This window comes from Pempheris klunzingeri, chromosome 8, assembly GCF_042242105.1.
Source record: "Pempheris klunzingeri isolate RE-2024b chromosome 8, fPemKlu1.hap1, whole genome shotgun sequence".
In the NCBI taxonomy this organism is placed as follows: domain Eukaryota; kingdom Metazoa; phylum Chordata; class Actinopteri; order Acropomatiformes; family Pempheridae; genus Pempheris; species Pempheris klunzingeri.
The window spans coordinates 22,760,540-22,821,487 of NC_092019.1; the positions used below are offsets into that span (position 1 = coordinate 22,760,540).

At 43.4% G+C, this 60,948-nt stretch overlaps 3 protein-coding genes across 6 annotated transcripts; all 3 read right to left on the reverse strand.

The window, feature by feature from the left end:
- Positions 1-14,737: 14,737 nt before the first annotated feature.
- LOC139205761 (bolA-like protein 1) lies at positions 14,738-28,981 on the reverse strand. 3 transcript variants are annotated; one of them, XM_070836068.1, is made up of 2 exons: positions 28,949-28,981; positions 14,738-15,797 (listed from the first exon to the last, which is right to left on the reverse strand). In XM_070836068.1, the coding sequence occupies exon 2, from the start codon at positions 15,772-15,774 to the stop codon at positions 15,322-15,324; it is 453 nt and encodes a 150-aa protein (XP_070692169.1). In that variant the 5' UTR covers positions 15,775-15,797; positions 28,949-28,981; the 3' UTR covers positions 14,738-15,321. The 3 variants fall into 3 exon arrangements, with proteins under 3 accessions (XP_070692169.1, XP_070692167.1, XP_070692168.1); XM_070836066.1 differs by lacking the exon at positions 28,949-28,981 and adding an exon at positions 17,155-17,226; XM_070836067.1 differs by lacking the exon at positions 28,949-28,981 and adding an exon at positions 17,151-17,177.
- Positions 26,929-28,981, reverse strand: LOC139205762 (bolA-like protein 1). Of its 2 annotated transcripts, none has more exons than XM_070836069.1 (2): positions 28,949-28,981; positions 26,929-28,160 (listed from the first exon to the last, which is right to left on the reverse strand). In XM_070836069.1, the coding sequence occupies exon 2, from the start codon at positions 28,135-28,137 to the stop codon at positions 27,685-27,687; it is 453 nt and encodes a 150-aa protein (XP_070692170.1). In that variant the 5' UTR covers positions 28,138-28,160; positions 28,949-28,981; the 3' UTR covers positions 26,929-27,684. The 2 variants fall into 2 exon arrangements, with proteins under 2 accessions (XP_070692170.1, XP_070692171.1); XM_070836070.1 differs by having other exon boundaries at positions 28,953-28,970.
- A 4,055-nt stretch (positions 28,982-33,036) lies between these two features.
- Positions 33,037-60,368, reverse strand: sv2a (synaptic vesicle glycoprotein 2A). The gene is made up of 12 exons (XM_070835428.1): positions 59,759-60,368; positions 50,270-50,450; positions 47,694-47,845; positions 46,544-46,677; positions 44,912-45,001; positions 44,067-44,174; positions 43,275-43,363; positions 41,756-41,920; positions 40,812-40,945; positions 34,659-34,865; positions 33,901-34,060; positions 33,037-33,220 (listed from the first exon to the last, which is right to left on the reverse strand). The coding sequence occupies exons 1-12, from the start codon at positions 60,366-60,368 to the stop codon at positions 33,037-33,039; spliced, it is 2,214 nt and encodes a 737-aa protein (XP_070691529.1).
- Positions 60,369-60,948: the final 580 nt, after the last annotated feature.

A 60,948-nucleotide genomic window follows, 5' to 3' on the forward strand; every position in this document is an offset into this window, starting at 1 on the left:
AGTCAGTAATTGGTCCAGTTTATCACTTTATTAGGTTCTCTGGCTGTGGGAGCAGCTTTGACTTATAAAGTAAAGTATACATCATTAGCAAAGGACCGGCTCCTTTGGTCAAAACAGAATTACTAAAATAATATATGTTGTATGAAAGAGCTGTTTAAAAGGATTACTTTCAGATTTGTTTTCAGGAAGAATGAATTTAAAGAAAAAAAATTAGGCTTCAAGATATTTAAAGGCTTCTGCCCAAAAAAAGAACACACTGCAATTTTGATATTTTTCTCTTCATTTAACCAGAAAAGGTTGATCTCAGTTTAAGTCTATGAAAATCCAGGACTAATGAAACCTTCCGGAAATCAACAATTTAACTGAACAAAAATAGGAGTCAAAACTTACAAGACTTAAGCACCTTGTTTCAACTCTCCAAACACTTTTTAATAAGTTAATTTATTTTTTGTCACTGACAGCCCCAGGCACTCACTCTGTCCTCACTAGAGGGGAATCAGTTGCAAATGAAATCACCAACTTAAGCTGTCATCTAGATATATTGTGTCCTATTTGTTGTCTGGTGCTCAGAGGAGTGACAGGCCGTCAAAGTCTCCGTCCACGACCTCCAGTAAAGAGGAAAGCTTTAGTCTTTGTCTTTTCTCTCGGGTCCCCCATTATCTGTGTGACCCGTCCCCTTAAAACACTTCGGACGAGTGAAAGGTCCTGACTCTGCACTGAGCTCTGGCATTGATGTCAACCTTTGCTATTCAACCTGCACGCTCGACCCCCCACCTCCACCTCCACCCCCCCTTGCTGCAGGATGAGTGTGCACAAAACGCACACGCAGAAACCTGAAAACATGTATGTTTTGCAAAAATAACAGTGACGGAAACGCATCGTGCCACAGGAACCTGGCTCTGGATGAGCTGTCAACAAAGAAGAGGAAAACAACTGTATAAAAGCCCCCTCCCCCCACCCACTCACCATGCCTCTCCCCTCCTCACCCACGGACTCCTTTCTCCCTCTGACCACTGTTCAGAATTGCCCCCTCACCCCTGTGACCCCCCCATTGGGCCCTTTCACTCTGCGACAATGGCTGCCGGGGGCCGTGTTATTTGAGGCACTAAAGAGCCATCCCACCCGCCCGCCCCCAGGACAATGCCCACCCCTGCTGAGAGCTTTCTTCCCCTCACCTCCCTAATGACAGGTTTCATCCTCTCTGCCCTGACCCCCAGGAGGGGCTGCGGCTCCCGGCTCGGCCCACCGCCTTTCTGCCCGCTGACCTGTTCCACCAACAGGCCCGCCTCCCGCTCACTAATACACATACACACACTTTCACTCTCTCACATGGACTGCATGCATGTGGGGAGCAGTGGTGGGGAGTAACTAAGTACATCTACTGTAAAAATATTTCAGTTTTATGTCAGTTTATACCTCTACTGCACTGGTTACTCTTGACATAAATGACCTAAGACCTAAATATAATGCATTGTTTAACTACTTTATTTGCTTGTGATCCAGGATTTAACTGCAGTGTCTAGTTTGGCAATTGGTTTCATCTCAATAGCTGTTTGATTATTAAAAACAAAGACCAGAGTCTGAAAAATGATTTCAAATTTGTGCAGCGGTTTTATTTGTCATAGCTCTAAACACTGGTTCCATCACTTGTGATAACAATCTACTCAGAAATGCAGCGAAATCAATAAAAAATAGGTCCAACAAGGCAACAAGCATGTCAGACAATCAGACAGTCTGTAATGTGATGTAATGTAATGCTGCCAAATAATCCTTCATCAGTTATGAAATTTGTGAGTCAAACTAGGAGACCAGGCTCTCAGGAGTGGTGGATATTCACAATAGACACTCTGGGTGATTATTTACTTATTTTTGACTAAAATGTTTTTTTTAATAACCTTTATTGTCTGACCACTTGTGTTTCTTGCCCCACTGGACTTATTTTGAGCTAAGTTGCTAAGTTGCTAAGTTGCGAACTGTGGTCAGAGCAACAAGTCCCAAGTTGTAAAGAACAATGGCTTTCCTCCTCATATGATGAAGGAGCATTTCACCGCTGGAAAGATGCTCGTTACATAAAAGTGGAGTGTCAATGCAGTAGAGAGAGGCTAACATATTTTGAAATAGGTGACCAGAGAAAAAGAGAACGGAGGCTTTAGCTCAAAAGGTTTTAAAAAACCTACAACAACCACAATGCATTGCACTGCTATTCACACCAGAGGATAGTGGTAATAGTGGTAATATAAAAAATGCAGAAGTACAATCCTCCTCCTCCTCCTCCTCCTCCTCCTCCTCCTCAATTTCTAAATATGTCCAAAAAAGTGAACACGCCCTCTTTATGACAGCAACACGTAACTGCCATGCCCCCCCACCCCAAGACCGCCAGTTAGAATCTGGCAGAAGACATTTGTTTGTTGAAGACATGTTATCTACCTCTTTTTTAACATTGTAAGCATGCACAAAGAAGACAGTGTACCCCATGATCACAGCTAAGACCTGATTGGCAGGTGTCTGTTAAAATCGTTCACAAACAGGGTTCACAGTCGACAGCTTGGCCGCACTTCTAAATCAGCAGCAAAGGTATACTGATCTGCTGTCACCACGGCAAACTTACAGAACGCTCCGTGCTGCAGTCGTAACATTATTACATTATCACATTTCTGCATGAAGCACTGGAACTAGAGCCAACTGTGGTTTCTCAAGTGACACGTTTAATGTCACTGTTAGAGATTCACATAGGAACACACAGCAGCCCGTTCGCCTCATTTAACCTCATCACAGCTTATAGCTGTTGACAGATGAAAACCACCTCCTGTCTTTAATGTATTCTGGAAATGATTCAATGCTTTTCAAACACCCAAAGGGCCTTGAAACATACTCTACACATTAACAGCCCTTAACTTTAAATTCAAGTCAGGAAAAACAGCAACATTCAGGCAGACATTCTTCTATGACAGCTCTGTTATTCTCTTGCATGGTGCGCTAAAGGAAACCTCTGAGTCATCACTTACAAGGTGTCAGTCACAGGCTAAAATGAACCTATTTTAACCTGTGACTGACACCTTGTAAGTGTAGCTGGTCATTCATTATCTGAGCCTGAAGCAGTGCAACACCTTTCCTCACAGGGGAAATCAACCTTTCTGCTCTTATGTAACATCTGTCTTTGTGACGATGATGATGTATCACTGTCAAAGACTTCAGCATGTACTGGCTAGCTTAGCAATCAAGCGTGTGGACGCTCAATTACCTCGAGCCGGTGAGGAGGACGTACAGTTTTTGTGTAGTTAATTAATGACTGGGTGACTGAGAACGTGTAAGTTGGTCGTTTTCATTCAGTCGTGCCGTAGATGGAGACACTTTCTTCCTGTCCCACCCCGTCCCGGTCTATACCTCCTAATTCAACCCGGTCGCTTAACTTTAAGTCATGATCCCATTTTAATCCTGAGTAATTATTTTCCTTGTTGGGTGTTACAGAGCCCCCATCCTGAGAACACGGTTGGCTCTACATACAATAGGCAAAGCTTGCAGGTGTCAAATTGACACAGAATGTGTATTGAACAAATAACCAAACATCATAGTTCCACACTGAAACATCTGCTGTCCATTAAACACCTCTCAGATGATAATACAGATGGGTACTCAGGAGCCAAAAGGTGAGCACTGCAGTAGCACCGGATGAATGAGTGAATTTCTTTACAGGAAACATCAGGCCAACCCCTGTGAGAGTAGGTTAGTCGCTTTGAAAAAGGAAAAGATAGTAGAATAGTCTTACTAGTGAAAAAAGAAAAAAAATGTGCCCCTTACCCCCTTACTGGTCTTTGTGTCTCCTTAATAATGGATTTCTGTCTGTGCAAAATGGTCAGATAGAAGCCTTTACCTTTACCTGCCCTCACCTCAGCTGAATATTTCTCTGACTGGAGATGTCTAAATTCTGTGGTTGGTTGGTCACAGGACAGTGAGCTCACACTTCAAGAGTCGTATTTGTACCAGTGACTCTCGTCTCATCCCCGTAAGCAGAACATTGTTTGTTCTCCGACAGACTACAACAGCTTCCTCGGCTGCTTTTGGTCAGTGGCACAAATTCACAGGTCACAGTTTGCCAAAGTTGAACTTGAAAATAAATGAAAAATTTGCAAGGACTTACTTTTCCCCTGCAAGTGAGTTATCACTCATAAACTCAACGAAGGGGCTCCAGGAATGGAATCAACAATAAGCTCACATATTAAATCATGTATGTACGGTGAACCTTTTTCTCTACATCTGTCTAAGAATGTAGTACATTTTGACAGTGAACTGTTTCATGCGTGTCGTCTGCAACACTATAAAAAATACATTTAAAAAGGCCTTAAGCCAAATGTTCAACCAGTTCATCGGAAATGTATGTTACATGCACCGAAGCTTAAACGAACCCGCACATCTCTTTTCGTCTACGGAGGAAGAGACAGAGTTGCTGCCATTTAAGGGGAGTGGAGAGTGAGTGGCGGTGGGAGTGTCGCCGCTGCCGGGCGCTGAGGTGGAGAGAGGGCGAGAAAAGCAGCCACTGTGCAGGAGTGACATGAAGGCGACAGGGTGTGACAGGATGAGCCATCAGACTGGAGGGCGCACTGGTCGAAATCTTTCACTTTCTCACACAAAGACACACACACACACACACACACACACGTACACGTATACTGATCAGACAGATCAAATGTCAGTACCACTGTCTTATAAGGCACCCTGTATAGAGGGCTTATAGGTCGTAACTTGTTGCTAGGTTGGCAAACATCCACATTAATATCCTATAACTTCTACATAAAACATTAGGATATGTTTTATCAACCATCAATAAAGGCATGTATAAAGCCTTTATGAAGCTTGCCTTATTAGAGCATGGTGCCCAAATATTTAGACACCCTAAGACACGTTATTATTAATCCTTATTAATCTTTTGACACTGCAAACACTATAACACTTCTCTTGCACACAATGGAAGTACTTGAATGCACTTGCATCCTCACACTGACACACACTGACACACACACACACACACACACACACACACACACACACACACACACACACACACACACACACACACACACACACACACAGCTGAAGCTGGATTTCTTTATCCTAAAAGCACCTACCAGCAGTGCCTACCTGGAGCACCTGTTCTCCATTAGATGTACCGACTGCACATAAATATATTTCTACCTCAACACATGGCCGCATTCGATAGCTCTTTCCTCAGAAACATCTGACGTCTGTGTTTGAAACCATCTGCCGATAAGATACACCGACAGTGAGAACGCTTTAAACTGCGAGCGTTCAAATGGCCTCGGCTTGGTCATTGGAAACCTTCCTCGGGGTGTCAGCAAGTCCACTGAACCATTCTCAACTGTATTTGACAAATCTGTCACTGGGCCTGAGGTGAGGCTGTTCATCGCGGCTGGCGTTTGCATGTTCAGACAGATGCTATTTAGCTAGAAACAATTTCCAAAAGAGTCAGTATCTTTTAATGTAATAACACATAAACACATGCACATCTAGTGCAGACGGCTGTTACATCAGAGCTCCAGTTAACTGGTTGATGGAGTTCATGTAGTGTGTTTGATCTGACAGGTACTAGCTCTGACCCATAAATAGGCTTTTTAGGAACAGATACTTGTTGGTCATGGAGTTTCATTCACTGCAGCTACATGGCACCGATGCCACGTTAGGCCCACATCTCCACTCCGCTCTTCTGCGCCTGCACACACACGCCTCACTGCTTGTCCGGAGCTCCTCCCTGGGGGGTCACAGTGGCAAGGAGGGAGGGATTTCACGCTTGACCTTCCCCTCACAGCTCTGTGAGCCCCTTCACTCCCGCCTTGATTCTCTTGACCTACTTGGTCATCCTGGAGCAAGCCACTTATAATACCTACATGTCACCCAGCAGCACGCTCTCTCTCTCTCTCTCTCTCTCTCTCTCTCTCTCTCATACACACATACACATCTGTCTCACACATCTGCCGGCTGACTTCTCCCTCTGAGGGGCTCTTTGGCAGCGGCCTCCCGACTGTGACTGATGCAAAACTTTAGAGACGAATACTGTTTTTGACCACTCACTGAATTCTGGGTAAATGCACTGCACTGGCTCTCCAGTCCATTTGTTTGTTTTCAAACCCAAGTCTCTACAGTGTTCACATCAGCACATATGGAGATGGCTTCATAAACAGTCACACACTGTCCAGGCACAAAGGACACAATCACAGAGATGTACATTATATCTAATAATTCCAGGCAGAATTTTTTCCATTAAACATATTAGGACTGATTGTCTGTGGTAGTAACTCGTGACAATACTCTTGTAATTTGTGTAAATATATGGTAAATCAGCAGGAAGTATATTCATTGTGTGCATTGCCTCTGATGATACGTCAGTGAGACTCCACCATTTAGTCTCTTTGTCATCAAACTCTGGGCTTTCTCCTCTTCCGCATCCTTTCTCACCCTCCCTCACCCCTCTGCAGCCCCAGAGGAGGTGGATGGAGCGTCAGCAGCACTCAGCGGCATCCACAGCCCCTCTTTCTCCCCCCGGCGAGCACCACTTAAGGCCTCCTGTCTCACACTGCAGCCCCGCCAGTAGTTGGGAACCATTTTCTACTCAGATGAGCGCAAACAAAGACATGCATGTGCGGGAGCGAGGGAAGAGGAAGGCAGAAGGGAGGAGGAGGAGGAGGAGGCCGTTGGTGTGTTTGGTAAACAGCGAGAAAGCCGCAGGGAGCGGCTACTCTGGAGGAGAGGAAGAGGGGTAGGGGAAGTTGCGGAGAGGGAACGTGAGAAGGGGGACAGAAGGGAATCGTACACTGGGGTATGACTGAGTCGGAAGCCGCTAAAGAGTTGAGTAAAGGAAATTGCAGGGGGCTTCCATGTCACAATCCGCTGTTGGGCTGATCACAAAGGAAGGGGACGGTGCACCTGGCACTAAACAAACATATATGTATACACAGACACACAGCTGGAAGTGCACATAGGGCTCTATGTGGCACGCATGCATCCTCCTGCACGTAATGCAAACCATCACATAGTAGGCGTAATCACAAAAACAACCCGAACGTATGCATTCACACACTTAGCATTCATCGAGGCATTGCTCCCGACACTACAATCACACTCCAGAGAAAGTGTGCACACCCCATGATGACACCCTGTAAGCTCCTCAGTGTTACCCTGAGCCCGGCCCCAATACAAGGATATAAGGGTTTGACCCAAAGATGACAAAGTCCTCATATCAAAGCCCACACACTCCCAGTTGACCCAGCTCTTCCCCCTGACCCTGTTGTTTTATTTGAGCCCTAATAACTCTCCTAATTAAAGCCCCTTCCTATTATTTTTTCCATCCACTCCCCTGTAAAAGGCCTGGGTTTCAAAGTGCTAATAAAATAAACTGGAGGGGGCCCATTTCTTTATTTGTATGTGTGTGAAGAGTGTGTGCGAGAGGGAGGTTGGGAAAGGGGGGTGTGGTGGAGGGACAGAGGTTTTAGGTTCAGAGGGGGGTAAAAGAAACAGAGGTCAATGGAAACAAAGGAGTGCGAGACCCCGGGGTCAAGCTGCCTGGTGTCCACAGTCACCGGGCCGGCGTTGTTGCAGAGCGAATGGCCCCGCTTGTATAATCGCCGGGGTACGTTTTGTCCACGAGTGTAGGATAGAATATATCACGGCGCTGCTGACAGACGAACAATAGATCACGTTTTGTGGAAGTCCGAGCGGAGCCTCCGCAGCTCCTTTGAGTTGGCTGGTGCATCTGGAAGAGCCGAGATTAACCCTGTGTTTACTGGCCTCGCGTATGGCTGACCCTTTTGACCTGAACTGCAGCTTCAACAATATCGCTTATGGGTTAATATGGGACTCAAAGACGCCCTATAGAGGTGGCATCGGTGAATCACCCTCTTGAAAGCAAACGGGATTCAATCAATACAAAAGTGCTGCATGCTGTTGGGAGATTACCAACAACTTTTCAGCTGGATAGAGAATGAAACAACACAACTAGAGTCTATAGCCGCACTAGCTGCTCCGTGAGGCCTCAGCACGCTAACATGCTAATGATGACCAGGTTTACCATCTTAGTTTAACCCTCCTATTATGTTGAAAGAAATTTCATCCATTATTGTTGTGGGTCACATTGACAATCCATTCAATAGTTGATGCATTTCACTCGAAACCATAAATGTCAGCCTCATGGTGGAGCTACAAAGACCACCAAAGTCACTAGGATTCGTCCCCTGGGGGCCATGAATGTCTGCTTGCCAAATTTCACGACAATCCAGCCAATATTTGCTGAGATATTTCAGTCTGGGATAAAGCATCCCTAGAATTAAAGCATAAAAACATTTATGCATGTAATCTAAACCTCGGCTACAGCAGGTGCAGAGTGGCAACACTGCCTGTGTGAGAAAACCTGGTGCTGATCAAGTCCCTTTTTTATGATATTTGAAGCTCACCCATAAATGCGCCCAATCTCTGTTAACTCTCCCTTTGGTTTTATGATGATAAACACGTTGGAGTGGAGGTTTATGAGTGTGGCTGGGTCTTTCTGCAGCGACTTTAAAAGCAGCTATGTTGAATATCATGTGCTTCATGTGTCGGCTGCGGGTGCCTATATGCTGGCTGTCATTCAAATCACATGAAATATTCTAAACTCCAGTGTTTGAATAACTTACAACCTCTTGACTGAAAACATCAGCACTGAGCAATACCCAGGGGGAAAAGTATTCACATAATATGGTGATATGATAATAGCTTCAGGCTGTGTGTGAGATATAAACATGATCATATAGGGTGTTGAGTACTCCGGGGGGTTAAGCGAATGTAATCCTGCTTGAGACACAGCGCTAAAGGAGGAGCGTAAAGGGAGGCAGAGAAAGTCATATGTCAGGGTTCAGCCATGAGCAACTGGGAGCCCTGGAGAGGCTGAGGGGAGATTCGGGGGACTCATTACGCCAAGAGAGGGAACGTGGAGCACCCTCAGCTCAAAGTGGGGCTGTTTTAAAAGTTGAATGAAAGTTGATAAGGGGTCAAAAGTAGTTTAAGAGGAGAAAGGGGCTTAAGGCAATGGGTAACCAGCCAAGGTGTGCAAACTGGGTCATAGCTTGTGCAGAAAATGATGTGATTGACAGCGAGTGGAGACGGGGGGGGGGGGGGGCGCAATAGGAATGAGGTACAGGTTCAAAGCTAGCGAGCAGGAGTGGGAAGATCACAGAGGTTGAGCAAAAAGAGGCTGAGAGGGAGTTTAGAGAGGGTATGGAGGGAGCCCAGAACAGAGACCTTGAAAGAGCCTTATCAGTGACCCATCTGTCTTGACATGCACACTCCTCTGGTTAGTGCCCTGGAGGGGAGGGGAGCTGCATGCGTGTCAGTAACTGAGTGTGCAGGGCTTAGGGCTAAGGCCTTGGCCTGTGCACTCTGGCCTGAAAACCAGCCTAACCAGTCCCATGCCTTAACACCCCCAGGAAAAACTCCCATGACTTACTGCTGTGATCATGTGATTGACTGAGCTGCACACAGGGGAACCAAAAAGAAAGACAAAAACACGTTACAAAAAAGCTGTCACACATCAATGAAGACACTGAGTACTTTCTTTGACAATTCACTTTTCAGCTTTGCTGTCAGCTGATTCATCACAAACTCTCCAGTGGCGTCTCATTTGTTTTGGGAAGGCTGTCTGATGACCAGATCTGATGACCACATGTGTGTTCAGGGACTTTTTTGAGCAAAAAAAATGGATGTTTTCAATAGTAATTTTGTTACACAATTAGACACAATTACACAATAATCACCTACATCAACAACTTTTATTCTTGCCCCTAAAGGTGGCACTCCAACACATGCCTGATTTCTTTTCCTACATATTCCTCCACAACCAAACGACTGGTTTTACTTCATTGAATGCACAGAAGGAATTACAACCAGCTAATGAGTCACTGATACGTTTAGGGGACACTTGAACCTCCTGACAGTAATTTTCATATAATCTTTTTCACCAGTTGTTGGACATGATGCCTGCAAGTCTACAATTTCACTGATACATTTTGACTCTCTGTAGTTCACAGCATGATCAATCTATGTGAAAATAGATATATATATATATATATATACATAAAATCTTAAATGTGTTAATCAAATAGTTGTGTTACTGTCGTGCTTCACATGCTGTTGTTGTGATTGTGAATTACATCTAAATCTAACACATCGTTTTGGTAGCGGTGGAAATGCCTTAAATTCATAAATCGTATTTTGTGACAACAGTCATGTGATGTTCAGCCTTTTTTCTGCTTTGTGTGTTTGTGAAGTCTTTGCCAGTTCCCATCCTTACTGTCCCCAGCAAATCAGTCAAAGTTGCTTTGCATCAAACCCAACCTAAGATGTTTGACTTTACTTGCATGTACGGCACACCTGGGAGATTTACCATAATGAATACCTGATGTGGTGAAGCAGTTAATTCCGCCTATAAAATAACTCCCTTCCTTCTTCCTGTGGGCCCCGGCTGTTGTTTATCAAACGAGGTAACGTCCTGTCATGTGACCCCTCCTCCCTCCCAGCAACCCACCTGTGTGGACTTTTCTCTTAATCCCCCAGCAGCCCCCCCCCCCCCCCCTCCCTCCCTTTTTCTTTTTTTTTTTTTTTCTCCTGTGCGCTTTGAATACTTAGACTACTGAGTGTAACTAATTCTCCCACACAAGGATATTGTCTTCTCTCTATCTCTGCTTTTGTCCATTCCTTTCAAGCTGGCTATTCAATGATTTCATTAGTTGGCAGTGTGGTGTGAGAGAGAGAGTTGGCGAGGGTGGGGAGGGGGGGGTTCCAATTAAAAGGCCTTAATAGCCTATTACCATCACCTTAAGTTCAACTCTGTTTTTTTTTACAGCATGAAACCAGCTAAAGATTAATCGCCAGACCAGCGTGGGAGCTTTTAAAAGCCATTCTGTGATTAATAAACTGTAATTAGGACCAAAGATTTTCAGCTTCCTTCTATAATGGCTTCAAGAGCAACATATAGTACTGTTCCACTCAGCTTTAAGACAACTTCCTCAATGACAAATCATTTCTACTGTGCAATGACATTGGTTTTAGCATTACAGACAATAAGTGCACTGATTGTTGTTCCTAGTGGGGGTTTAAATTAAATGTGTTTAACAGGCTGTCTCCCTACACACATGCTGCACAGATCCTGCAGCTGACCAGGGGGCCAGAGGACGAAGCCAGTCCCCTGAGATTACCAAACCACCCTTTCTCAGACACCCATTTGTTGTGTCCAGCCCTCCTCCTCCCTCCCGATGGATGACCCTGCAACCAGCAGGGGTCAGCTGCGCAGAAGGAGCTCCCCACACCCCAGCCCTCGGTCCAGAGCCGCGGCGTAAATCATCGGCTGTTCATCGCGGGAACCCTGCCCTGCCCGGGGTCTCAGCCCAGCCTGGCACCATCTGTCCCCATGCTCTGACGCAGGAGCAGCTCTGCCAAGGTGGGTTCCCACTGACCTGCTGCACCCTCCGGGCCACGGGGGCCAGACCTGGGACCGGAGGCAGATCCATCATGCTGGAGTCTGGACATGGTGAAAGAGGCTTGGTGCGCATCTACTGTAAATTATCTGTCAGAGAGCTGGTACAGTGGTCACATTAAAGTAAAGATGGACAAATTAAAAGAAATTCTTTACAGTAAAATGAAAACTAATATTTATTGCAGAGCTATTTACATTAATGTGTTAGATAATACTACACAATGTTGAAATCAGTAATTGATTAGCTGTTTCTGCTTACGACCCATCACAAGATCTGTCTAGTTGAAGCCTATTGTCACATGTCAAATGTCTGAGCGGTCAGCAGTTCCAGCCGAGGGTGATTTTCCCTCTGAGATGGTTTCATTTAAATAACTGTTCAAATTTTCTAATTTTACACCACAAAGTCCAAAAAATTAAGAGAAATTTGTGCTGCAGAACTTTGTTTTTTTATGCTTTCTTCATCAAACAACCCTTCAGACTCATCTTGTAACCCTGTGAAGGGGCCTGACCGCTTGGTTTGGAACCACTGGACTGAGCTACTTATCTGGACATCAACAGCAGGGAAATGCTGCTCACACACTGCGTCCGTGTTGAACATCTAGCCATTTTTTATACAGGCTGACTTCTTTTGGTTTGAACGTACAAAGGTACATTTTGCTGATTGTCCTTTTACTCAAGTAGGATTTGCAATGTAGGAGCTTTGTGCTTTTTCTATATTGTTGTATTGGTACTTTTACTTCAGTAAAGGATCAGGGTCCTTCCCCCTCCACTAGTTAACCTAAAACACTTCACATTCTAAACCAGCCCAATTTGCAAACATACCTCATCCCATGATGGGAAAACACTCCTCAGTTTAATGATGTACTAACTAAACTTAAGACAGCTTGTTCATGTTTTAACTTAAAGTAACTGGGTCGATTTAATGGATATTATTCTACATTTGTTGTGGATGCTGCTGTAATAATACAATTCCAGTCCGGGATCAATAAAGTCTATCTATCTATCTATGTCTAGGCTTTTTCATTGCACTGACAAACCTGCGCAATGACTGACGGTAACCACTTAAATTCAAGTTGATAATCACATCAAGAGCAGCCATCTTTTGTTTATGAGAAAGTTTTCTCACTTTGTCAAAAGAAGTTGAGTCACTCTCAGAGTGAAAGCTTAATCACTGATCTCAGAATCAGCTGGAGATAAGAAAAGACTAGTCAATTAGAGCATTTGCAATTCCACCTCTGGCCAAAACAAGTCACAGTCTATTAAGGTGACCTGACCGACCCTGTTATTTTGCTGTATAACAGCCACAGACTAAATAGGTGATGTACTACTCACACATGTAAAACAGTCCAGTCTTTTAAGTGCGAGACAAGTCTGTGCAATCCACCTCATCGCCCTTGACGACTTGACGTCTTTTCCCTCTCCATCATAACAGCACCTGGAATTGTGACACGTAAATCTTATCGGCAGAGACAGTCTGCGGATCCCGGGGCAGTGCAGCCCGGCTTATTGCTTTCTCCCACAGCCCCGGCCATGCTTCTTGCCCCCTTAGGCCTGACTCTAATGGGCAAGTAGGGGTCATAAAGTGGTTGTGTTACTGTTTTCCTTTTTCCAAACCAGTGACACCAGTTGTTCACCCTCCTCACCAGGCCCTTTTGTGAGGCCTGACAGCCTGTCAATTCCAGGCGGAGGATGATTGTAGAAGACGACACGCATTACCTTGAGGTGACACCACATTCCACTGAAGGCCTGTCTTTATGAGCTAACAATAACTTTGAATAGCTTTGCAGCAAAGCATTAAAAGTCGGCTCTGTGGAGTGCATTTGGCGTCTCATTGTTGGGTTGCATCAAATCTGGCCATGTCGCTTAAAAAAAAAAAAAAAAGAAAGAACTGAAGCGAATTCATCTAGCAGATGAACGATTATTGGAGCAAAAGGCCGTTGTTTGTCAAGACTCCCACCAAGGATTTGTGCAGTACATTTGTTCTTATCGCTCTCACAGGCTTGAGGAGTGATTTTTGGCCGTCATCGGGGTTGAGGGTAGGACAAGAAGACCTTCACAGTGACACACACACACACACAAGTCCAAGACAAAAATAGACGCCTGCCCACCCACACATACATACATACACACATACATACATACATACATACACACATACATACATATATACATGCACACACACGCGCAGGAAAGAGTGTGTCATTCTGAGAACGAGCAAACTACTGAACATTTTGTACTTCTGTCCTCTGGTTTTGTTCAGGAAAAGCTGACAGAATAATGATCTAATAAAAATAACTGAGCAAAGACTTAGAGAACTATGGGATATTCATATAGACGCTTCTTGTCCCTGACGATTACAGAGACTACTTTTCAATTTTTGTGTGTCGTTAACTAAAACATGACATTGTATTTAGATTTTTTCAAGTTTTTAAATTATAATGGGTGATTCAGTTACTCCCAAATTAGTCCTGGGAGTACTCATGTGTTCATTTAACACTAGTTTGTGTTTTTGGTAAGACTACGCACACAATCATAAGGAGGAAATGAAAACTGACTGGAGATTAGATGCTGACTTAAAGGAGAATAATGAAGACATCCTGCATCTCGCCCAAGTCAGTTTGTCCTATGAGATGTGCACATACTGCCCTCGTGTGCTCAGCCAGTGGTACTGACATCATCCTTCCCAGCAGAGGCATCTCTCACGTCGGTTACATCTGGCATTCGTTGCCGTCACATATGACCAAAATATATTTTGATGCAAGTAAACATAAGAATCTTAACTACTCTATACTAGAATAGTGATTAGCGTTTAACACGTTTGACCAAAAGGGCTCACAGACTGAAGAGTTACTTGAAGACAGCAAAAGGAATGTGCCTCGTGACTGACTTGATTTCACTTATGTTTTCAAACAATTAAATGCATTGAAGGCAAAAAATGAGAAGTCTTTTCATGCGTGGTGCCCGTTGCTAGTCATTCCTTTGCTCTGAGCGTAACAAATCACAAGAGGGCCTGTTATTTTGAATCTTGAAGAGTAGTTTACATTTTTTCAGTTTGCCTTGAAAACACGCTCACAGGTCCATAACTGTGTTAACATGAGTGTGTGAGTATTGGATCTAGATGGACTAAAATATGTGAAACTATCCTTTAAATGAAAGTGTTTCTTAAGACTTATATGTAATGACACACTGCCTTGTTGTTTCAGTCAAATACACTTCACAGACCCATACAACTTAAAGTGTTTATTTCACTTATGGTAAAGAATAATACAGCTGAATTCAGTTATTTCCCCTGTCAGTCACACATTTTCATTCGCCAACTGTGTGCGTGGTCTAATGCTGCCATATTTACAGGCAGAGGTCTTTAGTAAAAGCATTAATGTTCTGGCAATGGGAGTTTCTAGTAGAATAAAGTTACTATTTACTCCAGAAATCTGAAATCACTGAGACTGAGAGCTATGAGCAGGAGCTCTGATATGTGATCCTCACATTAGTCCACAGAATTACAGTGTTTTCTACACTGCACTATCCATTCAATAGTGGTGTTCAACAACTGTAGTGAAACAGGATATTATAATATATAATATATATGGTAGAATAAGCACAGAAACCCATGTCTGTATTGAAATCTGCAACAGAATCCTTACAGCCATTAAAGCAGGGAGACATAAATAAAAACCAAGAGGAGCTCTACCACAGCTGTGTAAAATGACCCAGGAACCTTCATCTCTACACCTCTCCTACAGCTTTCTCCTGCAGTCCTCTCAGTTCAGCCCCACAGCGAGAGCACCGCTGCTTCACAGTCCAGGCCGTCACTCTCGCCCGGCCTTCAGTTTCTCCTCCACTGTGTGATCTCCCCTTGAACCTCCCATGCAGGGCGGACTCTTAGCCAGGGTGGGGTTGCTCCCCCACTGCTCAGGAGTCTTTGCCTGGATAGCCAGTGCATGAACGCAGCTACTCAACTCCTCCTTCAGAGCCTCATTAACCAGACGGTGGCGCTGTAGCAGCGACAGACCCTCAAACTGGGAGCTGACAACCAGGACACGGAAATGGGATTCAGACCCGGGGGGCACGGCGTGCATGTGGCTTTCATTGTGGATCTCTAGGTGGTTCGGCTTCAGTGTCTCAGTCAGTTTGGTTCTGATGGACCTCTGGACGGGCCGGCTCGAGTCTGGGTCCATGTGTGGTCTGAAGTGGGCCAGAGGCCGGCTTAAGGCAAGACTGGTAGAGATGGGCCGAGTGGAGCGGAGGACAGTGGGCAGCATCAGAGGGTGGGGGAGGAGACCACCTATAAAAGCCAGATGGGTAGAAATATGGGTGATGTGTTATTTAACTCTCTGGGAGATATTCATGTTTTTCTGGTGGGAATTTTTATTTAACAACACGCTCTGACGTGTATTAACACACCCTGCAAAGACCATATTGGTGTTACTCAGCTGTTTCACAGCAGCAACGATCAGCCGCAGGTTGTATTTCTATTGTTTAGATACAGCTACACCCTGTTTATGCTTGGAAATTCACAGTTGGTATGACAGCACAGTTTCTGTGATGATGTCTGCTTGTTATTTAGATCATTAGTAGGGATGTTTGATACCAATAGGATGGATTGGATGGATCAGGTATCAACCATGACTTGACTGATCCACATTAAATACAGTTTCTTGTCAATGTAATTATGAATTTCAGTGTTTGCTCAATTAGTTGCATTGATCACATGATGGCCGGCTATGAGGTGCCAGTGCAATTCCTGGCTTCATGTTCCTTACATCAATCAGCTAATGATTAAATTATGCACTGATGTACACAGATTTTAAATTTGGGAGAAAGGGAGTACTGGTATCTGTATTTAGCCTGAGTTGTGGGAATAAGATGATAAGATACAGGAGAGCTGGACCGGTGCATCCTCATTACATATAAGCCTAACACCTGAGGAAGTAGACCTATATGTGACCCATTTCTTCTCTCATCTTGCCTCAGCAGTCCAGGATGCTTTATTTCATAATCCTGGCCATTGTTAAACAGCTGCCTGTACAGGCTCATCGGAGTGCTGGAACCAAATCTAAGAGCAAAATGCTTGTTGTAAAAGTGTCCTGAATTTGGAAACACCTTCAGTGTCAATGTAACACCACTGAGCTGACCAAGATCAGTCACTGCTTTTGTCTCATTTTCTCATATTCAGTTAACTGATACAGAATATTATTAGGTACACCTGCACAATCCAACGCAGCTGATCTGCATGAAGTCTACTTTCAGGATGCCTGGCCTAGAAAGTTTAGTTTCTTAAACTGCCATAGAGGCGTTAATTCATTGATTTATATGTTTTAGCATTGAGGACTTCGGCTGTCCTCTAAAATAAAGTGAACTGGAGTCACTGATACAGTTGACAGGAAGTTCAAATCACAGTTATGACTTTACAGCTACTGTAACTGTTGGGTAACCAAAGACTCAAGATAGACTGAAGTGATCACCTGCTTGCTAGCATTAGCTGTTAGCTTGCATGGTAAACATCACCCAGCATGTGATGTAACTGAGACAATATAGAGCACCGAACAGCCCCGCTTCTAAACACCCGTCTGTGTTTACTGACACGCGTAAATAATAAGTAACGAAGTTTACATGTCGTGGGAATTTCGCTAATTACTCACCTTGCAAGGAAAATCAGTTGCGATCCTGGCACCGGAAATTCGACCGGAAGCGTCGGGTAGTGTAGTTTTTTATGCTTTGTGGTCCCGCTGCCGCCTCGCTTCTTCTTCTTCTTCTTCTTCTTCTTCTTCTTCTTCTTCTTCTTCTTCTTCTGCTTCGTCTGCAGGCAGTTTGCATCGTTACAGTCGCATTACTGCCACCTTCTGGAGTCAGTATCCTGCATCCACATTATCACCCCCCCATCAGCCCAGTTTTATTAGTAAACCAACCAAACATTTTCCCACAGTCCCACAGTCCTTTAATCCAGCTCCTGTAAGCCCTGACCCTTTCAGTCTCTCCACCATGTCCTGTCTCTGTGCTACTCGTTTCCTGCAGCTAACAATCCTATGCTCTACAGTTTCTGCATCTGACAGTATTCACAAAACCCCAGAATGTTTCCTTATAATGTGATGAATACTGTTAAAATCACTGTGTCCTATTCTGAACCAGGCATCATTACTCCCTTCTATCTATTACCTCCCCTATTTCACACCCTACTCACTCTATTCTGAGTTTAATGTGTCTTCCTCTGATCCCAGTGCTGTCACATGATGCCCTCCCCCTCTGACTTTGTAAGTGTAATTCTGGTGTCTGTGTTTTCTTTTTTACCAGCCTATTTGGCCAGTTTGTCCACTCTCTCGTTTCCCAGAATGCCTATTCAAGCAGTAACCCAAATGGGCTTCCTCAAATGGAATTGGTAATTACTAGATGCCCTATATATACAGCTGCATAGAGAAGAGACTGAATCACTACAAAGACCAGCTCATTGTTTGGCTTTAATTGTTCAACCCACTGTAAAACAGATTCAGATTCATCCAGAAATTGACACTGAGCTGCTTTATTGTACTGTATTGTAAGTACAAGTGACCATCTATGGTGGGGAGAGCATGGATGAAAAAAACACTTCAATCCCTCCTTTTTATCCAGACTTTGGAGATTTCTGCAGCCATTAGCACAGCTGTTCTTTTTGATGGATAGGCAAATGTTGAACTCCAGGTCTATAATGAACCTGTCGTCATTCAATAGCCAGTACTAATCAGCCAGAACTTAGAATATTGATCAGTCTTAGCTGTCCTCTTTTAGGCAGTAATGTCATAGCTGAGATAATCAAAATAAAACAGAGAACAGAGAGGTGAGGCTGATAATCTGAAGGTGCAGTGGAAGCCCCAGTTTCTGCTCTCCAGACTTTGCTCCCCAAGCAGGCAGCCTCTGAGTGCAGTGTGAGAACGGGGAAGAGAGGTGTCACTGTTCCTGGAGGGCAGATTGCTGAAGTTAAGTGTAGGGTTAGAAAATGGCCAAGTGGGGGGGCAAAGCTCTTTGAACCCAGTCCAATGAGTAACTGTCCTGAGGGGTTAGAGCTGTTTCCAGCTTTAGTGGATGTCCAAAGTGGGTCCATAAAAGTTGTTGAAATCCCTATTGAGAACCCCACTAAACACGATATCTACCTCACAAAGACAAAACTTCTGGGCAGAGTGGAGGATGTTTCAGATGTGAAACCACTTAACTTTTTTCCACAAAGATCAGAGCCAATGGTCCACCCCACTGTAAACACAAGGACAATCCTGACATTGGCTGCGTTCCAGACTTGCAGCTAAAAATACACCTAGAGAATGAAAGACCAGTGCAAACATCCTACAATTCAGTTTCCAAGCCTTTATACAAAGAGGTGAAGGAATATGTCCAGAGCCGGCTCGACTACGGGTGGATCAGAAAGTCCATCTCACCCTACTCATCTCCTGTGGTCTGTATCAGAAAAAAAGACAAGACCATTTAACCATGAAATATTGGCCAGGCAAGTCAAATGCAGGTGTTGCAGTATCAAGTGAGACTTAAAGACCACCTGAAAGAGTGCACAATACCCCCAGATGCAGTCTCCGCCATCTGGCAGGTGGACAAAGCAATGCAAGACAGCGACATGCCATGGGCGGCTGCATTGCAGCTGCACCCTGGTCCAGATGAAACACCTCATGAAAGCATTCCACTTACCACAAGTGTCAGAGCTGCTCAGAAAGAAGATGCTGCCACCTGTGAGGTGAACCTGAAAAATGAGGATGGGATCCGAATGTCAAAAACAAGAGAAAAATGGAACAAGAGACAAAGCAATGAGTCCTCTGTAGTAGGCTGAAGTCGACTGTGCTAAAACACCTGCATGATGATGTGGGGCATGCTGGTGCAGACAAAGTCATCAGCTTGGTGAGAGAGAGGGTTTACTGGCCTTTTATGCAATGACTACGTCATTTGCCAGAGCCAGTGTGTTAAACTGGCGCTCCCTTTGAGTTCAATTCTGCTGACTATCTCCATCTTGAATGGAGATTCTGGGAGATCTCTTTATTGGCCTACTCAACCAAGAACAAGGCAACTGAGAAGATCTACAATGACTTTAGAACAACCTTTTCCAGAGGTTCTGCAGCTTGCATGAATTTCCCGCTGCTCGGACCACCCCATATCACCCACATGGGAATCCCGTTAAGCATCTGAGCGAGACACTTAGATGCTCTGCACGCTGCGAGAGAGCAAAAAGGCTGAGTGGAAGGACCACACGTAGTCTGCATATTCCACACGTACAAGTGTTCGACACGAGGGAACAGGCTATTCATCGTTCTTTCTTCCACAATTTGCTCTTTGACCTAAAACCTGACACGAGAGGCACGGTCCAGATAAGAGAATGCAGAGAAATGGGCTTCTTGTATGCAGGAGGCATAGAAGATTGGCTCCGATAACAGGGGAGGAAATACTGTGATTGGTGCAGTGAGGGCGTGAAGCTGCAGGAAATTGAGTCCTTGTCAGAAATTTGTCAGAGGGGTGGCCCAGGCAAACCTCATGCTGAATGGGAGAGGAAAATTCATTGTGTTGTTGAAAAGTCTGGAGTAGGGTGCAGAGTTCAGCCAGAAACAGGAGATCGAACCCTTCATTTCCTGCAACGTAACCTTCTGCTACCTGTTAATGATTTGTCCCTGGAACAAGAGGAGCAGAGGCAGAGCACAGCTAAGAGCAGCCAAAAACAGATAAAGAACAGTGAGACAACAGAGCAGGAGTCAGAACATTCTCATAAAGAGGAGGAACACATACACTACTCTCAAAAAGTTAGGGATATTCGGCTTTCAGGTGAAATTTCAGGATGAACCTAAAATGCATTCTAACCTTTCCAGGTGAACTTAATGTGACCTTCTCTAAACCTTTGAATGCACATGTCCAACTGTTCAGTGTTTCAGTACTTTCTGCACCAGCTGCTGTTCTCTAACAAGAAGCTTAACAGCAACATTCACAACAGGTTTGATCCATGAATCCACCAATACATTTCCTGCTTCAGTTAGAATTGGTATTTAAACAGTCCTCCTCATCCTGCTGTTCACATTCTGAAATCATGAGACCAAGACGACACCTAACAGTTGATCAGCAGCACCTCAACACTGGAGGCTTCAAACAGGAAGTCCTCAGACGGAGGTGTTCACTGAGCTTAGAGGGTCACAGAGTGTCATCAGGAGGTTGTAACAGTGATACAGAGACTGGAAGAGTCACAGAAAGGAGAGGAGTGGACGTCCTTTGGCCACATCCCAATTTATTGAGACACTGAACATGTTTTGTTGTGGTATACCTACCACTGTGGTTAGATTTTCTTTCAATAAATTGTTTAAGATGAATAAAACTACCATTGCATGCTTCTACTTAAATGCCCTACTTTCATGATATAATATCACTGTAGCATTCACTTTTTACATTTTCCATATATTTCACCTGAAAGTCGAATATCCCTAACTTTTTGTGAGTAGTGTATATCACCTCAGGACCATACCTGTGTATGAAACAGTCAGGAGCCTGGAAGTGCTGTTGAAGGGTTAAAGGGTTACCTCATTCGTTTTTTAGATTGTGGTTCTTTCATCATTTATCAGTCTGCAGTGTTGATATATTGGCGACACTGATCCAGCTTTCCCCTCGGCCTGGTGCTGCTCATACTTACAGCTTACATACTAGCCTTTGGTCATCTCCTGTATTTACCTACATGTACATTTTGTATATTTGCATTTTATTTTTTTTTTTTTCACTGGAATTCTCACTGTCATTTTTTATTTCTGATGTAGCTGTTGTGTATATGTGAATTTCCCCTTTGGGGGATGAATAAAGGTGCACCTTATCTTATCTTATCTTATCTTCGCCCTGCAGCAGCACAGCTTCAGGTACAGAGGCACCCAACCCCAGCTTTGCAATCTGCACTGTGTAATTTGTCCTATCCAGCACCATTCAGCGCAGTCCTCGCCTTCTGTGAGTTTGTCTTTGACCTGCTGTTCTCCACACAAAGAAAAAACTACGGCTTATTTCACAGCTCAAAGCAAAATGTTCTCCTGCTCAAAATCTACATATTCTGAGTTCAGAGTTGAGAAACCTCATGAGGACAAAATGTGGAAATTGAAGCCAAGATGGCTGTCAAGCAGTTTCCCAGAAAGTGGCTTTGAACAATTTAGTTGAAACTGATGATCCCATCTCTGACGTTCTAAAGATGTCCAGTGAAGCTGTGGATGTCATCAGAGTTACGAAAACATTTTGACCGTGGTGACTGCGCAGCCTCTTCTGTGGCACAGGTGTCTGCCTCATCAAATGTGACAGTAACAGATGTGATGAAGTGTAAACTGTACAAGGAGAGAGAACAGTAGGCAGTTTGCCAAACCCACATAATATTTGAAGGCCAAAATATCTGAAGTTTCAGCCATTGTAGACAGATCACACTCCTGTGATCTTTGTAGAATCCATCCATTATCTATACTGCTTATCTGTCAGTGTTGCGGGGCAGCTGGAGCCAATTTGTAAAATCTGGGCCTAAAAATTGTCATCAACATACTTGACTTTTAGATTCTAACAAACATTTGACTCACAGTTGACTCATTTACTTTTTGTGCCAAGATGCAAATGACTTTACCCAACAAAGGCACTTCTCTGTGGTCTATTCTCAGTTGAAGTATCAGTTCTTCAAGACTTCAGATTTTGGGTCTTTAGACATTATGACAAGCTTTGATACCAGTAAGCTTTTGCGGAACCCAAGTTACAAAAATCATGTAGCTTAGATGTTACGTACAATACACTTTAAATATGTTTGCCCTTTGGATGCAACTACACAATTGCTAGTTGTTGAAGGCCTTAAGATGATTTTCATTACCATGTGTTCTGTCTGGACATGATTATTTCAGAAATGATATGGTAACCTGAATTTGCTGCTTAAGCAAAATTTAAGCTATATTTATTGAGTAGCATTCATTTGAATAACATCCTTAATGATCATAAATGCTCACTTAAGTCTGATGTGACTTGTCATACAGGGCTTTCTGAACTGTCTGCAACTCTTCGGAGGTCTTTTCCTGCTCCACTGTAGTTAGCAGCGGTTGGGAAGATCTGGAAGAAATGCGACTCAGGCTGCCTAAGCAACGACAAATCTGAGACAGTTTATCCCCACATCTACGGAGACCTGGCTTCACCTCAGCGCCCTGAATCAAGCTACTGATTACTACGATAGTTAGCTATTTGATTTTTTTATTAGATGATTAGTACAGTGATGTTGCTTCTGATTAATCTGCCTTTTATGTTGCACTTTTGCAAATATAATTATAATCCCTTTCGGTGAAGGGTTGAAATGTTAAACACCTACCAGAAGGTTTGGTTAGCAACAGTATAACATCATGAAAGCAACAAAGTAGAGTGGATGAAGGAAAGAGGGTGAGTGGGGAGACACTTACCTTTTGTCAAACTATTTTTTCTGCTATAAATTTGTTTTTGAGGATGAATGCTTATTCAAAACGTAGGTCTACTTTATATAATATTGTTTCAAGTGAATCATTCAGCCTATTTACATCTCAAACATTTATAATATTTATAATAAAACACTTACATGAAACTCGTTACTTATTTTTTATTATTCCAATTGTTTTATTTTCTATGGTTCTGTTTAGTGAGTGGGTGAAACCAGAGCACCTGGAGTAAACCCACATGAATAAGAGGAGAGTCACTTCTGTCTGCCACCATCAACTGAGTTATCTCGGTTGATCCGGAGGAGGTTGACACGGAGGTTCCTGCTCCAGATCTCGTTTACGGGAGCTGGAATTAACAGACTTGATATCTTCTCTGGTCCTGGGAGGATCAGCAGCAACCCCTGTTTGGGCTGTGGAAAAACTGGCAGTGACTCTTGCTCGGGCCGTGGAAAGACCAGCAGCGACTCTAGATACAAACTGTATCAGTCTTGCTCGGCACGTGCTGAAAAGAGCTGAAGCTGTTTCTCGAGCAAAGACGAAAACTGGTGCTGTTTCATTTATGAAAGAGTCCAAAAAAATCCCAAGTCTTGCATGGGCCCTGATGAAAGCAGCTTCAATTGTTACTTGGACTCTACGCAAAAAAAATGCATTTTTTGCCCGAACAGCGGCAACAAACACTATTTTTCTGAGCCTCGTGATGCGTCTCAGAATTTCTGCTTTGGTCGTGGAATAAACAGCAGCAATTTTTGTTTTGGCTCCAGCATAAAGTGTCGGGGGAGGTGGTGCACCTGGGTTAAGCGTTTCAATGTTTTCCCAGGCTCTCTCAGTTCTGGGTTCATCAACATCAGGGAACAGACATATGGATGAGGTGAGTAAGAGAGTTGCAAACTCAAGCCTGTTGCTGCCAGAATGACACCTGCAAGTCTCAGAGGTCGTACCCTGCTTTTGTTTCTTTTGCAGACTTTGATTACTCAAACTGTCCGGGCCTTTAGGGTGGTTGCTAGCCAGTTCCCTGAGACTTGTCTGGTTTCTGCTCTTCACATCAGTCTGTGCTGGTGGGGGTGCCTCAGGGGGTGCTTTGTGGAGCACAGATCTTGCTGGGTTAACCCTGAGTGAACTGAGGTGATTAAATCTCAGTCCAGACCTCATGAGGTGACCAGTAAACGAAGGAAGTACCAGAGCTAATGCCATGTAAGTGGATGGTGGGTGGATGATTAGAGAAAACTGGATTTCTTCTGATAAACTGAGAAACTCTGCAGGATGGTCAAAGATGCGTCTGTGATCCTCTCAGTAGTTCTGCTGGCTGCTGGAATGAGCTCGAACTACTAAGGCAGCTGTTCAAAGATCAAAGGCATATGGAATGTGACGTCATAGATGTCTGAAATGACGTCAGGAGCAATCCAGGCATTTTTTAAAAATGCTCATGGCGGTTGATCGATCTTTATATAATGCTGCAACCCAGTGTCGCTGAATTCAATGAAATAATCACGAGATTTAATATATTCATATTTAATATATTGATCCGTGGAAACGAACTCCCCATTATCTTTCGGTTCGCTCAGCACGACTTTCAAACTAAAGGTATTTCAGCTGGTGCTTCTTGCTTGCATCAGTCGGGACTTGGAGGCACAGCAGCTGCGTTGTTTTTCTCTCATTTTATATTCGTTTTTCAGCTATAACCGCTATATTGCTCAACATTTAATCACGATTTTATCCTTGTTTATCTGTATATTTCATCAGTTCACATCAGTCCGCTGGCGGTTGGGGGTCACTGTCTATATTAATCGCTGTATCCTCAACATTCCTTTAGACAAAAACAAAAACGTGTCACTTATAAGTCAACAATATGACTTGTTAATGCTGTCACCGTGTATTTTCATTTATTTCTCCTCCGATCCTAAAAGAAATGCTTTTTTTTAACAGCGGAAGGGTCTTCATTACCCATGAGCCTTATCGACAGGTTCGACCAAGACCAAGACAGTCCGCTTTTCCTCAGTGTCACCGCTTTGGTGTCATCATTGCTAAACATAAAACAAGTCTCCTCGGTGGCTCAACAATTAGATAGGCTACCTTTCATTTCTTCATTGATACTAAAATAAATCAAGTTTTTTGTCTGTATTTCACAGCGGAAGCGGCTTCATTACCCATGAGCTTTATTGACGTTGCCAGGGAGACGAACACAGTCCACTTTGCAGTACGTTAGAAAACTTTTATTATGATGATACTATTATGTCGCTTACATTACTGAATGTATTCATAAGTCATCTATAAGCAATGTTGATACTAATTCGATAGATATTTGATAAATTAAATCGATATATTTATTTTACAACCATACTTTATAAACTGTAAGAACCGCTCGTCCAAAACCCTAATTTTCTAGAGGACTAGCTTAGTTATCTGAAATAAACCAGCATATTTACTTTTTCTTTATGTAGTCCAACTAGGTGCAGTGTTAACACTAATTCGGCTGTTCTAGATTTCACATATTTGATAGATATATCTTTTTACAACCCTAATTAGAAACTCTAAGATTTGCAAATATAGAAATGCACCGTGTTCCTTGTTGTGTTTGAATGAAAACAAAACAACTTAATACTGACAAACTGTAAAGGAACACAACTGTGTGGCACCATTTACGCCTGTGGCTTCAGCTCTATGTCAGCACATAGCATAGCCTATCTATATAACTCCTTCGATAACTTGTTTAATTTTAGATCAAATAATTCCTAACTATCTCATTTCTGTATTCTGCATCTCTACTTACTTTTAATCTAATAAAATGTACAACTAAACATGTCTGAATTACTACTGCCGCATTTTTAGTTGCACAATGTGTTAAACGAGATTGCCAGTGTGTTATCAAGATTAGACAAGTGATGTTTGGTTACAGCTTTCTGTTATCCAGCAGCTTTTTTTTGTCATGAAGAGCGTAAAAAGGAGCATTCCAAACAAATCAGTGACGAGTTTATTGCAAAGTATCAGTCAGGAGAGGGAACCACTCATGTCTTGTCCGTCATACTAAATGTAGGTTTTATTCCATACAAATATTTTCCACTGTCGAGTCAAATCTCAATATAATCTGACATCTTGCAGTAATATCAAAGGGCTCATAGTCATTATGAGCCCTTTAGTCTCTGGCGCAGTACACACAGACTAACATCATGCTCCACCTGTACAGCTCAGCTGCATCTGTCATGTGGTTTGTACTAAACCAACTATCAGACCGCCTAAAGATGTGAACAGGGAGTCCAAATATAGATTAAGTATTAATAAGCAAACAAGTTTCTAATTCCCATTCTAATGGGGAGCTTCAAGCCGCCAATGACAGCAGCTGTGAGTGATTGTTCTGCCTGTGTTAAGACTGCAAACAACTGACAAAGCGAGCAGACGGTCCGGCTGATAGATCTGCTGCATGTCAGTGTTTGTCTGTGTGGACACAGCTGCTCAGTCTGTGGACAGTGTCCCTTTACTGGACCGTACAGAGATACAGTTCTCAGCAGCTTTCTACATGTGGCATCTCTGTGGAGAAAAATCAATCGCACAGTTTGAGATGACTGACTGAAATAATGGAGGACTGGGTCCGGGTTGCTAGGAGACACTGCAGCTCTGCATTTGGTGTAGTGCCAGTCAGTCAGTGGAGTCAGGGGGACGGTAATTGAGCCATTTTTACAGACAGTTGGAGACAATTTGCTGCTCTTTTACCGGAGGACAATACTGTGTCCACTAAAACCGAATATTTTAAGACACATAAAGACACAGAGGGCAATAAATTAATAATACACTGTAATACTCTAGTAACTATGAGCTTAGCAGGCGGGTGTAATAAATGAACACTGAACTCACATAGTCCCTTGGTAAATTTGGATTTGTAGACATAAAACACAAAAGAGGGAAAGTATGCCAACGTTCTGCTAAAAAGAAAGCTATTTAAAAGATGATATTTTCAAAACAGCAGATATTAAAAATATTATGATGGCGCTGCGCAGACAGGATATCCTGCAGGAGCCTTAGAGGCGCAGACAGACAGCCAGTTGTCTGTCTTCCCCTGTTCCTCTGAACGTGCCTCGTGACTGACTACATTTCACTTGTGTTTTCAAACCATTAAATGAAGGCATTTCTTCAGGCTTGAAACTTGAATGTAATGACACACTGCCTCATTGTTTCAGTCAAATACACTTCACAGATACATACATCTTGCTGTGTTTATTTCACTTATGGTAAAGAATAATACAAATGAATTCAATTATTTTCCCTGTCAGTCACACATTTTCAGTTGCCAACTGTGCGTGTGGACTAATGCTGCCCCACAATGCTTTAGTAAAAGCATTAATGTTCTGGCAATGGGAGTTTCTAGTAGAATAAAGCTACTATTTATTCCAGAAATCTGAAATCACTGAGACTGAGAGCTATGAGCAGGAGCTCTGATATGTGATCCTCACATTAGTCCACAGAATTACAGTGTTTTCTACACTGCACTATCCATCCAATAGTGGTGTTCAACACCTGTAGTGAAACAGGATATTATAATATATATAGTAGAATAAGCACAGAAACCCATGTCTGTATTGAAATCTGCAACAGAATCCTTGCAGCCATTAAAGCAGGGAGACATAAATAAAAACCAAGAGGAGCTCTACCACAGCTGTGTAAAATGACCCAGGAACCTTCATCTCTACACCTCTCCTACAGCTTTCTCCTGCAGTCCTCTCAGTTCAGCCCCACAGCGAGAGCACCGCTGCTTCACAGTCCAAGCCGTCACTCTCGCCCGGCCTTCAGTTTCTCCTCCACTGTGTGATCTCCCCTTGAACCTCCCATGCAGGGCGGACTCTTAGCCAGGGTGGGGTTGCTCCCCCACTGCTCAGGAGTCTTTGCCTGGATAGCCAGTGCATGAACGCAGCTACTCAACTCCTCCTTCAGAGCCTCATTAACCAGACGGTGGCGCTGTAGCAGCGACAGACCCTCAAACTGGGAGCTGACAACCAGGACACGGAAATGGGATTCAGACCCGGGGGGCACGGCGTGCATGTGGCTTTCATTGTGGATCTCTAGGTGGTTCGGCTTCAGTGTCTCAGTCAGTTTGGTTCTGATGGACCTCTGGACGGGCTGGCTCGGGTCTGGGTCCATGTGTGGTCTGAAGTGGGCCAGAGGCCGGCTTAAGGCAAGACTGGTAGAGATGGACCGAGCAGAGCGGAGGACAGTGGGCAGCATCAGAGGGTGGGGGAGGAGACCACCTATAAAAGCCAGATGGGTATAAATATGGGTGATGTGTTATTTAACTCTCTGGGAGATATTCATGTTTTTCTGGTGGGAAAATTGATTTAACAACACGCTCTGACGTGTATTAACACACCCTGCAAAGACCATGTATTATTATATTGACAGTGTTAAAAACAGCTGCCTGTACAGACTCATGTTGATTTTTGAAGCTGGAGTTATCAAAGTGTCTTAAACTTGGAAACACTGCCTCATTTTTATTGTAGCACCACTGAACTGAACAGGATGAGTCTCTGTTTTTGTTGCATTTTCTCAGCTACAGTTAAAATACAGGTAGAGTAGACTCATTGGCCACTTTATTAGGTACATCTGTACAACTATTCCACATACAGTCTACTTTTATAATGCCCAATCTATAATGTTTAGTTTTTAAAAACTGTCATGGAGGTGTTGATTTACTGATTCATATATTTTGGCATTGAGGATTTCATTAGAGCTTCGATTGTCCACTCATATGAATAATACTGGCATCACTATTACTGTTGCATGTAAGTTCAAACCACTGTTCACAGCACCAGTTTTCTGCTGATGGCTACTGTAACTGTTGGGTAACTACAGACTCAAGCTAAACTTAAGCTAATTTGTTTGCTAGCATTAGCTGTCACCACATGAGGAAACTGAGACAAATTAACGGAGTCTCTGCGCCGAACAGCCTAACAAAAGCTAAAACATCCGTCTGTGTTTAATAACACACTTAAATATAAGTAATGAAGTTCACACGTAACGTTTTAATTTCACCAATTACTCACCTTACAAGTACATCCAGGTTGCAACTGGTGCCCTTACGCAAGATTCACCGGAAGTGCTAACTCGCTGGGTAATGTAGTTTTTTACGCTTTGTAGCCCAAGCGCAGCATCGCTTGCAGCTGCAGTGTTTTAACCATTTGTAGTATTTGAGCAATATTGATAACATTAGCATTTTAACAGCATCCAAAGACAAATAAGCCACAAACAATAACTTTTCATGATTTTTCCACTTGTTTATTCTTCATAGGTCTTTGTTATCCATTGTGATTCCACGGGGTCAGTTGCACAGCACAGTGCAAACCCAATCAAAAATCAACAATGAGAAAATATAAGAAAAAAATCTCACACACCTGATAAACAGAACTGATGTTGTCACATTTAGGCTAACTATGATTCATAACCGGTATTTAACATTGATGTATTTACTTATATTTCATTCTCATTTACAAAATAGGCTACACAAAATCAAAGACAACATACAGCATTGTTCATTTACACATCTTTTTTTTTTATAACATTTTTTATATTTATGGTTCCACGAACAGTTTCTATACTTACAAACAATTGACTACAGTTTCTACAGCACAGTACAATGACAAAGGTGATAAATTCTTTGTTACATTTAATTAATGGTCAATGCAATCTTATTGACAAAAGCCTCAAGACTTAGGGTTGTTTTAGAGAGTACACACAAATGTTAGCTGTTAAGTCCTGTGTCATTATTAAGCCAACACTCAGCATTTTAGTGGACAAGGCCAGCATATAGTGATGTGCTCCGATTCCCAATAGCTTCAAAGAAGAGAATAAGAGACAAATACCCAAACACTTATTGCTTTGTTAACTTTTTGCACTCACGATTCACTGTTGCTCAGGCAACGAGTTAATTATACAAAAAAACCCTGTAACATAAGCTAAGATATGTATCTACCAGAGACAATTTTGACTTGGACAGAGCCTGAACTGAGTCACTGAGACAGGTTAGCGCTTTTACAGCATTCCATGTTGAACAAATACAACAGTTATCTTGACATCGTTGTTTTTAATTTCATGGGTGATGCAGGACAACATACAGAGAATAGGACTGCTGACGCTTAGCGTTTATATTTGTACAGTTCATGTGCATTTACAAACTATCAGTGTGCTTTAAAGGGGGGATCTGGGCAGATTTTGCTCTCTGACTTGTTGGCCATTTTGGCCATAATTTCTTTTTCATAATTTCCTGTTTTAAAACAAGAGCACCTGGACTGATGAAGACAGGGTCACAGATGAACTGTGAAAGGTCTTCATTCGCATAAATGAGCCCAGTTGGTTTTGTTTCGCATGATCAATGGCTGAAAACCTACAAAGACAGAATTTTCAAGGGTCAAACGGTTTGAAGAGCTATGTTATTAGTTACATTAGAAGTACTTTATTTACATATATTCATATCTATAACAGAGAATCGATGGTGTAATGTGTAAACTCAGGCCATAGAAAATATTTGGCAATAATTAATGAGAGATGGCACACTCATAGATCGTGGGTCAGGTGTCAAATTTTGGAGCTAGATCAGCGTGAGACGGAGGGAGTGAAATGTGAGGGGCAGGTCGTCAAAGCTCGGAGCACCTATGTTCACAACTGCACTCATGTTCGCGATCTTGTCATTTGGTAGGTTTTGGTCTTTGTGCTCTTGCTAAACGCTCACCTTGTTCTTCACTAAATTTTAAGCAAGGCTGCATCAGATCGCCTCCAGAAGAGCTCAAGGCGTTCACAATTGTGCATGTACGATAGCGTACATTTAGTGCAATGGGTCGTCTATTTCTTCAGCTGTCTCGAGTCTACGTATGGCTGCTATCCTACAAAATGGCAGTTTGGACGAAAACTTTTTTTTTGTTAATCTGACGTGTTAATGATCTTTTTTTTTCTTTTACCATGCAATTGCGAACATATCACTCTTGCTTTTTTAGATCCGGGGAATGTGGCAATAATTTTCGCCAACACTCTGTGCTGCTACCACTGTGGGATATATGACAATCAGCCCTTGGCAGTGAGTTCTCTACGGTGAATCTCATGTTATTTCTAGCTACATTTGTATAATAAAGCACAAGTCAAACAAGGTCCCAGCGCACTTGCAATCCATACCTTCATGAGCAGAATAATCCTTTTCTACTGCAATTAATCCTCACTGTTAAATGCGCAAAATTAGGAAAACTGAAAATAGAACAAACTCTGCCGTACTCCACTATTCTAAAATTTGGGTTCATTGACATATTTGCGCTACTGACGCTAAGCTCTTTCAGGCTCTTTCTTGATCCAAGAGCACAAACAGGCCAGACGTGTCCAGTATGTTATCACACCACGCTCAGGTATCAGGATAAGACAGCTACCCCACAGCCTTCACAAATCAGAGTAGTGTTTGCCAAATGTGAAATGTTAAAAGACAAAAAACAAAACAAAAAAAACAACTCAATATTGCACAGGGGTTCAATATTGCACCAAGAAGCACGCTCACATTAAGATAAACATTCAGTTCACACAAATAATTTGATTATAGTTTATCTGTCATCTCTTACACACTTAACACAATTTGTGCCTGCCGTGAAACCATCAAAACTATCAGTGTAGGCTTTTAGTTTTTTTTTTTCCTTATGTTTGTTTTTTTGCCTTTTTATTACTTGCTTTTCTTCCACGTGTAACAATACGGTTGAAGCTAATAAGGGAATATTTTGAGACCATCCTGCACCGGTTGTGCTCTAAAAAGAGTGTGGTGAGGTTCATCAACCTCGATGGTCCCAACAGCAGAATAAAAGCAGTGTGCCGTCTTCTGGGGGGGGTTGGAAATGTCAAAATATTACCCTCGGTTAAGCCAGACTGATTGATGAGCAAATGCAACTTGTCCAAAATGCTGTGCACATGTTGTACTCTCAGTTTCCATAAATTTACATACATACTTTGTGACATGCATAACACCCTCCGAGACATGGTTTAGAAGAGACAAACATACTGTAAGTGTGGAAGGAGAGGTACTAAAAAGGCATTTCTTACAAAGGGATGCACAGTATGATTGAAAAATAGTGATTGAGTGTGAGGTTCTGAACATTTTCACCCAGTCAAGAAAATGTTAGAGACATTCACACTGGCAAGTGGTTGTGCTTTAAATGTACATTTTAACGAACAGCTTCATCTTTGTGATGAGATGGCGGTCAGAACAGCACAAAACTGAAAACGTGGCACGGGAAGGGTATCCATTTACTGATCTGAATGATCCCATGACTGTTCGGAGGTGATCAGAAACAATGTTTTTAAAGGGAGAAGGGGCTCGATTGATCTTGTCACATTCTAAGGACAACAAAAGCAAACCTGGAATGTTCTATAATCTATAAAATGGCAGTTAGTCTGTACACCAACACAAGACCTCAGGAGATTAAAGTATGAGGACGGGTCTTTGTTTAAGAGGAAGCCAAGAGAGTCGAGTCTTGGTTTCACCCCCCAAAGTCAGAAATGCTCCAAATCAAGGCATAAAATGTCACATTTTTGATTCTATGTCCAACAATGGCAAAGTAGTCAAGACTTGACGGGTGAGTTGAATTTGCTCAGAAGAATGGAGGTGACTACAGAGAACTCTGCAACAATGGCTAGTGGTCATTTCTATGAGTCTGTTTGCATGGCTCATTATCAAGACCCCCCCTTCCCTTGACCTCCAACCCCAGGAGTGTGTACTTATATTGGGGGGACCAAATCTAATTTTATTGTCATATTCTAGGGGAATAAAATGCTCTTATGTTAATTTTGCCTCAAATTTCGACACCAACTCTGAGCACTCATCAACAATTTGCCTCAGCTCAAGGTTTATTCAGGCATTCTAATGGTTTGTCACAGCTTCACTATTCTCGATAGCATGAGGGGGCACCTATCAAATAATCCAAAATATTTACAGCAAATCTGTGTCGCTCTTCTGCGCCGTCTTACAGTATGTGCACAAACTTTACCCTATCGTTGTGAGGGAGGGGTTAGAGGGTAGGGTTTGGAGGGCTCTTGAGCTGTTCATTCACAGTGTGGTGAAAACTCTTCTGCCCCCCCCACCCCTAGAAAGCTGTTGGCGCCACACTATTGCAGCACCTGACCCCGCGTCTCTGGTAGTTTGAGGGCCAGAAAACTGCCGGCCGCCAGCGCCCCCGAGGCGAACAGGATGGGCACGGCCTTGGTGATACCCACGAACGAGGTGAAGATGCTTATGCCCAAGACAGCAGCTAGTTTACAGAGGGCGTTGAGGAAGCCGAATGCTGTGGTTCTGAGAAGAGAGACAGGCAGACAGAGAGAGAGAGCAGAGTCAGGTGATTGTCTGTGGTCTGATCACGTATCAAGAAGGGATAAAAAAAAAAAAAACAACAACCACAGGTGAAAAGCAGTGGAGTAATGAAGCAACAGAAAATGTGTCTTTCACTTTGTATCCAAAATACAGATGTTTTCTTTATGTCACGAACCGTTAAAGTGAGTCTCAGAACTTCATTGTAAAGGCTGTGGGGACCACAAGGTGGAGCTACATCTTCTAAAATCGAGACTCAAAAGCTGCTCTCACACTGAATGGTGAGAAAACACAAGAGCTCCATGTTCTCGCTCTGATTAAATGTTTAAATTACGTTCCGGACAAGTAGTCATAATCTGTTTTAGATTAGGCTGCAATTCATTTAATAAATCAAAGCAGCTTTACATAATCAGCTATATAAGGTGGGACCCAAAAAAAAAACCCTACAAGCACATCCTACCAAAGGCATTACGTGGCAGCAAGACAGCTCAATGCTTTACATCACATGCTCCACCAATGCTTTCACCCCTCAATGTCATCCATCCCTGTAAGCCAGCCAATCATCGCAGGGCAACTCTCTTGGCATCACTTAACACGTCATTCAGCACCACCGACCGTGTCATCGCTGTGTCAAGGAGATTTCAGGGCATGCCTAAACCGCCTACCTCTTATCAGAAGGGTAGAGCTCGACGGTCAGCACATCCAGGGCGTTCCAGGAAGCGATGCTGATTCCCCCAAACAGGCAGAGCAGAGCAATCATGGCTGACTCGCTGTTGCCAAAAGACAGGAAGAAACAGCTGATGCAAGAGATCACACTGGAGCCCGCTGGAGACAAAGGGAGAAGAAGGTGGTGGAAAAGAGTGATGAATGAAGGAAGGAGAGAAATCCCGCATATATTACCATGACTGTCCATACAAAAATGGACTGGGTTCAAGTTGAGTCTGTTAAAGAAGAATCAGGTCTGTTTATCCAGATCCTGCAAACATAGTTGTGGAAGAAAATTTCTCGCTCCTAGATCATGGTACTATCATAGCACGCCAGCATCAGCCTCCACTCTGAAAACTCCAGGTGTCATTCACTTTTTATGCTGGACTCAGATATTTCTAGAGCTGACCTAGTCTCTGTGTCAGAAGAGATCATCACTGGCTTTTGGTTATTAAAAGTTCCTCTAAATCTTGTGTTTCACCAGGAGAATACAAGTATACTGTCCGCCATTAGCTGGGCAACGTCACACTTGAGCTTTATTAATGTGAGGTGACAGTAGCAGCCACTGGCCTATGGGTTTTTAAACCTTATTCTTCAGAGCAATAGCAACTCTAATCTTTTAACACCCAGATGTCCACTGAGGTACAACCTTATCTCCCATTCATCTTGTCCGTCAGTACACACAGCGCTGAGTGATGTAGCCCTGTCCTCGTGTTACCTAGCATCCTCAGCCGTCCGATCTTGTCCATGAGCAGCGCGGAGACGATGTTGCCTGGCAACACGGCCAATGTGCCCAGGAAACTGACGAAGTAAACCATGTAGGCATTGTTCTCATCACTGACGTCGCTGAGCAGGCAGCCCTCCTTGTTGTGCAGGAAAGTGCTGTTGATGAGCTTACAGTTGACCAGTCTGTACTTGAAGAGATCTGGGGTGAGAGGAGGGGGAGGGAGGGGAAGGAGAGAAACGAGACAGAAAGGGAGCAGGTTTGAAGGGGTTGATTTAGTACAGTGAGCTTGTTGGCAGGATGGGGAGAAAAGATGCCGATGCTTCTGATTAATCTGCCTTTTATGTATGCTGTAACTATAATCCCTTTCTGTGAAGGCTTTAAATGTGAAACGCCTGCAGGAAAGTTTGGTTAGCAACAGCGTAACATCATGAGAGCAACAAAGAAGAGTGGATGAAGGAAAGAGGGTAAGTGGGGAGACGCTTACTTTTTTTCAAACTATTGTTTTTATTATTATTATTTTATTATATGCTACAAGGGAGAAAACATGAAGTGACAGCTGTGCGGTTGGAAATGTCTTTAAGGAGGATGTGTGGCATTAACAAACATGTATTGTATAGCACTGAGTAAACCTATAATATTAAATGAAACTCATTACTTATTGTTTTATGATTCCATTTTTTTTATTTAGATTTTTGTTTTTGATTCTAATTATTTTTATTTATTATTTATTATTTCTATGGTCCTGTTCAGTGAGAAACCAGAGCACCTGGAGTAAACTCACGTGAATAAGGGGAGAGTCACTGCCACCAACAACTGAGCTATCTCGGTTGATTCGGAGGAGGTTGACTCGGAGGTTGATGCTCCAGCTCCTGTTTAGGGGAGCTGGAACTATCTTTTCTGGCCTTGGATAGACCAGGGGCGACTCTTGCTCTGGCCTTGGAAAGACCAGCGGCGACTCTTGCTCTGGCCTTGGAAAGAACCGCGGCGACTTTTGCTCTGGCCTTGGAAAGAACCGCGGCGACTTTTGCTCTGGCCTTGGAAAGACCAGCGGCGACTTTCGCTCTGGCCTTGGAAAGACCAGCGGCGACTTTTGCTCTGGCCTTGGAAAGACCAGCGGCGACTCTTGCTCTGGCCTTCGAAAGACCAGCGGCGACTTTTGCTCTGGCCTTCGAAAGACCAGCTGCGACTTTCGCTCTGGCCTTGGAAAGACCAGCGGCGACTTTTGCTCTGGCCTTGGAAAGACCAGCGGCGACAGTTGCTCTGGCCTTGGAAGGACCAGCGGCGACTTTCGCTCTGGCCTTGGAAAGACCAACTGCGACTTTTGCTCTGGCCTTGGAAAGACCAGCTGCGACTTTCGCTCTGGCCTTGGAAAGACCAGCGGCGACTTTTGCTCTGGCCTCGGAAAGACCAGCTGCGACTTTTGCTCTGGCCTTGGAAAGACCAGCGGCGACTCTTGCTCTGGCCTCGGAAAGACCAGTAGTGACTTTTGCTCTGGCCTCGGAAATACCAGCAGTGACTCTTGCTCGGGTCTTGGAAAAACCAGCAGCGACTCTATAAAGAAACTGTATCTGTTTTGCCATGCTGAAAAGAGATGAAATTTTTTTGCGAGCAAAGAAGAAAACTGGTGCTATTTCCTCTATCAGTGATTCCAGAGTAAGCACGAGTTTTGCAAGGAGCCTGATGCCAAACGCTTCAATTGTGTTTGATTCCATTTCGGCCGCGCGGAAAAGCAACACATGTCTTGCGTAAGCAGCGGCAGAAAACACTCTCGCTCCGAGCTTTCTGATAGATGTTGTTATTTCTACTTTGGCCCTGGAACACGAAGCAGCAATGTTTGCTATGGTTCTGGAAAAAGGTGCTGGAGGCTGCGATGCGTGTGGGCGAGGAATCATGCTATATCTCCAGGCTCTCTCCATCTTGGGGACGGAAATATAACAAGACACATCTGGAGAAAAGATCCCAGGATGAGAACGACGCTTGTGGGTCTCAGAGGTGCCGTCCTCCTCTTGTTGTTTTTGACAGTCATTGGTCAGACCGTCCGAGCCTATGCAGGCCCTAGAATTCCTGTTGCTTCCATCCTTCACATTGATCAGTGCTGGTGGGGGTACTTCTCGACGTGCTTTAGAGAACATAGATCTGGCTGGGTTCACCCTGAGCGAACTGAGGCCATTAAATCCCAGTCCAGACCTCATGAGGAGACCTCCAGCTCTATTGACTACCAAAGCTAATGCCATTTAAGTGGATGGTGGGTGGATGATTAGAGAAAACCGGATTTCTTCTGATAATTAAGTGTAGTTGTCAGGTGTAGCGAAACTCTGCACAAATGGTCAAAGATACCTGTGTGATGGAGGTGGTGAGTTCTGCAGGACTGAGCTGTAGCCTACCAGTCAGGCTGCTGTTCAAAGATCAAAGGCATCAAAGAGTTCTGGACGTCCGCTGTGACGTCAGGAGTGTTTTTATTTAAAAACTGGTCGGACTGGTCACGTGTCCAGTCACGCTGTAACTGCGGGGTTATAATAATATAATACATAATAAGTCCGCAGCTCTGTGATCAATGTCCACCTTTAATGATTACCTATATAATTAGATGCATGTGTATCTTGGCTGCATCAGCACCACGGACAGAGCACTGCAGCTGGAATACAGAGAGATCCGTTGCTACGGAACACAGGGTTTCTATGTTCGTATGATTTAAATAACACAGCGAGTTTGGCTAAAAGCCCATAATATGTGTGTTCGATGTGGAGAATGAACGAAAAAACTAACGGGCAAAGCAAAACTAACATGCTGTAAAGTACAGACAGACAGACGGACAGACAGCTTGCACGGACCGGATCGTATCACTACTTTGAGAAGTAAGTTTAATGCGCGGGAGTGGCACTATTTACGCACGCGGATTCAGCTCTGTGTCCGTGCACTGGTTTCAACTTGAACCACGTAATCTTATAGAAGCTGCCGTTTACCTAAAACGCTGGTAGAAAAGTGATGAAAGCTTCCTTTTTTGTCCCTTCCGTGTCTCAACACATTTACAGTGTAATCACATTTACAGCTAAACATGTCTGAATCACCATGGACGCGTGCAATTGTAGCTGCACAATGTATCCTAACGCTTCACCTGGCTGGATCTTTGCTAAAGTGCTGCAAGCATAAAGATTACAAGTTTGATGGGAAAGGTTTCTGCACACTTAGATCTATGCAGTAAACCACTTCACTACACACCTGCGTGTACCCTGATGCCAGAGGCTCCACCTCTTGGGAATTGTAGTTTAGAGTATTAGGTGTGGCACTGTGGCATACAAATGGGAGCCATATTTGCAAAGAATTACAGGGTAGAGCACAATAAGCACAGGAGAAAACCTGAATGCAAAAACAAGAAGCATTTTTTAGTGGTATCATACAATTTCTACAAAAATAAATGGGGCTCTGGGAGGAGTCAGGCACGAGACATCATAAATCACAGATCACACCGGTGTGATCAGTATAGACGAGGTCTCACACAGAACAGAGAGCTATGGGGAACCACCAGGCAGAGGCCAGCATGCACCATGAGCTCCAAATTAAAGAATGAAGGAGTGAATAGACGAATCTTGGATTACAGCATCACACTCATATCAAGATCCTGATTTGGACCTAGATGTTTCATGTATGCTCTGATTAGTGTCAGATGGACTGAAAACTTATATTAAAGTGATTTACTGCATAGATCTGAGTGTGCTTTTGTTAATCAAAATTGCACAATGTATCAAAAGGAGGTTACCTTTTGTTATAGCTATTTGTGATCCAACAGCTTTTTTCTGTCATAAAGAACATAATAATAAGAAAAAGCAAACAACATGGCAGAGCTGGAGATCTGTCTGTCAGGAGGGAGCGGCCACCGACAGGCTTATAAAGCAACTCTAACGGACCTATGAGGTTCCCTGGCTGAGGTGGGAGACACTGTGCACACAGCAGCTGGTGTACTGGGTGCTTCAGGCTCAGCTTTGCACTGTGGAAAGAAACTCACATGACATCTGGGCTTTTGTGTAGCGCGTGGCAGGTGGCAGGTACATTTGTTCATCATACAAATGTAGAGTTTTATTCCATGTCGAGTCAAAGCTTAATATAATCTGGCAAGACTCACTAATGCAGGCAAATAAGAATATACCCAAACACCACCCTCTCCCAAATTAATGACATTATGATAAACTGTGAAGAATAAGCTGCCAAGTCTCTGGCTCAGTACACACAGACTAACATCATGCTCCACCTGTACAGCTCAGCTGCATCCGTCATGTGGTTTGTTCCCATTGCGCCACATTGTGACAACAATGTACACTATAACATCTATCAGACCGCCTAAAGATGTGAACAGGGAGTCCAAATACAGGTTAAGTATTAATAAGCAAACAAGTTTCTAATTCCCATTCTAATGGGGAGCTTCAAGCCGCCAATGACAGCAGCTGTGAGTGATTGTTCTGCGTGTGTTAAGACTGCAAACAACTGACAAAGCGAGCAGACGATCCGGCTGATAGATCTGCTGCATGCCAGTGTTTGTCTGTGTGGACACAGCTGCTCAGTCTGTGGACAGTGTCCCTTTACTGGACCGTACAGAGATACAGTTCTCAGCAGCTTTCTATATGTGGCATCTCTGTGGAGAAAAATCAATCGCACAGTTTGAGATGACTGACTGAAATAATGGAGGACTGGGTCCGGGTTGCTAGGAGACACTGCAGCTCTGCATTTGGTGTAGTGCCAGTCAGTCAGTGGAGTCAGGGGGACGGTAATTGAGCCATTTTTACAGACAGTTGGAGCCAATTTAGCTGCTCTTTTACACTTCAGGAGAAAGAATGGAGGACAATACTGTGTCCACTAAAACTGGGGACACTTAACTATGTGCTTAGTAAGCAGGTGTGATAAGTGAACACTGTCATCAATGAACTCACTGAGTCCCTTGGTAAGATTGGAAACACAAAGGAGGGAAAGTGTTCCAGAGCTTATATTGCAATGGCAATATGCATAAACGTAGTCTTTTCTGAAAATATTTGGATGACCCTCTGTGCACAGGATTCCCTGCAGAGAGCAGACGGACAGCCAGTCAAGTCTTCTGTCTCCCTCTGTTTATTTGCTTACACCTTGTTTCTTTTACTGCACCATACCACTTCCCCACAGCACATCTTCCATGTTTTATGTTCAAGTCGGTGTGTGTTCTGTGTTTCACCTGGCTGCACGACAAGATGTCCCCTGAGGACAATGAAGTTAAAGGAGAACGTTGATCTTATACAGCCATGCAAGCCCACATTCACGCCTCATTTGTTAAATGAAAGCAACATTTCTAGTCGAGACTCATGTTTGAGCTCTAGCGTCGACCCCGCCCCCTTGTACATCAATGGCGAACGCATAGAGAGAGTCCAGTCCTTCAAGTTCCTCGGCGTCCACATCTCCGCAGACCTCTCCTGGACAGCGAACACCACAGCGTTGGTCAAGAAGGCCCAGCAGCGGTTACACTTCCTGAGGGTGCTCAGGAAGGAACATCTGAACACACAGCTGCTGGTGACCTTCTATCGTTCCTCAGTTGAGAGCCTGCTGACCTACGCTGTCTCGGTGTGGTACTCCAGCTGCACTGAGGCCGACAGGCAGACTGCAGAGGGTGGTAAACACGGCGCAGAAGATCATCGGCTGCCCTCTGCCCTCCCTGACTGACATACACAACTCCCGCTGTCTCAGCAGGGCCAGGAACATTGTTAAGGACACCACACCCACCTCTTCGACCTGTTGCCCTCCGGCAGGCGCTACAGGTCCATCCGTTCAAAAACGAATAGACTCAGAGACAGTTTCTTCCCCAAAGCTGTCACCTTTTTAAACTCTGATCTGCACTGACGTTTCTGTACTGATGTCACCTCATTATTGCTTTACTGCATTCCAGCACTGATGCCACTTATTTAATTATTTATTACTGTGTTTTTATAGTGTTGTACTTTTTTTTTTGTGCACTTTAAGGAGCTGCCCTTTTTTTAATCTTTATTGTCATTGTACCCAGTACAATGACAATAAAGGCTTTCTATTCTATTCTATTCTAGTGAGCTGTGCAGTAACACCTTTTTATTAACCATTATATAGTGTCAGTGTGTGTGCGTGTGTGTGTGCGTGTGTGTGTGCGTGTCCTACCTGTGTTGTAGAAGAGTGTGGCGATGAAAGTGCAGTTCTTGAAGAAGGTGTTGCTGGAGGTGATGTCCTCAAAGTAACATTCCTCAAACAGCGAGTCCTCAAACACCATTGATCTCATTCTCAGGTTCATAAACCTGTGAGTTACAACAGACAGCAGTGATGGAACCAAGAAATGAAGAGAATTGAATGTGACACGAGACAAAAGATGCGAAGAGATCGATAAGTCTTTCATCGAAAGGGTTTGAAAGTATTTGGCTGTCAGATATTTTATCATACAGAGGCTCTGAAAGGCCAAGTGAGAAAAAAAATCTGGTGGTCCATTTTCTAAGACTGATGTAAATTGTTTTCTACCCTGTGATCATTAGCTCGGAAAGCCCTGCCTACAGAGCTAAACACCTCCAGCCATTTACCAAACACCACCAGTCCAATTTTAGAACAGAGTATTAGAACAACATTGACTTTTTTTCTGAAAAAAAAAGATCCTGTCACAACCTTTTTTATAGTCTGTTCTTGAATCATGAGCACAGGAGATCAGACTTAAAAAATGTATCACCATTTGGTTTTTCTCTCTTGCCTCTCAGGGCTTCTGTACTATTATAATATCACTGTTTGAAATTTAACAACTCAAATCACAGACAGAGTTCAGGTTGAAAAGCCAAGGTCAAAGGAAGCATCAGTCACAGGCTTGAACAAGCCTGCTGGGCTTCATCCCAGTCCAAGCAATGCTTAGAATAAAACACTTAAAGAAGCCTCGTACATATTTTCATCCGGTTTGTTATCACGCACCACAAAGTATTTACACAGTGTGAAAAAATGTATCCACCAGAGATATTAACAACTAAAAATTGTTGAAATATCCCTGGAACAAAAGGCACCTGACCATCATGGATGAGTCCGCCCACTTTCGACAGGCCAACACTAACGAGGGGATGCAGCTGACTCACTTGTCGTTGAAGTACTCTCCCTGGCGGTGGACCTGGTTTTCCAGGGTGAAGTTGAAGGTGACGTGTTCTACTTTCTCTTTGACAAAAACCTTGGTGCGCGAGGAGTACTCCTGCTTCTGCAGGTACTTGATCATGTCGGGGAACCACACTGTCAGGCCGTAGTAGCTGGGCGAAGGGGGAGGAGGAGGAGGAGGAGGAGGAGAGAGACAGAGGAAGTGAGACTGCTGCTGTCACTGAGAAGACAAACCTAGAGAAAAGGGCCTGCAGAGAAAAGATGATCTATCTATCAAAGAGGCACCTGAGCAGTGTTACTGTGTGCATGAATATTCCAGGGGCACACTGTATTTGTAACTAGGGTTGGACTACTCCCGCAAAGGTAAAGGACTTTTAAAAATGTATTTTGGATATTAATTGCTAATTCTATTTGTGCACATTTGAGCCCATTTACAGCCCATCCTCACCTACTTAACCGCTCTTAGCCTATGCTTAAATTACCTCATTAAGCAGATCATCTGATTATAAAGAACTGAAATACTAGTGGTGACGGTGATGTAACTGCAGATTATACCAGTGAATTAAAAAAAAGACAGTCAGCCCTGCAGACGGAGATCAGTGACAGTGGCGGCGACAGACTTGGTCCCTAAACGCACCTCTTTCATCATGGAAAATCTAGCTGAATAATTTCAGACCTTGTCTGTGTGTGGTAGCATGTGTGTCAGGGTGCGCCACGGGTGGGGAGGGAATTTAGTATTATTGTGCACAGTAAATAATGGCATGTTTTTACTTAAATAGTGTATCAAACTGAAAAGGGTACTGATGGTGGAAAGAAACAAAGTGCAATTACACAAATCCTGTAATTAAAGGAATAATTTGAAACTTTGGGAAACATACTTTTTCGCTATCGGAGAGGCAGAGGGATAAAAAAAGATGGACACCACTCTCACACCTGTCCATTAAATATGAAGCTACAGCCAACTAGCTTAAAAACTGACAGGAGTATTTTTGCAAAGCGGTCTTCCCATTTTTACTTTTTAAAGGATGTGAAAATGTCCTCTCTCGCTGACAGCTCCTAGTTGAATCGTTTGTAGTTCTGCTTCTCTGTTGTTTACTTATTTGAGTCTGACCTACAAACAGAAGTACTCTGGTGTATCAGCAGCAACCTGTAGTATTCCCTCACTGGCTTCATTATTTTTTCGTTCCTTTCATTGCTCTTTCATTTTTTTATTAACAAAACTTGATCAAAGCCGTACGGAGTGAGTTTTGCCCATGTGGAAATCTGAACCTGACGCTGCATTTTGGACAAACGAGCACTTCCTCTGCATTCAGATCGCCCACAGCTGCCTAACAGTACGCTGATAAGCCAACAAACAACGCAACACTGCTGTGATCAACACTAGCCAGCTCTTTTTGGTTGCAGCAAATAAATGGACTCCACTGAGTAACTGGTAGTTTGTACCGTGAGTGTCATTCTCACCCAGAGAAACCTGCAGTAGTACACTGTTCTTTAACCTGATCTTACCTGAAGGACATAGAGAACCACACAGCCATCATCATGTAAGTGGTGCGGCGGTACTCGGGGGAGAAAACAGTCTGGAAATTACTCCACACCTTGGAAACACAGAGAGAAAATAATAAATAGCACAGTCAAATAAAAAGTAAACACACACCAGACATCTCGAGAAAACAAGTCTCTTTTCATAAAGACCATATCCCAGAATCCCTTTCCAGCCGTAGAGATAACAAACTGTGACAGCCAGAGCAGCGCAATCTCAGACAAACACACACAGTCACTAAACACACACCGTCCACACAGACGAGGAGAATTATCACAAAAATAAAGCCGAGTCTTTTCATCTGAGTTCTGGCTGACGCTTGTGTTCCTTAAAAACAGTGTCCTTATAAATTGCATTTTACTTAACACTGACTAAATGTAAAGTATTCGGGCTAAGCTAGATGGAAAGAGTCCAGGCTCTAAGCTTCCTGTTTACCAAACAGATACGAGAAGGCATCGATCCTCTAGAGAAGCAGACTGCAGTCGCTGTAACAACACTGTAAATGTGAATTACCTGCATGGTACGACACATTTCTTGTTTTCTCTTTAGCGAACTCTCGCTTGTTTTCCCATCTATTAAGATGAGGAGTTTTAGAACTGAGATCTGCAGGTTTCATTCAGAAAACCTATTTTATGCAAACACTGACTATATTTACAGACTAGTGATCTGCCCTCATTGTGTCGCCGCATTTCTGTGTTTCATCTCAACACTTAATATTCCTAAATAAGAAACAGCAAACAAACTGCAGGGTTTGTCACCTGATGGAAAAGTGTAGTGAGCTTTATCCTCCATTTCTCGTGCCAGGCGGCACCGTCGCCCAGGTTCACCAGTTCATCCATCTGCTTCACTGTTTTGATGGTGGTCACCTGGAAACAACAGCTCAGTGGTTCAATATTTAGATTGAATTGCTGTTGTTAAATGATCATAGCTTTTTTTCTTTTAAAGCACTTTGCAAACTTGTTTTTTATAAATGTAACTACCATATAATATGTATTAATATCAGTCAAATAATGGGCACAGGGCAATGAAAAATGTGCTTTATACATGTGAGAGACACAAGCTTTGATATAAAACATGAAAAACTAACAATTCATTTTTCATCACAGCTTAATCTGTAAACCTTTGCTTTGAAATATTACAGATGCTCAGTAGAATTAATGTTCTTTCCATATCATTATTCATCCCTATTATTCAAATTAATGTACGAGTCTCAGCAAATGTGATCTGATTCACAACAGCTAACAAATAAGCTCTCCAGTTCAAAGACACCACCCCGGAGACAATAAAAATGATATAATGAGGTACCTGATCAGTCTAATGCCGCACCATTAGCACCATGATATATTAAACATGACCAGTTATTATAATTAAATTTTCTCATTAATGTAGCAAGAAGAGGTCGTAAAGTATATTTGCCACCAAGTTTGATTTCAGTATTAATACTGTAGGGACTGTGTGGCTTGGGGCATTAAGAGACCAGAGTATAAAGAAAATCTGTTTTAACTCATTAATATGCAGATTTATGCAGCACAGAGCTCAAAACCTGCTGCGCCGTGTTAGCTGTGTGCATGCAGACAACAGTGACAGCAAGACTGTGACTTACAGAGAAGACCCTCTCTGGGTAGCCTTTGGCCCTCATGTTGGTGTCGTGGACCTGCTTCAGAATCATCCACGCCTCGTCATGTTTCCCATTCTTAAGGGGGAAAGTGAAACAATAGCAAATGTTCATGTCAGACAGCACTCGTGCTGTAGTACCCTGTAGAAATTAGACCCACAGCAGGGAGGCTGAACGGTTTCAGCAGGCGGTGCTGTAGTTTGTGAGTCCTCTGTTTCTTCTGGTCTGCCTGACTGATGTTTTGATTCAATTTATCAGTTAATCTGTAAATGTGTGAGGCACCAGGATGTCAGTGTGACAAACTTTGACACACATTTGGAGAAATGAATTCCTCAAACGCTACGTCTGTTGAAAATCAACATTCAACAAACCATTTAGGAGAATATTACCAGTTATTATCATTTCTCAGGAAGTCAAAATCAAACTCCTTGACACAGATTTGCCCTATTCTGATAAACAAATTGATTTCATCCAGTACATTTTTGCTTCCCATGCATACTGTGTAGTTTCACTGGTGTGTAAGTGGTGAAAGTGCTTAAAGGTATTCAAAGGCTGTCATTAGTAAGGTCTACAGAGGGTGGTAGGATGACCTTTCTATGTTTTCACAGGCGCAGGCCAGTTGCTTCTGGTCTTTATGCTAAGCTAACTGGCTAGCTGCTGGTGGTAGCTTCATGCTTACAATCCAGACATGACAGCGGTATCAATATTCTCATATAACTCTCAACAAGAAAGTGAGAAAGCAGATTTCCTGCCATGTCTAATGACTGTTGACTGTGACTATTATTAACGTTTTCAGTTCTTATGCACAGATGTGCCAAATTACACTGTAAGACTTAAACCAATGGTCTTTCGATCAAAACCTTGACTAAATTAAACTTGAATACAACATCTTGTGTTCAGAAACGTGCACGGCCCTTTCATATATTAATTAACAGATTCTTTTCATGTCCATTTCCACTGGTTTTTTGTATCACTTCAAGCAGCTGCAACTTCATTTACTTAAACAATTCACTGGTGCCTTCTGATGTCAATCAGTATCAAAAGAAGGGTGGGCGTGCATGTGTGTGTGTGTGTGTGTGTGTGTGTGTGTGTGTGAGACAGCAGGGGTCTTGAAGCAAGATAGACCAAATGAAAAACCATTTGGGAACAAGTGGGTAAAGCACTGCTGAGGTGAGAGTTTCTGTGTTAGATAGCTAAAAGTGGTTTGGCAGCACACAAACACAGCTACTGTAATATGGGGATGGTAATTATTCTGAATGTCACAAATCACACTAGACATCCACACACTGTAGATCCAGACTCCTGCAGGTAAAAACATCCTTAACGTGAACCTTCTCCAACTTGTTCACTGTGGAGTCAAAATAGACTGAATAGGAATAAAGACAGTGCTTTGCTGTCTAGCCTGCTCCAGACAGGACAGCAAGGTACGGCGGGTATATATGCACATATGTATTTATCTATTCACAACATTCTGGAAAAGTGTGTAAGCAGCACTATGTCTGCAGCACAGATTCTTCCACCTAACAAGTGCACAGATGCTTTCTGTTTTTAAGGCTGTTCAAAATGTGTTCAAATAATATTTCCACAAGGTCTGAGCGAGGCGATGGCTGACGGGCTGACCTCCAGGTAGAAGCGGGGGCTCTCAGGCATGGTGGTGAGGGCAGAGATGGCCGCCACAGAGGGGAAGGCACACACCAACACGAAGACGCGCCAGCTGTGGAATTGGTAGGCCGAACCCATTTGGAAACTCCAGCCTGCATGAGGATAAGCAGAGAGAGGAGGTGTCAGAGAAAAGAAGAGCTAAGAGGCAGCTGGGTTGTCTGCACTAGAAGCTCTTTCTATTGACACTGTGATGCTCTGGTTGTGCGTAATTTATTGAACTGCAGTGATTAAAAACTGCATTGCAGTGATTTGTCACATGTGCACCATGTTGGTTGTTTTATTTCTGGTTATTACTATTTTACTTTTGTTTGCAATGGGACTAGCCCATTTTCTTTTCGCTCAGAAATTGCATACCACCGGCACACATCGGAGAGAATTTGGTGTATGTATCAGTAGAGAGGCTGAAACCACTGATCAAATCAGCCCTGGTTATCCTTTGCTTACTAAGATAGCTGCTGGTGACTTAAGTAAACTTTAGTAAAAATTAAGGTAATGCACCTTTTGCAATCCACTCAAAATCCCTGGACTGAGCCACTAATGTGCTTGTTTCATAGTGACAGCAGTGGAAGAAATACTGAGATCTTCTAGTAAAAGTACTGAATCAGTAATTATGCAGAATGGCCCTGATTGAAATTACATCTACTACATATGAGTGTATGAGTATTATGGGAATATTATTATTGATGCATAAACATATTAGCAGTATTTTAATGCCGTCAATGTGAAGCCAATTTAAATACTAAATATAGGATTTAGATGATTGACCTGTAAAATGCATCATATTTTAAAAGTTGATCATATGTTTCGTAAGAAAAAATGTTCATTTGTAAAGTAACAAGTAACTACATCTATAAAATAAAGCTTGTAGGACACAAAGTACAATATTTCCACTTGAAATGTAGTGAGTGGAAGTATAAAGTCTAAAGTACCTTAAAATTGTAATTAAGAAGTGTCTTGGGTAATTTTTAGTTAGTTACTCTCCATAGTTCTAATCATGGCATCTCATCTCCACACTTAGTCTTGAAAAGAAAATGGCTGCCTGGCACTATAACTAAGTGGCGTACAGATTGTCCTACACAATGATTTGCCGACTGTTTGTTTTTCTCACCGTAGTGCGGGATGATGGCCCAGGCCATGGCGGAGGCGTAGATCCCACCGATCATCCAGAACATGCAGAGCCAGCTCAGATGCTCTCCTCGCTTCTCCTGAGCCAGGAACTCGGAGTAATAGGAGAACACAATCGGGATGGAGCCGCCAATTCTGTGGAGCAAAGAGGGACGTAGGAATGAGACCGGGAAAGTAATTAAAAGAAAAGCAAGAGAAGAGATCCACATGGACGCGGCGAGTGAGAAATGAGAGAGGAGAAAGAAGAAAGAGGAAAAACAAAAGAAAGACAGATGACAATGATGAGTAGTCAGTACTTAAAAAAGGTAGCAAAAAGAAAAAGAAAAGAAAATAGGTAATGTTGTGAAAAAGAAAAATAGTGGAAATAAAAAAAATGTATTACTAATGGAGGGAGGAGTGCAGGAAAGAAAACACACTGGTGGACGGACAGAGAGGGTTTTAAGTAAGCAGGAGAAGGAATGAGGTATGAGAGACAGCTGAGCAGCCTTGTAGTGCACTGGGAATGAAGATTAAAGTCTTAAAAGCCACTAATAACGGCCCAGCTGACTGAAATCGATAGCTCCATCTTTATGGCCTCTGTACCTGTTCCATCACAGCAGTTTACAGCCCGATGGGAACTGATGCGTAGGTGCCAGATGTGCCCGGCCTGCCAGATCTGCTCAGGGTCCTGCATTTACAGGTGACGGTGCACATTTTGACATTATGATTGGCTGTAAGTCAGAAAGTGTGCAGATGCCATACATGATGAGTCTGTGTTCAGTTCTGTGCTGTCTTTCTCAAGTCTGGGACTAACATTTCTGCAAACAAACACCAATGGCTCGGTGGAGACATTCTCTATCATTATCTCAGTGACACTAAATGCACAAAAATCTTGAAATCTGATAAATGACAACATAATATCATGTAATGCTGTAACACATTGTGAGAATCAGTCATATTTTCACAGTCAAACTGATAAATTCTGCATAAGAAGAGGCATCCAACTCCAAACAAACAAACAGAACTCATGACACCAATCTTAATTGGTAATTTAAGTGCTGTAAAGTTAAATTGAAGTTATTACATTAAATTATTCTCTTTCTAGACAATCAAAATTTGGCCATTTTAATGGACGTCAGGGGCACGACCACACAGCATCTGTACACTTTCTAATGTACAGCCAATCATATGTCATAATGTATCATGTAATCTACAAATGCAGGACCAGGATCAGATTCAATAAATGACTCAATTTGGAAAAGTTTCAAGTTCACCACAGTCAAACAAAATAATCCAACTGCACGCAGTAGCTAAATGAGTGACATGATTAGGTTTTTACTAACATCTGACTGGTTGTATTGACCAGACTGACAGCCGTGCTAGCGGCTCTGCAGAGCAGTACTTAAACCCACCAGTGATAAACATTTTAGTTTAGCGTGTTAGCATGCTAACATTAGCCAATTAGCCCAAAACACAAAGTTCAGCTGAGGATGATGGGAATGTTTTGGCTCTGCAGATATTTGGTTCATGTATCAAATTTCATTATCAGGACATTTGAGTCTGAACCAAAAACGCCGACCTGCTGGAGGCACGAGAGGAAAAGTCTGGCTCACCAAAGTCATTAGTGTAGAATACTTTGTCTAGGAACCATGAATGTTTGTACTAAGCTTTGTGCCAATCCATGTGGTAGAAGTCAAGAAATCCCACTGGAGAATTGAAACCTGTTGGTGGTGCTAAATAAAACCATTCAAAACCAAACCACAAACTTCGCGGTGCCAGGGCATCACTAAGGCCATCGGGGTTCATCCTCTGGGGCCCAGAAATGTCACTACTAAAAGCAATGGCAATCCTTTTGATATTCATTGACATATTTCAGTCTGAACTACAATGATGTAGTGACTGACGGCATCATTCCTGTAGCGACGCCAAACACAGCGACTTTAACTTAAAAATACATATTGCATTTTGTTCCCGCTTTGTTTTTGGCGATGTCTTTTTGTAACTGTGTTTTTAACTGACTAAACCTAGACAACATGATATCACGTGGAAATATTTCTAGTGTAGCTAAAACTAGATAAGCTTACCTACTGTATCTAAACAATCCTATACCTGGTGAAGGTCACGTTTTACACTCAGACCCTGTGAACGACCAGAGCAAGGGCCGCCATTTTGCTGACATTTTGCCATAGCCCCAGCATTCAGAAGCATAGGCACAAATAGCCTGAAGACACCAAAAAGCCAGGAAGCCATAAATTATTGATGTTACATACACGTGGCAGTGGCTACGTGTATTTGCCTTTACACCCAGTTTCAATCAAAACCAATTCGTTGAGGCTCACTGTGTGGAGGTTGTTGACTTAAGTGAATGAAATTACTTCCTTAAGTGGAAGAAGACAAAACGGTTTGAAGGAAACAGGAACATTCCAGCTGCAGTAAACAACGCAGTATTCCTATCTGTCCCCTGAGACGTGGCATTGCTCTGCATGTCAACTGATGTACCACAGCGGTCGTGACTGTGTCATTTCCAGCCCGGGCTGCTGTGACTGTGTGTGACTGTGTGTGACTCATCCGCCTCCTTACCCGACTCCAGAGGCCAGGCGGCAGAAGAGGAAGGAGACGTAGCCCTGGACAAAGGACGAGAAGAAGGCAAACACGCTGTTGATGGAGAGGGAGATGAGGAGGGTCTGCCGTCGGCCAATCCGATCAGCCAGGCCGCCCCACACGAAGGCCCCGACCATCATCCCCAGGTACACGATCAGACCTGACGGAGGAAGGGGGGAGTAAAGCCATGGGAGAGAGAAAGAGGAGTTGGTATTTAAGAAGAAGGAGAGGAGACGAGAGCAGTGGCGGAAGAATGTGATGGGAAGAGATAATGAGGGAGGGAAGAGAGACAGAGGGCAAGATAATGAGGCTTTATTCATCAGTAAACTCATTGATATTACTCCCAGCCCTCACTCTCATTAGATTTCCAATGTGCAGAAAATTAGCTCATTTGGCAGCCTTATTGGACGACTAAAGTATTTTGCATAAAGCATGAACCAGAGAGAAAGAAGCATAATCATCTGAACCATACACTACTACAGCAGAGGGGTTATTAAGATTACAATCATAATAACCTTTTATATAAAGGGATTCACATAAAAAACACAGAATTAAATTGGACTGTACAAAAAAAAAGACGTTCAGTCTAATGATCCACAGCATATACAAGAAACAGAACCTAATGGAAAATTAATTTTTTAGTGGAGAAAGTCACTGACACAGAAACGTGGATTTAAACAGGGAGGTGGTTTCAGGGTTTGTGGCTCCTCACAGCAAAAGCTCAGTCTTGGTTGTAAGTTGCGGCCGGAGGAATGCTAATATGATTCTGTTGTAAATTGCAGTGAGGGAACATGGGGGTGAAAAACCTCCCAAATGTACGCGATATTCTGACCAAGGAGTGGTTTAAAAGTAGTCATTTTAAAATCTGTTTCTAAAAATGAACTGAAAGACAATGCAGTGAAGTTGAAGTATTGGTTATGTGATTGCTTTTATTTCTTCTAGTTATGCTTTGGCTGCAGCATTTTAAATGATTTGAAGACATGTAAGTGATGAATTTACAAAAAGGTGAGAGCATGAATAAGTTAACCAGTCTCCAGTTCGGAGAATAAATAAAAATGCAGTAGACAACTGGACTAGTGAATCAACATGATGATCAAAAGTGTGGCTGGAGTCAAACCTAACTCCTGACATTTTGCATGTTCTGTGTGCAGCACTTTTCAACATTACGCTTATTCACTTTCTTGCTGATAATTAGATTAGAGGATTGCTAAAACTCACACGTTACCAGAACCAGACACATCTTTTTGCCTCCAGGGTCATCTCAGCTGACACATACACTGACTGAATATGATGGAAAAGGCTGTTACCTTCTCTCCTACATCAGAAACTCATTCCCAGGGAGCAGGAAGGCTGATAACAGAAACTAACAGCACTGCTGTAGATCCTGTTGTGATTTGAGGTGCTAATGTGACTCACATCCCATGCACTTATCCCAGCCAGCATCTCTCTGTCTGTGTGTGTGTCTGTCTGTCTTGTTTTCTCCCTCCTCTGCGGCACTGAGGATGCTCCCACACACACACACACACACACACACACACACACACCAGTTGCTCGCTTTCAATTGCTGCCTTATTGACATCCTGTCAACAGTCTTCACACTACCCAAGTCTGCAGTGACACAAATTATTGGTGAGATCACTGTGAATAAATCAGGAGGAAAGGGCCAGTGTACGGTGCCTGGTCTTGACATCTGTGTTTAAATCTCACTCTCAGTTTTCTGTAGATAAAAAGCTATGAATATAATACCTGTGCTATATTCTTTTCACTAAATGGGCAAATTAAACCCAGTTTGTCAGGCACGAGGTTATGTGTCTCCACTGCACCCTAAAGCTTCCTCAAATACTAATTATAATGTCAAGACTACAAGGCAATGCAGTTGATTTTAGATCAATGTAACAGCACAATGTGCCAATAAGACATTGCTACCTCATTATCATAGGCAAACAAATGGGTGATCAATTGACAAAACAGTTTCAACTCAAGGTCCACTTGTGCTAGAGCTTTCAACCATATTGTAATTGAGAAGGGAGTATTTTCTCAACGTCAACTGTTGTTTTCAGGGTCTACAATTAACTGTTAAGCTTAACCTTAAAGCCAACGTGGATAAGAAGTCCTGAAAGTGTCCAGAGAAATGAGTTTGAATATCAGCTCCATTACAATGATGTAAAATCATCACTCAAATTCCAGTGTTGTTTAACTGTCTACATTTACGGCAAGACTGACATCCCAAGAAGACCAAGCCCTGTAGCAGCTGTAGTAATTATGACAAGAGCAATGGAGGAAACGTAGTAAACCATGTGGTTGTTACTGTAACCATGACGACGGAGATCCACTAACCATGATCTTCCCCTAAACCTGACCCAACCTTAACCATGCTGTTGTCAGATCATATACCTGGTGATGTCCTGCTGATAGGGGCGGATCAGAAAACACAGAGAGACATGCCTAATTAATAATGTTAATTTAATTTGAAGGACTACTAGGGTATGGTTAAGGTTCGGGTAAGATCAGAGTCATGGCAAATAAACTCAGATTAAGGTGTGGCTAGGAAACTAAAACACTATCTTAAGGTTAGGGTTAGAGTGTGGGAAGGATTGTGATCAATAAGAAGACAAACGTTTGTGTCTGTGACAGAAGTGAGACCACACACCCATCCACCACACCAAGGAAGTAGTTTGTCCCTCATGTGGAAAGCAGAAATTAAGGGTGTGGAGCCTTAATTTCTGCTTTCCACATGAGGGACAAACTAGTTCCTGCATTAGCACTGGACGTAAACCATGAGGTAAGGAATCATTCAATGTGGAAGTCATTGCTTGGATACTGGGCGGGATGAGGACTCTGTGGTACGGTCAAAAGCCCTGGTACAAGTGAATAAGTGGCTCTTTAATTCGAATAGTTTCATCAACAACTGATGACTCAATTTTTAGTTTAATCTTTAAGCGATAAAAATTTGTGTGCAGGTTAGAAGCTGATCATTTGATTTTCCAAGGAGAGGGCACAGTGGAAGCAGATAATTGTACTTATCTTTACTTCCCTTCGTTCACATGTACACAGGAGGAATTGGTTGTTGTACGGTGTACGGGAATATGGCTCATTTTGGACTTTGCACAGCACATTCTGTTGTAGCGACCAGCTCGTAGTGCACTGCTCCTTATCACAAGGCACCAACAACCACTGATCTGCTGCATCAGCTCAGATAATCCATCACAGTCTAACAAGCCAATTGCTTGGATGATAAAAAAGACCTTTAAAGGTGTTGATAAAAGTGTGTGTTTCTGTGTGTGTGTGTGTGTGAATCATTCCCTTATTTCCTTTTGTCTGTCTGTCTGTCTGTCTGCCTGTCTGTCTGTCTGACTGCTGACTTGGGGAATAAGGTGACTTTCACTCCCTTGTGTGATTGATTGCAGGGGTTTTTTTGTGTGCACATGTTGGACGTTTCCATGATCCCTGGTGTGTGTGTGTGTGTGTGTGTATCATAGAGAGTGTCCCAGGTCTGCATGTCTCTACTCCTGTTCATGTTCTCAATGTACTGTAAGTGTCTACTTTGTGCATGGGTGATTTATGTGTGCGTGTGCATGTGCGTGTGTGTGTGTGTGTGTGTGTGTGTGTGCATGTGCGTGTGTGTGTGTGTGTGTGTGTGTGTGTGTGTGTGCCTGTATCTGTATGTGTTTCACCCCAGCAGGGCAGACAGACAGCTGTGAGACACCTCTCCTGACAATACAGCTCAAAGTGGCAAAACTGAGCCAATGATGATGGCTGGGCTCAATAGCTGTCGCCGCAATGCAGCAGCATCGAGGGAGAAGAACAGAGGGACAGACAGGCAGACAGACAGACAACCGCAGCGACCAGGATGGGTCATAGTCTACAATAAACATCTCTTCTCAAGCCTCCCTATGAGCTGCACTCTGGGAATCTGACTTCTGAGGGGACGTGTCACCCCTTTGAGCACTCGCTGGATCTGGGCCAGTATATCTCCCTCCCTATCCTCGCCTGTCATCACATTGTCTACAAATGAAGATAAAGTGTGCCCCAATTCATCTGATTTATCTGAGGGGCAAAGTAATTGATTAGGAGTCTGAGTTTGACTGAAAGCCAGATTTCTGAAAGGCAAAGCAGAGGGTGACTTTGCAATTTGACCACTAATCAGCAACTAGCACAATCAGAGAGAGATTAAGTGATGGAAGGAGTGGGAGTTTTTTCTTTCTTTTTTTTTTCTAACAACAGAACTTTTCACAGCTTATCTCAGATGAAAAGGAACAAGAAGAGTACAGATGTCCAACACAGGCACCTTATGGACTCTCTTTAGATCCTATTTGTACCTAATGTTCCACCACAAAGGACAAAACAGGTTCTGATCTTACTTAAGGCCACTCTAATAGATGTTTTTATATTAACAGAGGAACAAACTCGTGGGAAGCTGGTGAGGGATCCCTGTTTTATCTGACCACTCTGGTGTGAAGATGCACTGCAAACTGTAAATCTGGGAGGAAAAGGGGGTAAAATACCAAATGTGACTTTTGGTATGGTAACGGTATGAACTTGTACTTTCACAGCCATGCCAAAACTGACTTGCAAGAAAGGTTACCTACATTTGTATACTCTGCCCTGGCTACAACCCTTTGTACTCAAAAATACTGTGCTTCTATTTTGGGAGTGTAGAGGCAGCACTTGCTTTTGCCTGTTTGCAGTGTTCTGACAGCAACAAGGAGATTCAAAGGCCATAATAAGGCTCGAGGGTGACACATGCTCTGCTCTCATCAGTTTTTGCATTTCAAACCATCCAGCAGTTGTAAGCTGCCAACCACTGATTCATCTGACAATTTCAAGACAGTCTCACAACTTAAATTATGAATTTTGCCCAGATAAATAGTAGTAGTAGTAGTAGTTTGGAGTTAATTTTATTTTTATTCTATTTTTACTCTGATATGGGAGCTTTTATCGTTCTTCTGTATCTACATTGTTTCATATTTATTTACTGGTCAACAATTACTTCTTGTCCCTTCTATCCTTTAATAATTGATATGCAATATTATGAGATACTGTAAAATATCTATTTTTTTCACATAGAGCTGAAACAAAATGAGAATTGTTCAGAAAGAGAGGGATGAGAGAGGAGAGAGAGGAGCGAAAGGACGAGATAGAGGAGAAGCAGGAGTCTTCCGACAGCTGAGCACCTCGGCACTCTGGAGAGGAAGTGGGGGGAAGGGACGATGGAGAGCAAGGAAGAGAATGAGCGAAAAAAAAAAAGAAAAGAAAGAAGGAGAAAGAGGAGGGGAGGATGGTGGCTAGTCTGAGCGGTGACAGAGCTCCCAAAGGCTCCAGGGCAGCGTGTGTGCGTGTGCTGCATGTGTGCGGACGGACATGGAAAGAAAAAGCGTGTGCCGCTGCAGGGCTGTGTGTCTCTGTACATGGGTGAGGGAGGGGGCAGGGCAGGGGGCCACTATTAATAGCCGGTTTTCCCTTTCTGCCAGAGCGCACAGGGCTTTTTGAATGAGCCGAGGGCTGAGGCTCTTCAGCACCGGAGGAGGATGCAGTCCCTCATCAGATGACTTGGCCAGTCGGCCATCACACTGCCTACTGCAAACTGAAAGCAGAAAACGTAAATGATACAAGTGTTTCACAGCAGCAGTCTCACCCTGTGACGGTGAGAGCTGTGATGGGAATGTAGGTTTTCACGCCAAACAAATGCTGCATGATTAACACGCCTTCAAAGGGTGGAAATGACTTACGGAATACGCTGTTACTTGCATACATAACCTCTAGCTCTGAAGAGCACCTTGAATACAGCTTCAATGGTGGCGCAAACACTCACTTTACCGTTTGTGCTAATATGAACCGAGGGAAAAGGAAAGAAAATCTCTGTCAGTTATTCTGGATACCTAAATATCTAAAATGCAAATTAAATGAAAAGCAAAATGTGCTGTTGATCTTTTTCTTTATTTCCTTCTTTGATTTTTTTTCTGACAGAAGTCAAAATTATTACAGTATTCATTTAAAAATCCAGATCAAACGTTCTGGGGAAATAAAGGAAATACATACTTATAACAGGGCCCCTTCAGGCACAGTTTGACAGTTCTATCAAAACATTATTGCCAAGAGAGGGAAAAAACAATGAAACCATCTGTCGTGTGATAGCTTGCATATTTCTTTTCAGACGTTAGCTGAATATTAATATCTGAGTTTGATTTCTCATTCATTGCTACAAAACAACTAATTATATGTGGAAGGCTGCAGCATCCAACCTGCTCTGTCTACAGTTTCCAAAGGCCAAGGAGACATTATGATGCGCAAAGGTTCCTGTTAGCTTCAGGTGCAGCTTTGCTATAAGAAACGGGCTATTTGAGCACAATGTCCAACGTAAAAATGGTTGGCTGCAATCTCCAAAACAATATCGAGCAGAAGCGTGGCTGCACATTGTCCCCCCTGTCCACAAAATTGTCACAGCAGGCAGAGAACACTGAAGGCTCAACAGTGTGAAATATACTCAGCACTGAAAGTACTCGCTTATCCAGCACTTTTCGAGAAATCTCCTTCCAGTGGCAGAGCTGCTGTATGTAACAAACCCCAGATTCTCCCATTATAGCAACAAAGCTGCAGATGCAACCTATGCAGCTTCTCACCAAGGGCAAGTCAATGACAACCACTCTGTGCCTCTCTGCTGCCTGTGAAAGGGTCTCCCTCTTGATCAGTGCTCAAAAAATGCTGTTCCACAGGCATTCTCTGCTGTCATCTGAGAGCTTCACTCTGGTTTTCTGCATTATTTTCCTTCATTTGACCTTCTGTGGAAACCTTCTGGAAACATGCTCTGAATATAGATAGGGTTTACAAAAAATGGCATGATAAAAACAATTTAACAAGTACACAATTCCTGTCTATATGTTTCTATAATTCCTCTCTCCGGGTACATCTGAATTCTGCTGTAAGGACGTTAATATTCTGCAAGCGATTACCGCTCACTCATTTGCATACGCTCACTGTCACACATACAGTACAGACACGCACACACAACACACGATTCTACCACTGTGCGCCAAGTTAAAGTGGCCGACACTAGAGAGAGAAGCTCTTTTTGTGTTGAGAAGGAGAGTGCAGGGTAGGAGGTGGGGGGGGGGGGGGGGGGGGGCAGGACATTAGGAATCATGGGATGCAAAGAGGCTCGAGCAAAGGCGGCTCTCCAGCATGAGTCAGGAGTGTTGCGTAACGGGGAGAGGGGAGGGAATTGGAGCCGATCGTGTCTCCCTACTGGCTCCCCCCTGGCATGACACAAACCCAGCCAGAGAGGGAGGGGGGGCAATGTATTATTTTTTTTACTAACACTGTTCTCTCTGGCAGCTGCTGTGACCAGTTACATTTAAATTCTTTATTTTGAAAAGTAACATAAGCTCATACAAAATTGAAAAATTGGATTTATCTGGGCTTTTTCATTTAAAACAGTTGACGGCACTGTTTGAGTGGTGACAGTGACCCAAGACAGTAAAGCTGCAGGCCTGAGAATAAAAACAATGAGGTGAAAATGCTAAGATGCTAATGCTAAAGGAGGTGAACTTCAGAGTCAGGCGATAATTCTTTGCAGGTTACTTTACCATGTGTGAACATGTTTATCTCACAGTCATCTGATCCATTGTCATTACCAGAATAACCACTAACCATAACCACTCCTGACGCACATACGCATGGAGCCGACAGAAGATTCACTCACACGCAGGCTGCTCACTGCGGATGTCGGCACTGCAATCCCTGTCAATACCTTGTCCTGTGCATGGGCCACTGGGAAAATCACATAGCCCAGTAACCAATTAAAAGGCATGGATGCTCGCCAAATGTAGCTGTGTGTGCATGTGTGTGTGTGTATGCCTGCTTTCCCATATATAACACAGAGAACACGGCATGTTATTGCTACACAGTAACAGCAGTGTAGCATAACAGTGTTTTACACTGGAAACCTTCTAACAATCAGAGTGGAAAATAATAAATAATGCCCTCATGAACACGGCACATAACCTTTGATGCAGTGCTGCAGCTAGAAAAACACGCTGTACTGCAGCAAACGCGTCTTTGTCAAAGCTTAAACGGAAATCTAAATCCAAACTTCTTGTTCTGTGACTGCAAACTGTAACCTTTTGAAAAAAAGAATCAATTAGAATTAATTTGGCGGAGAATGACAATATATTTGGGGTTGCACAGAGGTCACTGTTAGCAATAATATTACTCAACAACATCCTTCCAGCTAGAGCTGGAGCAGAATCCATGATGTTCATTTTTAAACAGCGCAGACATTCAATACACAGGCATCCCCATCTGCAGGGAGGCAATACTCATCGACGTGGCAGCAGTTCAGTCGAACCCTGTGAGTCCACTGGAGGTTATGTAATCAGAGCTCATCGAATTCGTCAAAATGAATAAATGCAACTGAGCATCTGAGTCCATGTTGAGACACTGTAACGTCTACGTCACCAATAGTTGCATTCGATCAGCTCAACAGAACTTTAGCTGGAATTCTTCTTTTTTTAATCTACTTTGAAGTTTATTTTGAAGTTTGGATTATAATGTGGATTCAGCAGCATTTTTTGATCCAGCTAAACTAAAAGAGTACCTGAGTCCATCTGAGTTAGCAGGGGTTCAAAATAATCAAATATCAAACCAAGGTCAAATAGTGTTTACAGCTAATGTTATCAGTGTGTTAGTTCTGTTAGTTCTGTGTTGTTTATGTTCAGCACATCAGGACATTTCTCAGTGTGGTGTCTCTATTTCATCTACTGGAGTGACACAGACTAAATATCTCTGTCTGTATCTGTGCCCAAGATTCTTAATGTGCATTTGAATCTGTCTGGGCCTTGTTAACAGTGTCCCCGCTTGGGCAGCCATTGACAGCTAACGAGGCAGCTCTGATTGGATATTGACCCTAAGGAGGAAATGAAGGTGTTTGTCCACTTCACAGCATACAGAAACACAGACACAGCGACAGACACGCAGCATATACAGTGAGGGGGCTATGGCCACGATCACCGTCACACCCACACACCCACACAAGCGCACAGAAAACAGCTGAACTGAAGCGGAGAACGCTGCGTTTCGATTGGCTGAGAGTTCGATTTAAAATTCTACTGCTGTTCAGAAGCTGCACGGACAGTTGAATCTTAAATAGCTGCAGTTCCTCTGCCAACAAGGCTGTAGAAAAGCAATTACTGGGGGATAAACTGCAAAGGTAACAGCTATGATAAGACCAGCTGTGAGGTGGAGACACAGACTCCCAAAGGAGGCGCTGAGATGAAAGTAAAGAGAGGAGGAGCACGGAGGACAGTAGATGAGTTGAAAGGAAACTGTTGCTCAGTGGCCAGAAACATACGACTGTGTTGGTGCTGCAGAGTGTGCTGTCCCTCCTCCCAAGTGTTTCACAAATGCTTTTATAGGAGTATTTCTTTTTTTACGCTACTTGGAAGCAAAAGACTAGATATCTGGAAGTCTTACCCAGCATGCCTTTGTTGGGCTCAGATAGACACATGTCCTTCTCTGCACTGGGCAGCACGAAGCCGACGACAAAGATCTCCACGCCATCGGCCATCAACGCCAGCCCCAGGACAAAGTAGAGCGTCCACTGGAACTTCCCGTGGCCACACTCCTGCAGGATGGTCTCGTACTGCTGGGCCAACTCCTCCTGGTCTTTCCTCCTCTCACCCTCGTAGGCCGACAGATCCCTGAACTGCTGCGCCTGGGCGGCCGTCACCCCATCTATGCTGCCGGCCTTGCCTGAGTCGGCCCTCGGGATGCCCTGGTACTCGCCTTCATAGATCTCATCATCCTCGTCGTGTCCTTCGGTGGAGTCGCTGTGACCTTCATCGTCATTGGCCCGGCTGTCATTGCGGTAGTATCCGCCGTCGTTGCTTGGCACACCAGCGTAGTCCTCATCGTCATCTTCCTCCTCAAAGCGTTTATAGGAGCGCTTCGTGTACTCGTCGGTCATTTTGTCCATGCCGCGCCCCACCTTCTTACCCACCTGTTTCTTAGCCACTTTGGCAATGTCCTTGGCGCCGCGGACAAAGTCTGAGCGGCCGTCTCTGTAACGCCCATCGTCGTCCATCTTGGATGTGGAGGTGGTGGTCTGTTACTGCTAGGAATGGGAGGTCTCAGGAGTGGCCCAAGCACATGAGTGTGCACTGGGGATTTGTGTTAGCTGATGAATTCAGCACCTCCCTGCTCCACTGCACTGCTGCTGTTGGACAGATACCAGCTCCTGTGGAGAAACAAAGACAAGGGTTTCCGTTAGCATGATTCATCACGCTGGCAGTGCAGTGCATCTGACGAAGAAACATCCATTATAAGCACATTTTTCAACAATCTAGATCAGAGCCAATTTATGCTGAAACACAAAGGACCATTGGCATTCACATTTGGAGGACACATTATCTGGCTCAGCACTAATGGTTGAAAAAGAAAAGGACATGACAGCTTTAAGCTGCTGACTGAGTGTCAGAGCTCGGTGGCCTATATTGACTGAACGGTTGCCTCATAGGTCTCTCCTCAGCCCAGCAAGAATCACAGTGTGGCATTTACAGCGGCACACCACAGAGCTAACATATCGGGTCATGCTGTGACACAGACATCTGTAATCAACAAGCATGGCTGCAGTGTGGTGCGGTATAGGTTAATATATGTAGAGA

Coding starts and splice junctions, on each gene's coding strand:
- LOC139205761 (XM_070836068.1), bottom strand. CDS start 15,774: ATGCTGCCCACTGTCCTCCGCTCCACTCGGCCCATCTCTACCAGTCTT.
- LOC139205762 (XM_070836069.1), bottom strand. CDS start 28,137: ATGCTGCCCACTGTCCTCCGCTCTGCTCGGTCCATCTCTACCAGTCTT.
- sv2a (XM_070835428.1), bottom strand. CDS start 60,368: ATGGACGACGATGGGCGTTACAGAGACGGCCGCTCAGACTTTGTCCGC. Junction 34,061..34,658: donor CGGACGGCTGAGGATGCTAG/GTAACACGAGGA, acceptor CTTTGTCTCCAG/CGGGCTCCAGTGTGATCTCT. Junction 33,221..33,900: donor CTCTACCCTTCTGATAAGAG/GTAGGCGGTTTA, acceptor CTCTCTTCTCAG/AACCACAGCATTCGGCTTCC.